This window comes from Haliotis rufescens, unplaced genomic scaffold (genome assembly GCF_023055435.1).
Source record: "Haliotis rufescens isolate VD_foot unplaced genomic scaffold, xgHalRufe1.0.p SCAF_42, whole genome shotgun sequence".
Taxonomy (NCBI): Eukaryota; Metazoa; Mollusca; class Gastropoda; order Lepetellida; family Haliotidae; genus Haliotis; species Haliotis rufescens.
The window spans coordinates 95467-167555 of NW_025964135.1; the positions used below are offsets into that span (position 1 = coordinate 95467).

Here is a 72089-nt window from a genome sequence, read left to right on the forward strand (position 1 = left end):
TTCAGGGATCTCGTTCTTAGGAATGCTTGCCAAAATGTCAAAAGATTTGTACTCACTAGGCCACACTCTACCCTAGCGGAGGTGGTACGAAGCGCGGAAATCGCTGACGCGACTGATTGCCCTGAAAACGATTCACAGGTCATGCATGCCATTCATTTGTTGAGTGAACAGGTAGATGAGCTTACCACCAACTCACGTCAAAGTACGACACAACCTGTAAATGTGGTAGATTTAAGTCAGTATTTACAACACCAAATACCACAAGATACACCAAATTACTCAGAACATCTGGCAACACCTACTCGACAAAGAAATTACCAAGCACAGAATTATACTTACACCCAGGTGGGATCACCCAACAATCGTAAGGATCGATACTTGCCTCAGAAGAACTATCAGTATAAGACAGAAGGTTATGCCCCCCAACGGAATCCGATACAGAACACTCGTTCATATACGTGTCGGGGATGCGGTATGGCGCATACCCACCCCAGAGAATGTAGGGTCAGATTAATACATTGCTTTCGTTGCAATAAACAGGGACACATTGCTCGACAGTGTACAACACAACTACCCCCAATTTGACGCCAAGTAATTGAAAATAGTCCCACTCACTACCACACACAATGCAACCGCCTCCGTGGTCTTGTGGTAGAGCGTCCGCCCGGAGAGCGGAAGGTCCAGGGTTCGATCCCGGGCCGCGTCATACAAAAAGACGTTAAAAGATTGTACTTGTTGTTACCCTGTCTGTCGCTCGGCATTAAGGGACTAAAACAAGGACTGGTCGGCTCGGAGTCAGTATGCTGTGTCTGAGTGGGGTATTCATGTTAAACTGCGGCATGGTATCTCAGTGAGCTAGCACTATAAATCGGCATCAGTCCGGACTAGTACAAGCAGCCACACACACACATACACGTGCATGCACGTCGCTATATAAGTGCAATAATCTTGGACGCGACGTTAAACCCAATTTCACCTCACCTCACCTCACCACACACAATGCTATCCACATTCTGACATTCCACAAAGCAGAGATGTGCAAAGTGAGCCAGCTCCTCATTCAGCCATCAGTATACAGGGTTCGACACCCGCTGCCTCCCCTCAGTTGACAGTACAAGCCGACCCGATAATAGCCAGACAGGCAGCCTCCAACCCACCCACCCCCCACAAATGACAAACCCCCCCATTGGAGTGCACGAAATCGAAACCATGCACTGAGAGGAGAGTTAGTTTCCTCCTCGATTCCCCCTCCACACCAGTGGACACTCCCGTAGAGCAACAAGTGTTGGAACATCACGATAAGGGCCCAGGTAGTCTCCTACCCACTTCCCTTCTCCAACAAATAAACTCTTCCAGAACACAGTCCTCTACGAAACAACATGTGAATAACCTACCTGACACCCCTACGTTAGACATGGGAAGCCAAACAGATGGCATCCGTACTCCACCTGACTCCCCTACTCACTTAGATTGGGCTGTTGGAAGCAAATCAGAACAACATCACACGGTGACTGGTAATGGAATACATTCTGAGACAGGAATCGACGTCAAGCATCAACGACATTCAGCCAACCACGGGGGACCTCACACCACCTCCCCCCCTCCCGTTATCGTACCGTCCCTGCAGACAATCAACAGTATACACCTGGCAAACAGTATGATAGCCATCAGCATTAAATCTCATGATTTCCGAGCACTAGTAGACACTGGTGCTTCATCTTCATGTCTCAACTTACCTCATTACCAGAGTTTGGGCATCAATGAAACACTACACCCCCCACAAGCTCCACGGGTTAAACTAGTTGGGGCAGATGGCACGCCACTTACAATAACAGGAGTGGTAACACTACCAGTCACAGTAGCACATCTAAAACTGTCTCAGACTTTTTATGTCGTTGAGGGGTTACAACAAGATGTCATATTGGGATTAGATTTCCTAACTGATCACGTAGCTTCGATAGATTTTACCAAACGACAGTTAGTCCTACACAAGGGTCTCACAGCTACACCCTTCTTAACACCATACCACACTTTACCAGCTCGTACGGGAAGCTTGCTTACCATTCCCCCCTACACAGAAGCTTGTTTTTCAGTACAAATCACATCCGGAACCAATGGGCTCACCGGCCAATTGCAACCTTCTACCACACTTGCACAAATTTATTCGATAGTTGGCAGCCACTGTCTAGTGTCTTTAGACAAGACAAGCGCACCCTTCCAAGTGTTAAATCCTCAAAACACCACAGTAAATATCCCCACAGGAACGGTGGTAGCAAATTTTGAAACGTTGGAGGAAGATTTTGATTTGGGGGTCCACTTATTGATGGAGGATTCAGAGATACGGAATACAGATAGGTCAACTGTCAACATAGAGGGACAGTCACCATCCAAGGTGTCAACTGTCAACACAGATGACCATTCTTCATCAAAGGTGTCAACTGTCAACATAAATGGCCATTCATCATCAAAGGTGTCAACTGTCAACATAGATGGACGGTCACCATCCGAGGTGTCAACTGTCAACACAGATGACCATTCTTCATCAATGGGGTCAATTGTCAACGTAGATGGCCATTCATCATCAAAGGTGTCAACTGTCAACACAGATGACCATTCATCATCAAAGGTGTCAACTGTCAACATAAATGGACAGTCACCATCCAAGGTGTCAACTGTCAACACAGATGACCATTCTTCATCAATGGGGTCAATTGTCAACATAGATGGCCATTCATCATCAAAGGTGTCAACTGTCAACATAGATGACCATTCATCATCAAAGGTGTCAACTGTTAACATAGATGGCCATTCATCATCAAAGGTGTCAACTGTCAACATAGATGACCATTCATCATCAAAGGTGTCAACTGTTAACATAGATGGCCATTCACCATCAGAGGTATCAACTGATAACATGGATGCTCATTCATCAACAGAGGTGTCAACCGTCAACATGGATGCCATTCAAAATGCACTTCAACCAACCGTCAACATAGATTGTCAATCATCAGTCAAGATGTCAACTGTCAACATGGATGATCGGTCATCACTCGGGAAGTCAACTGTCAACATTGATGATCAGTCGCTGACGGAGTTGTCACCTGACAATAGGAAGGCCATTCCCAGTGACCTTAGGACTCCAACCAACATAGATGACCAGTACTACGAGAAGTCAACCTTGCCGCCCTCAATATTAAACAAACTTCTTCGGCTTGATGAATGTACGCAGAATGAATACCGCAACCAAGCTACAGAACTGAGTCTAGACTTAACTCAGGCCAACCTTACTGCTAAGGAACGAAACATCTTGCTGTTGTTTTTGGGCCAACATCGGGACGTCTTTGCCAAAGACATCACAGAATTGGGACGCACCCACCTCTTCGAATGCCACATTGACACGGGTTCTCACCATCCATTACGACAAAGACCTTATCCAGTCAACCCAAACCAACGTGAACAACTTGGCAAACATTTACAACAAATGTTGGATCATGATATCATCGAGCCTTCCTTCTCACCCTGGGCCGCCCCTGTACTACTGGTTAAAAAAAAGGACTCGACGACGAGATTCTGTGTAGATTTTCGCCGACTTAACAAAATCACCTCAATTGAACATTGGCCTTTGGTTAATATCGACCAATCCCTCATGTCACTCGGAACAAGCCAAGCAAGTTACTACACGAGCCTGGATCTGATGGCTGGATATCACCAAGTTCCGATGGCCGAGGACAGTAAACAGAAAACCGCCTTTATCGTACAAGGGGAAGGGGCATATCGTTTCAAGGTCATGCCGTTCGGATTGGTAAATGCCCCAAGCTGCTTTTCCTTCATTATTTCGTCCTTATTCTCCTCCATGTCATGGAAATCTGTCTTAAGCTACTTGGATGATCTCTTGATCTACTCCAGAACATTCGAAGAACATCTGGACCACTTAGAAGCGGTCTTTGGCAAACTCAGGATGGCAAACTTGAAACTTAAACCTTCTAAGTGTCATTTTGCCCTCTCCACCATCCATTATCTGGGTCATGTCATATCTAAAGATGGCGTAGCAATGGACCCCGCCAAGGTAGACAGCGTCATCAACTATCCTCAACCTACTGGCACCAAAGCACTTAGATCCTTCTTGGGGTTGGCAGGATACTACCGAAAGTTTATCAAAGGTTATGCCAGCATTGTGGAACCACTCCGCTATCTCCTACGAAAGGACATCCCTTACACTTGGACCACATCAGCAGAAAACGCTTTTACAACACTTAAGACAGCATTGACCTCCGCGCCTATCCTGGCATACCCAGACTTCTCTAGACCCTTCATCCTGGCGTGTGACGCTTCAGAACAGTGTGTGGGGTTTGTGTTATCACAAAAAGGTACTGACGGCAAGGAACACCCCATCTCATTTGCAGGGAAAAGCCTAACCCCGACACAGAAGAAATATTCAATCACAGAAAAAGAGTGTCTTGCTATTGTTCTGGGCCTCAAATATTACCACCCCTTCCTGGCTGACAGCCACTGTACTGTGATCACAGATCATGCAGCTCTGCAATACTTGAACACGATCAAAGATGCAACGGGACGCCTGGGTCGTTGGAGCATACTACTTTCACAGTATGATTTACATATTACCTATGTCCCAGGTCCCAAAAATGGGAATGCTGATGCCTTGAGCAGACGCCCCTACCCAAGCCGGGAAGATGATGAACGAGAGGAACTACTGGGTATCGACTCTATCACTAACCCTACAGACTCTCCAAACACAACGTTTGACAAGCTGGAAACAGCAAAGGATCTGACTCCTGCCACAAACATAGAAAAATTAAATTTTTGGAAGGAATATCACCCGATCATCTGAAGGACCTGCAAACAGCTGATCCACTCTTCCAGGATATCATGAACTACCTAGCCGACGGGACACTGCCAGATGGCGAACAAGCAGCCAGGAGAGTTATACTAGAAGCTGCGGACTACGAGCTCGATGATGGCCTACTGATACATTTCTACACACAAAGGGACCGCACAGAGCTTCCAATGCGAACTTATCGCCAAATTTGCATTCCCATGCCCCTCAAACAAGACATTGTCCGGGCGTACCATGACCACCTTCTGGCTGCACACCCAGGGGTAGACCGCTGTTATGCAGCCATCCGCCTGAAGTACTATTGGAAGGGAATGTACACCTTCGTCAAAATGTGGGTCGCCACATGCGTACAATGCCAAACAGCTAAACGGGGCTTCCATTATCATCCGGCACCACTAAAACCACTACAGATAGTGGATGTATTTGACCGTTGGTCCATTGACTTACTTGGGAAATTTACTACCACCAGTGAAGGTTATTAGTATGTCCTAGTTTGTGTCGATTCAGCATCAAGATGGCCTGAAGCCTTCCCTCTCAAATCCAAGAAAGCCAAGGAAGTAGCCACCGCTTTCTATGATGGCATCATCACTAGACACTCTACCCCAAGAGCGTTACTGACAGATAATGGGGGGGGAGTTTATTTCACGGATTCTCACGGAACTGTGCAAAATCCTGGAAGTCAAACGACTCCGGACGTCACCTTTTCATCCCGCCACAAATGCGGCGGTGGAACGAATGAATAGCGTGATTTCACAGGCCATTAGAGTGTACTGTGACGATGCTAGAGAGGCATGGCCACACTTACTCCCAAGTATTATGGCAGGATATCGTCTCAGTCCAGCCATAAATTCCACAGGTTATTCACCATACTTCATGGTTTACGGCAGGGAACCACGACTCCCTATCGACAACATTCTACAACCTATACCCGCGGACCTTCCTTATGCAATTAGGACTGACCTCAGGCAATTACTGGACAATTTGGAAATGGCACGGAATATTGCACAGGCCAACGTCAAGGCCGCACAGGACGCCTACAAGGCACGATATGATTTGAAGGCTCAGGACCCCAGCTTTACCGTAGGACAAAAGGTGTGGCTCAAGAAGGGCAACCTGTTACCCCACGTGTCGAGGAAGCTCCAAAGAACATACACAGGGCCATTCTACATTGTGTTCGCGTACGAATCACCAAACTACCTTCTACGTCGTTGTGGAACACACAGACCCCTACGAGCCCCAGTCCATGCAAACCGATTGAAACCATACCTTGGACCGGAAAACCGGCCGACGGATGTGGTATTGCCAGAACACATTGGCACACAGGAGCCTGATTCCACCAACACCGACTCTGATGAGGAGGAATGGGATTCGGACGACGATGTTCCGTTGTCCATCCTTCAACGAAAAATCCAAGAAACTACCCAAGCAACGGGAGCACCACCATGCCACGACCTTTCCAAGGATGAACCGGTCGTGGAGAAAATACTCCAATCCAAACGAATGGGAAAGGTCCGGCACTACAAAGTTAAGTATGCAGGGGAGACTCGGAGCCGTTGGGTTCCTCACACAATGCTCCCTGACTTGTTGACAGAGAACTTCCACGCTGGCCGCACATGGAATATGAAAACACGTCAGAAAACAACACAACCAACAACCCCCAACTCAGTACCCCACAAAGACTCATGCACTACAGGGACAGCTTAAAATACCAGAGTTAGGAGACACCTGAGACGCCATGACACAAACACATCAAGACAATGCAAACACATTGAAGGGACGTGAAACACGGGCATAGCATGGTGGCGGGTACACTTTGAACCTAGAATAGGCTGGGAAAAAAACAAACTATCAAGAAGTAATACCCACAAGATGGTTTCTTGTCGAGGATATAATGCTGACGAGATGGTTTTTTGTCGAGGATACAATGCCGACGAGATGGGTTCTTGTCGAGGATATAATGCCAACGAGATGGTTTCTTGTCGAGAATATAATGCCGACGAGATGGTTTCTTGTCGAGGACATAATGCCGACGAGATGGTTTCTTGTCGAGGATATAATGCCGACGAGGTGGGTTCTTGTCGAGGATATAATGCCGACGAGATGGTTTCTTGTCGAGGATATAATGCCGACGAGATGGTTTCTTGTCGAGGATATAATGCCGACGAGATGGTTTCTTGTCGAGGATATAATGCCGACGAGATGGGTTCTTGTCGAGGATATAATGCCGACGAGATGGTTTCTTGTCGAGGATATAATGCCGACGAGATGGTTTCTTGTCGAGGATATAATGCCGACGAGATGGCTACTTGTCGAGGATGTGATACCGACGAGATGGGTTCTTGACAAGGATATAATGCCGATGAGATGGTTTCTTGTCGAGGATATAATGCCGACGAGATGGTTTCTTGTCGAGGATATAATGCCGACGAGATGGCTACTTGTCGAGGATGTGATACCGACGAGATGGGTTCTTGTCAAGGATATAATGCCGACGGGATGGGTTATTGTCAAGGAAGTGATGCCAATAGGGTGATAATTAGTCATTTAAAGGGACAAACATGATTCAGTTATGTAGCGTATCATGGGATAGATATCAAGGGTGCCAGGATCAAGAACATGTTGCCTACCACCAGTGCGCAAAGGGGGTGGGTGACATGTGAGAAACTGGCATCAAGTAATAGGGGGTGCCTGCTACCATGGGATTTAACAAAGCATTTCAGCCACTGCACCGACACAATCACGCCCAGGATACTTTTGAATTACACTCGGGACATACACCACGCCGCAACCCAACACAGGGGGTGCCTGCTACCATGGGATTTAACAAAGCATTTCAGCCACTGCACCGACACAATCACGCCCAGGATACACGGACAATGCACTGATAGGAATTTCACCTCACACATAATAGCTTGACAACTAGTATTGGGAATTTTTTTTTTTTGTATATAATGAAGTTATTGCATCAATAGGACCCCAGATACTATCACTAAGGACATCTTTATCTGTTCCCAGGAAATTCCCACGATGTGTCGCTGCATTTAAGGGTACCGTTGCCAGATGCTTACAGACAAAGGACGTAACGGAACTTTTGAATTACACTCGGGACATACACCATGCCGCAACCCAACACAGGGGGTGCCTGCTACCATGGGATTTAACAAAGCATTTCAGCCACTGCACCGACACAATCACGCCCAGGATACACGGACAATGCACTGATAGGAACTTCACCTCACACATAATAGCTTGACAACTAGTATTGGGAATTTTTTCTTTTTGTATATAATGAAGTTATTGCATCAATAGGACCCCAGATACTATCACTAAGGACATCTTTATCTGTTCCCAGGAGAGATGTTCCTCTGGCTGTTGACGACCACCGCCCTAAGCCTGATTTGGAGTACACAAGGGACAATTAGTCTGGAGAATGATCTCCAGAGATTACATTTTGGGGTTCTGTTTAAAAATTGGGGAGACTTAAAACATACGACCAAACTTGGGTACACACATTTGCACTGACACTGCCGAAAACACTTCCTGCAGATCTCACATTCAAATTCCCACGATGTGTCGCTGCATTTAAGGGTACCGCTGCCAGATGCTTACAGACAAAGGACGTAACGGAACTTTTGAATTACACTCGGGACATACACCACGCCGCAACCCAACACATACAGGATACCCTTGACACCATCAAACACTTCATACCAGAAAGTACAGAACCTCAAAGCCAATCGCGCCAACAGCGCAGCTTATTACCATTTTTGGGTACCATAGCTAAGGGCCTTGCGGGGGTCGCCACAGAAAGGGATTTAAAGATCATTGCGGATCAGGTCAGATTTTTAGCAAAAGAGGTTCACTTACGAGACATAGCCTTCAATCTCACAGGACACACCATGGCATCATATATGACTCAAACGAACTCCCGCCTGAATAACCTGGTGAGAATTGTAACGCTTAATCACAACCAAATAGTCCTAGCATCACAACGTAGCCTACGGGAGAATGACTGGTACAAACAATTATTTGCCACCTTACTCACATTAACCACACAACAGTTGCACCTTACCAATGAACTGAACGCACACGCACGGGACCTCCTGACCAGTACATCAAAACTCCTACAAGGCCAACTACCACAAGAATTGATTCCATTATCTACGCTCAGAGTGGTAATAAATAGAATTCGACTTCAGTTAGCCTTACATTATCCCGACTTTGACCTCGTGCATAAGGACCCGCGTCAATATTACACCCAGGCACATGTGAAAGTCACCCGGAAAGGGGATATTCTTTTCCTGTCCATATTAGTCCCCATCACCCCATTTAAGGAAGCCACTACCCTTTATCAGACCACAGCTATCCCAGTTCCATTACATGAAGACTCGAACGATACTACCATAGTAAAAAACCTGGCAAGGTTCATTGCGGTGTCACAGCGAGATAAACGATTTGTAGAATTTACGAGGGAGGAGTACGAATCATGCATAGACACAACCACCACACAATGTAGTAGTCTACCAGCGGAAAGGAGCTTCGTAAATCCCACGTGTACGCTTGCTCTCATTCAGAATGATATCGACTTGGTACATGAAATATGCAACTTCAACTTGGTACCCGACGGAGCGGAGTCACAACTATACGAATTAGGTTCAGGACAATTACTCCTCCTCAAAATACCCAAAGTAATTTATACATGTGCAAATGTAACAAAAATCCAACAGGGATGTAATTATTGCCTAGCGCCTATCTATTGTTACTGTTCTATTCAAGCAGTAGGGAAGATGCTTCCCCCACGCCTTACTGGTTGCAGACAACCTGAAGACACATCCTTTGTAAATTACACGTTAAATGTGGCCCTGCTCCGTCATTACTTTTCGACAGAAGACATCCTGAAGAGACTACCGTCCTTAGTCGCAAACGAACCTGTCGCTTACAAAACGGCACCATTCCGGTTGTCAAACACTTCATTCACTAATCTTCTGAAAACCGACGCAAAAATCAGTATTAACTTAAAACATGCCGTCGCCAAAGCCAAGGCCAATGAAATTATTTACACTAACCCGGCCGATCCATTGTACCTGGATGCACTGACGAGTACTGAAGGGAACACCGATTGGTTCGGGGTAGTAGCCTATTCCACTTACGTAATGTGGGCTTGTATTGCTGTGCTATTCGTCTCGGTAGTTCTTACGAACCGTCGCATAGCGGCAATACAGGCACAACTAACTTTAAGAGCTGCGTTGGCCACGGCGGCGGGAATATCCATACCTCAGAATCCTTTGGTATGGACGCAACCTGCTACTGCCACCACAACAACCGACACGCCTGGTTTGTCGGCAGCGGCCATATTCAAACCCCTTTGGAATCTGGAAATGATGGTATTACTGTTGGTTATAATATTGTTCATAATACTGGCAATTTATTTCTACCGGGTCCAAACCAACCCCACCACGATGCTCTACCTAAGTTTCTCGACTCCACATGACAATCTTAGACTCAACCTCCTCAAGGTTGACGCCCCGCCGATGGTACTGGCCCTTTCTCAGTCACAATATATCCCGGAAAACATTCAGATTACACATCACTGGCTCACTTCCAAGATATACATCAAATGGCCCATGAGTAATGTGTCCCTGTGTAACACGCTTACAGATACCCAAATTGCCCTCCCTGTAGTACTAACTGTCCCTCGACATGTGGCTGGACGGCTGTATAAGGTCCTCCAGGGCAGATATTTATTGTTTATGTACCTAGTACAATTTAGAACGACTTATCCTGTTTCGGCCGGACCCCCAAATTCCAATGCCAGTCAAACCCCAACAGCAAGTCAATACAAGGACAGGTCAGGGGGCGGATTATATCCAGCGCTAAATGGTTAACATTTATACAATGAACACCTCCAAAGCAACCTTACAGGATAAGATTTGCTAGATAAATAATACAAGTACTCAACCACAAAATACCAAAAAAAATAAAATTAAAACACGCAAGACTCCGAACAAAACCAATCTGCCCTTGTTATAAAAACAAACAAAACAACAACAACAACAAAACAAACCCTACATTGGGCTCCTGCATATTCTACATCCACTTTAACACCCTAAAGTTGTCCTTCGCACACACGTGGGCTATCAAGGTGAATCAACACCGGACACAGTGGGTTACTTGGGTACATATATGTAAATACAAAAAACAAAACAAAAACAAAAACAACAACAAAACAATGTTGGTTGGTACACTCATCTACGTCTGTACGTATCAGTTTGGCAGGGGTGTTATCCCTGGAACTTCACATTCATACGATCCGTACAATAATTGGCAATATCTATATGTGCAGATAAAGCGTTGGTTGGTACTACCATCTACGTCGGTACGTATCAAGTTCGACGGGAGTCTCATCTACGCCGGTACGTATCAAGTTCGACAGGGGTATTACCCCTGGATCTTCGAGTCCTTGCAATCCGCACAATCATTCGAATCACCATACCCATATATAAAGGATTGACCGTTACTCGTGTTCAGCTCGGCAGAGGCCTGGAACTACATTCGGCCACTACCGATAGTTACTTTAAGTGCAATTATATACATAATATTGTTAGGGTGCGATTATTAACATACATATTGGTTTGAAACCCTGTAACGTGATGGATACGCAGACGGTTGAACATGTTGTGACTTCTTTTGATAACGAATTCGGGAAAACGACCGCCCCTGTTGTCATTCCGGACAAATTATGGCGAAAATTGTGTCGGCTCTCCCTATTCTTTAAATGTCTTTCTGGCTACATTTTTAATATGGGAGAACATTGGGGCAAAACCCACTTAGCAGACGGAAGGTTCAAAACTTACAAACGTCGTCAGTTCACATTGAACCCTCCAATACTTTTTACGCCCAGCCCCCCTGATTTGGCCGACCGTATAGGAAGGGCCCTTTATCTAGCAGCAAACCCAGGACCACTGACCGATGTCCCCGACTTGTTAGGTATAGGAGCGGCCGTACTTTTAATGTACGGTTTATACTATGACTTACGAATGTTGACAGTATTAGGTGTTCAGACGGCAATCGAAGAATTGGACATGACTATCCTTTTCCAATTACAACAATTACAGACGGACATGGGTGCCGACCTACAGAGTTATACAGAAATATTCTGGCAGTTAGCGGATATTCCTAGATCAGTCATCGGACGTACTCTGTCCAAACCAATAACGCCAGAAGTACTAGGAAGTTTAACAATGGGAAGGTACCATCTCACTTGTAGTCAATCGCAATTGGCGTTACGGCATGTCTTGACGCGATGCGCCCTTTGTTATAAAGACACATTTCCGATGAATGATCTGGGAACAAATTTTCCAACGGTAATTTTTTGCAAATGGTGTAGCCGGATACAGCACGTGGAATGTGCAGCCGCCCTGCTAAAACAGTCTGGCTTAACCTACTGCATAGTGACACTTAACGCAGGAACACCAAATGCCCGCCAGTATATAGAACTCGACTTCCCTACCAGCCACTATTCGGAAGCATTCGACGTGCAGCCAGGGTTTCTGGAAGGTCGTGTTTCTCCACCTTTAGACCTCAGATTCAATTTAGATCAGTGTTCAGTCTGTAGGGTACCTTTTGGCTGTGATTTCATGGAGGTGCCGAGTGACATTCCACCTATATTGTACAAAAATCCGGCCTTCACACCGCCCAAACATCCCCTCGATAGATTCGACGTAAGGACCTTCATGAATTATTTCAGATCGTCAACAGTACGAATACCACCGGGGAAACCGGTACGAATATATTTAAGCCAGTCGTCCCCTCCAATAGAATTTCCAAAAACATTGATGGACGAGACCAGACGCTTTATAGGTCCGCTCAATCGTAGGCTCATAGAAACGAGGGCGCTACAAATTAGATTGTTCTACCCCCCTCAAAGTTCAGACTTTTGGGACGAATATTGTTGGAACAAGGGGGTGTCAGTTACGCGGTTAACAGACGGGTTGAATCTACACAATGACCCCAACGAAACATAACATAGTTGTGCGGCAATAAGAATCGTCTCACAGAGAGGTCACACATAATCAAAGCGTCACCACCATCAATAGTTTATGTCTCTTAACTCTATATTGTATAAATGTCGATCTTAAGTAACATATTCCTTGTGTCCATCTGTGTACTCTGTGTGATTTATTGGTATTAAGGTTGTACCCATGAATATATTCAAGGATTATTACTCCTATTGCACCTAAATCAGTGCAAACTAGTACAAATATATGAAAATGGGTGTATCATTGTTATTAGAACTATGCCAATCTTTGTATATTAGACGTATATATCTATCGAAATTGTATTCACGTGTGTGTGTTTTTTTGCAATTGTGTGTGTATTTTCTGTAATTGTTCAAGGTCAACCAGCACTATGGTCACACCCATTTATTTAAACAGTACGTAAAAAAAACAAATAAAAAAAACAAAAAAAACAACAACAAAAAACAACAACAACCCAAACTGAACCAACCCAGATTCCCACGGCACTCTACCTTAAGAGTGTGAGGACACACTCTTCGTCAGACCGGGGATCGTATTATAGGCATAAAATAATAGATAAAAGAATAGTAATTAACAAGTCATTAAGACACTCATAGTAATTATATAAATAAACAAGATGAGGGACTAACAGAGTAAGAAATAGGTATAACACATGGGAAGATATAGGAAGGGCAGGCGATATAGGAATTGAACACAGGAGACATACTGGGTCACTGTTAACCAGGGGTGACAGTACTAGGTGGAGGGTCGGGGTGATAGAGCAAAACAATAAAGGTAACATAACAAGGGAACATACAGGTTGCCAAAGACAAAATAGATTGGGAAAAGAAACGTAAGGGAAATTGCCCTCGGATTCATATATGGTTTGGGGGGTGACAGTACAGACTCTGGAAGTCAAGACGGTCACATTACCACAAGTCCTAAAAAGAACCTAGAGATTAGACAACAGTGGGCTAGGACGACCTAATGTCAGGGGAGATAGGTGGATGGCCAATGACAATGGAAAAAATGAGTAAGGCCATGACGTAAGTCAGGAGTAAAAAGACAAGGAAACGGGTGTTCAGGACGGCTGGAGGATCCCACTTGAACACTGTGGTCGCGTTCTAATATTCGAAAAGAAACATACAAACCTCCAGTATTTGGACTAGGGATTGAAGCTTTGCGGCCGAAGTCCTGTAATTATCAAGTGACCATAGAGTGGGTTGACCAACAACACTAGAGTGAATAAAAGCTGTTGAACGAAGATCACTCTTTGTAGTTGTTGGAGTAACTACGGTAATAAATCCAAGGCCCTCGGGTACTGACATTGTACCTCTCGCTCGTCCCCGAGCGTCAGCACCAGAAACGAGGGGATTACCGTGGTTAGGTCGAAGAAGTACTCGAATTGCCATCCGGGTAATCAACAACAATTACCGTATTTTACCATCATAAATATACCTTGGATATAAGCACCATTACATTTTGACGATTAGGTACATTAGTTAATATTGATGAGGATGTATGGAAATTAATGCGAATGTGAATTTAAATGCTAAAATGTGAGTGGTCTTTGCCCACATTAATAGAACATTGCATTTATATCTGAAAATGACCATAAACAATAAGACAGCGACCTTCACATTTTGAATAGCAGAAATACCAACGTGGACATAAAAACAAACAACTATATATATTCAACATCACTGTTTATTGAGAAGCACTTCTAACAAGTATATAATGATGCCATTCCAACACTCGAAATTACGTTATGAACATCCTGTGGCCTCACAGAAACAATTTTCTCTATCGAGAGAGACAATAACTACGATGGTGTAGGTTCAATATATTGTAGTTCTTCAATGATAAGAATACTATGACGATACACAAAGATTTTGTAGAGCCATAGATTATGCCCCTTATACACTTGAGATGAATTGTCAAATACTGTCAAGAGAGATATTGCTTGTTTCTGTCATCACTGATAATAGTCAACTAAATAGAACTTGGTGATTCTCTATTAACATGTTTAGGCTACCATTATAACTTGTTGATATGAAAGTGCAATAGATAACACCAAAACCTGTTCTGCATTAACTAACAAGTTTGATGACTGTGCCTTATGCAGATACAACAAAAAAAGAAAAGAAAAGAAACATGTACTGTAAATGGCATTATAAACTCCGGACAGGTATTGACTTTGTATTACTATTTTTTCACATGTGTTCATTGCAGATGACGATTTACTGCAGTGAAAGATGATCTGTCTAATGAAGACTGTCAACCATGAGCAGGATGAAGTATGTGTTTGGTGAAGTTGAGAAATCAGCATGACCTAAACATTGCCCCCTGCAACTAGCTGTATTGAATAACAAGCAAGAATTTAAGCAGAAAGTAAAATTGATTTCATTGCAACTGAAGTGGTTCATGTTATTTTCAGGTGCTACTGGGCTCTTGATGGAAGATTGCCATAATTGTGAATGCTTTTTTAATAAATAAAAGCCATCAACCAATTTAAAGTTGTTTTATATTTTAGTTCTCTTGACTGGGACTGCATGGTGTAATGTTACACACTGGACATATGCGACCGCCTCTGTGGTCTAGTGGTAGAGCGTCTGCCTGGAGAGCAGAAGGTACGGGGTTTGATCATCGACCGCTTTACACCAAAAGACATTAAAGATGGTACTTGTTGTTACCCTGTCTTGCGCTCGGCATTAAGGGGCTAAAACATGGACTGGTCAGCTGGGAGTCAGTATACTGTGTCTGAGTGGGGTATTCATGTTAAACTGCGGCATGGTATCTCAGTGAGCTAGTACTATAAATCGGCATCAGTCCGGACTAGTACAAGCAGCCACACAAACACACACGTACATGCACGTCGCTATATTAGTGCAATAATCTTGGACGCGACGTTAAACCTCACCTCACCTCACCTCACCGGACATATGCTTATCAATTAAGACCATCACAAGAACAAGTTCGAAGGAATAGAAATGGTTGTTACATACATGTTAATAGTTGATGAGTCAAACTGTACACAAAATAGTATTTGGTATAAACATGAACTGATTTTCAACATCAAATTAAGTCGTTAAATTTGAAAGATTTCCTTTAAGGTATGTTTTGTAGATAATTTTGAAATGTGTAACTTTACAATTAGTGACCCAAGTGCCTATCTCTTTTTAAGGCTTGTCATTATGTAGTATAAGGCTTAATAGGACTGGATTTTAGAGTTCATGTTCAGTAATATATGAACAAACAACAAATCCCATGGCGGGGATAGTGATAATGCTGTGTTCTTGTTATTAATGCAACATATGAAACATTATTTTTCATTTATTAGGTGTCTGAATGACATACAAATGCAAATGATGAAAATAATATTGTTTTTTTGCACTAATTTGTTGTTAGAAAACACACATTTATAATAGGGACATTAACACAAGTATTAGACATTGCATCACAAAATAAAAATACATGCAGTGAAAAAGGATTCTTGATGTGTTTGCCTTTGACCGGAAATGAACCGATGTCTAAAGAATAATAGTTTTAGACTACCATTCAAAAGCTTCATTACATCTCATTCCAATGTTAACAATATATACTTGGTTATTATGCACATCAAAGTATGAACCCATCACACTTGTGATGACAAAATAAATGTGTGAACCTGTCACATTTGTGATGAAATAATAAATGTGTGAACCTGTCACACTTGTGATGAAATAATAAATGTGTGAACCTGTCACACTTGTGATGAAATAATAAATGTGTGAACCCATCACACTTTCATAAATAAAGAATTTATGCAAATCTGAAAGGCACTCACTGTTAAGGATAATGAACTGGATGCCCATAAGTCTTGTTTCAGCCATAGGATGATGCAGACCTCCAGCAATTTGTTAATGTGTTTTGCAAATAGTGTAGTATCTCTGCTCAGTTACAATGTTTGGCCACAGATAAATCACAATTCCAAATGGGCCTAATTAATTAGTTGTGCTTTAAATATTTATATATCCAATGAGATATTGTACCATACAGCAAGATATATCTAATCTCACTCATAATTAAAGATATTCAAAGGTATCACAGAAATGAGGAAACGTAATAATAATTATAATAATAATAATAATAATAGTTCTACACAATTTGAGATTGATAACATGCTTCAGCCAAGTCAACAAGCCTGACCACCAGATCCCGTGCAGTTAAAGTGTCCACATTGACATGATCATCTAATTCAGATTTGATGAATGGAACGGATAACTTTGTGATAAAAGTTAGTATGAGGTATTTATGATTACTTTCTTGATACGCAGGGGTATTATGTTACAATTGTAAGTACATACCAGACATGAAATATTTTTTTTACATAAAATCATACCTCCATTTCTGTCAAAGGTGACAAAACCTTTCGTTGATCGTGTTTCTACGTAACACCTTGATGTTGCTAAAGGAAACTCTTGTACGAGTTCTAAAGCATCATCCAGACGGGTTACATAGCCATAGTTTTCCCCAGAACTCCAGGCAAACAGGTCTTCGCAGGAAAAAATATGCCCCGTCTGATCTGTCGCATCTGTCATGTCGATGACATTTGTGTGACCTTGATTCTTTATATAGCTCAATGAAATCCGAATCTTCTATTTTGGAACGGAAGTATGTGCGCATGTCTACACACTGACTTCCGGTTCGTATCGGACGTGTTGTAATTTTCCCACTCCCTGTTAATGCATGACTGAAGAGAGGTGAGAGTGAGCTCCCCTTAGATCATTGACCATGTGGAGGCTGTATACTCAACACTCAGCACAATAAACCTACTATCTTCAAACTATATATACTGTGGTATATTGAGAAGACATAACATGGTGTCAGAAGTGGGATGAGGATATTATTAACCAGGTTAGCAACTACAATAGTCAAAAAGAAAATTTACTTGATGAACTTGTTAGTGAGCGAAAACTGAAGGTCTAATTGAAGTCCATGTGCTTTTTGTGAAGTGTTGGAAATTTTCATCTGGTGTGATAAAATGGCAAATAACGAAGAGCAACCACAGTTACCTCAGTTATTACCACAGTCAGCATACAGGGTGAACCCACCTGAACAGTTTGACTTCACAAAACCAGAATCTTGGCCAAAATGGTCACGTCGTTTTGAACGATTCAGACAGTCATCTCTTTTGACTAAAGAAGCAGATGAAGTTCAAATCAATTCACTCATTTACCATATGGGAGATGAAGCAGAGGATATCCTGTCATCTCTGAATTTGACAGATGAAGAAATGAAATCATATCAAACAGTGATTGACAAGTTTCAGAGACACTTTGTAATTTCTCATAATGTGATATATGAGAGAGCTGTATTTAACAGACGTATACAAGAAGATGGTGAGACTGTGGACTCGTTCATCAATGCATTGTACGTTTTAGCTCTTCATTGTGTCTACGGTACACTACACGATGATCTAATAAGGGACAAAATTGTCGTAGGAATTAGAGACAGTGCATTAAGTACCAAAATGCAAGCAGATAATGAACTGACACTAGTCAAAGCTGTACAGATGGCAAGACAACGAGAAATGATTAAGAATCAACAATCTCAACTTCATAAGACTGACACAAGTGCGGCTGCAATGGATGCAGTCAAGTCTAGAAGACCGACAAAACCACACAGACAATCATCAAAGAATAATTCTTCAAAGGCCAATCATGTTTCCAAGAATGGAAAACACAGTTCAGCAAAGTCGAGAAGACCATATTGTCAACGATGCGGAGCGAAACCTGCACACAAATGGCAAGATTGTCCTGCACTCAAGTCTATTTGTCACAAATGTAACAAAAAGGGACATTATAGTTCTGTTTGTCTTAGTGGCAGAAAAGTAGATGAATGTGTGCTAGACTTTGACTCTGATGAAGACAAATTTTTCATTGGACAGCTGAGTGATACATCAAGAAATATTGATGAAGGCCCATGGGTGACAAACATTCAAGTGAATGACACCTTGATGAAGTTCAAGATCGATTGTGGTGCGGATGTCACTGCCATATCTGATACCTGTTTCAAGAAACTTGGCAATGTCAAACTTGAAAAGACCAAAAAAAAAGAAATTACTTGGCCCAGCTAAAATAAAACTCGATGTCATAGGGGTGTTTACCCCGAAGCTAACCAAAGGCAGCAAGGTAACATCACAAGACATCTATGTTGTGAGAAACCTTGACAGAAGTCTACTGGGGAGACCAGCCTTAACAGCCCTTGAATTGATCAAGTTTGTTGACTCAATCACAATCGATGATGTGGAGAGAGACTTTCCATCATTGTTCAAAGGTCTGGGTGAAATTCCGGGTGAACATGACATAGAACTAACTGATAATGCTGTTCCCTGTTCTCTAAACACACCAAGACGTGTACCCATACCACTCCTTGAAAAGGTCAAGAAAGAGCTAGAGAAAATGCAGGATCTGCAAGTCATTGAACCAGTTACACATCCAACTGACTGGTGTTCAGGTATTGTCGTCGTTCCGAAGGGGAAGACAGGAGTGAGAATCTGTGTTGATCTGACACAGCTCAACAATAGTGTGAAGAGAGAAATTTACACTATGCCTGCAGTTGATCATATTCTTGGTCAGATTAAAGGTGCTAAGTACTTTACTCGCTAAGATGCTAATTCAGGCTTTTACCAGCTGAAGTTGTCAGACAAAGCATCCAAGTTAACAACTTTCATAACTCCATTTGGCCGATATCGGTTCAAAAGGATGCCATTTGGAATCTCGAGTGCACCCGAGATATTTCAACGAACAATGTCTCAAATCCTGAAAGATCTTCCTGGTGTAATCTGCCTGGTGGACGACATACTCATCTATGGCTCGACTCAAGAGGAGCATGATAAGCGTCTCATGAGAGTACTCAAACGCCTAGCAGATAATTGTGTCACACTCAACAGGGACAAGGTGCGAGTTCAACAAGACTAAACTGAAGTTTGTTGGACATGTCATCAGTGAGAATGGTGTTCAACCTGACCCGGATAAAGTCAAAGCCCTTGTCAACATGAAACCTCCTACAGACAAAACTGAGCTGAGAAGATTTCTCGGTATGGTGAACCAGATGTCAAAGTTCTCTGACAAACTTGCTGAAGGTACCAAACCCCTGAGAGAGTTGCTACATAAAGACAGTACATTCCTATGGAGTGATGTACAACAAGCCTCATTTGATGAAGTCAAACGTCAAATAGGTGACGCACCAACTCTGGCGTTGTATGACTCAGCAAGAGAAACGATTGTATCAGCAGATGCATCATCATATGGTATTGGAGCTGAGCTGAAACAGAAACAATCTGATGGATCATGGAAACCAGTAATCTTGGCATCCAGGTCTCTAAGTGATACAGAGCAAAGATACGCACAGATCGAAAAAGAAGCTCTGGCGATTACCTGGGCAACAGAACGGTTCAACGATTATGTGCTTGGAAAACACTTCCAAATAGAGACTGACCATAAACCTCTTGTTTCCATACTTGGATCCAAATGTCTCAGTGATCTGTCTCCAAGATTGCAACGATTCAGAATGAGGTTAATGCGATATAGTTATTCTGTGTTCCACACACCTGGCAAAAATCTGGCAATTGCAGATACACTGTCAAGATCACCGGTGGATGAAATCCTCCTAGCTGAAGACAAACACTTTGAACAAGAGACTGATCTCTTTGTTGATCTAGTAGTGTCACAACTACCAGCTTCTGATGCGAAGTTAACAGAAATAGCCTCAGAACAAGAGAAAGTGTATGGCAGAATATCCACATTCCTACAGAACAAGTGGCCTGCCCAACATTCCCTGTCAACAGAGGAGAAGCAGCTATACAAAGTGAGACATGATTTGTCTATGGTGAATGATGTGTTGTTAAAAGGCAATAGACTGGTGATACCTCCGACTCTTCGATCTCAAATGCTCGAGAAGATTCATGCGGGACATCAAGGAATCCTTAAGTGTCGAGAGAGGGCAATGACAGCCAGGTGGCCAGGACTGAGTGCAGAAATCAGATCTGTTGTAGAACACTGCAAAATCTGTTCAAAGTACAGGAGAAATCCAACTGAACCTCTCCTACCAACACCAATTCCTGATCGACCTTGGCAGAGAGTAGGTACAGACCTGTTTGAACTCAACAAAGCAATGTACATACTGGTCATTGACTACATCTCAAGGTACATAGAAGTCATCAAGCTGTCTTCTGCAACATCAAAGAGTATCATCAACAGTTTGAAATCTGTATTCTCTAGACATGGGATACCAGAGGTAGTTATCTCAGATAATGGACCTCAATATTCTTCAAAGGACTTCTGTGAGTTTGCTCAACAGTACAACTTTACTCACATCACATCCAGCCCGTTGTATCCAAGAAGCAATGGAGAGGCTGAGCGAGCTGTTCAGTCATGCAAGAATATGTTGCGTAAAGCTGATGTTCCATATCTTGCAATGTTGGAATACAGGTCAACACCTGTATCTGGTAGATTATCTCCAAGTGAGCTTCTAATGGGAAGAAAGCTGAGAACAAGCTTGCCATGTCATCCTACACAACTACAATCCAAACATGTGGATGTGAAAAGATTCAAGCAAACTGAATCTTTGAAAAAACTAATAATGAAAGATCAGACCAATGTCTGAGCTCAAACCTGGTGATTGTGTTTGGGTAAATCAGTCCGAGTCGAAAGTGGTCGGTAAAGCCGACACCCCGCGGTCATATATTGTGTCAACCCCAAAGGGGGAGGTGAGGCGCAATAGATGTGATCTCAAGTTAATTCCTGGAACAGAGGATACAAGTGGCAAAGTGAGCCAACCAACTGTCAACAGCAGTCCTAGAAGTGCAAGTCTGTGGTCACAAGACAATACTAACTCTAAGTCTCCAGTTAAAGTTAATCCTCTCAGTCCATCATGTGTGCAAACCAAAAGTGGTAGACATTCAAAACCACCAAAAAGACTTGATCTTTGAAATGCATTTTTCATTGTATTTGAATAGCATTCAACAGCGATGTTGTATCAGTAATTTTGAAGTTGTAGCAATGATCGTTATAATGTTCCATTATAGAAAACACTTAAAAAGAGTACTGTTTAACTGGAATGATCTAGTAACACTGACTAAGTGTTAAGGCTTTATTTTCAATATAATGTTATGCATAATACATATGCTTCGAAGTGTCAAATGTTAATTTCACTTAAGAAAGTATGATCATTTATTTGCAATCGTTATTGCATATTTGTGTTTAAATGCATTTAAATGTGTTAGGCATATATCTGTCTGTAACTAGAACATGTAGAATGCATTAATGTTTACTTTATTTCAGTTGCTTAAAGTTTTGCAATTATCTTTCCTAGAAAGGGGGATGTAGGGTTATCTATATTATATATGACTATGATTAGGTGCTCTACCGCCTAAACATTACTAGCTCTGTTATGCATGACTGAAGAGAGGTGAGAGTGAGCTCCCCTTAGATCATTGACCATGTGGAGGCTGTATACTCAACACTCAGCACAATAAACCTACTATCTTCAAACTATATATACTGTGGTATATTGAGAAGACATAACACATCTGACTACACTTCTTAACGTTATGACAGGACAGACCGACTGTCAACAACGTCTGACCGTGCCCGTGACGTCTCATAGACTAGGGTTAGAGTATCTTCCCTTTGACAAATTTTAAATAGAGTTGTGTCAGCAGTAAAGGTACGACATTATTTGTCTTGTGTCACGTTATTCCCCAGGAATATCCGTAAATAGAATCAGGTAATACCAGATATGGCGTTCTGCACGGGCGGAGATCACGCTATACGGCAGTTAGTCGTTAAACACGCCTCCAGGTAGGTCCGCGCTTAGGGCATTATTCTGTATCAAGTGTGTTATTGTGAAGGGATTGTGCATTTATTTGTTTGTTTGTTGGCTTGTTGTTTAACGCCACACTCAGCAATATTCCAGCAATTTGGCGGCGGCCTCTAAATGATGGAGTCTGGACCAGACAATCCAGTGATTGACATCATGACCATCGATGCACGCAATTTGGATATGATGACATGCATCAACCAAGTCAGCGAGTCTGACCACCCGATCCCGTTAGTCGCCCCTTACGACAAGCATAGTCGCCTTTTACGGCATGCATTGGTTGCTGAAGACCTATTCTACCCCGCATTTAAGGGTATTGATATTTATATGACTGTTTCACGCGTTTAAGGTTGTCGAGGGTTTGTCTCCCATTAGTGTGAAAGTCACATCAGGTTATCTTGCATGAAATGCTAAAGACTAAAAGCTGAAGTGACGGAGTAGCCCCATTTTGTAACCCAGGAGCACAGAGTTGGCTCTGAGAAACAAAGTATCAGGGCACAACTTATGCAACTGGAATATTGTAATATCGTAGACTCATTTCCTTTTCAGATTTAAACATGGGTGACGCAGCATATAATATCAGTGTAATTGCTGCTGGAAATGGTAGCCAAGTGGGGACTGCCAATGCCACCGGTGTCGTCCACGGTGGAATGGGAAATATCGAGACCACAAACTATAACCGAGTATCAGGATCATCACATTTATTTTACCTATTATAACATCTATCTTGTCATGGGTTATGTTGATATTTCTGTAACCAATAGGGGCCCAGTCGTCTAAGGCGCCGCGATTCGCTGTGCAGAGTTGCGTCGCTTGGGCACGCCAGAAACCTAAGGTTGTGGGTTCGAATCTCGGTTCGCCACGATTATGTTTCTAGGTTTGTCAGCACCATACCCGTGCTCGAGGGTCTCATCGAAGTGGTAAACGTCTGAGACCTGCATCACTTCGGGCTTTCCTCCCACGTTAAGCTGACACGCCGTGATATAACTGGAATACTGTTAAAAGCGGCCTTAAACCCAACTCACAAATATTGCATATACACATTTACTTAATGTTTTGAGATAATAGATTCAGATTTTGCAGCTTAGGTTTATATACTGTAAATGAAAAAAATAATGTAAGAAATGAGAGCACCTGTATTCAAACAATTATCTGTTGTTTCCTCATAACATATTATAACATAATATATTCCTCCTATATTAATTGTATTTAAATGCTTTTTAAAATATTTATTATATATTATTATAATAATAGGAAGCCGGAGCATCGTGAACGAAGGCCAGACAGGGAACATAGCAACTGGTGACAACCACAGTGGCAGCATGACAGCGTCGGTTGCCGGTCAACAAGGAGCAGAAAGCAAGATGGGTAAGAAGAATTGGAATCTGGAACTTATTCTAGTATATCTGTGTGACGCTTTCGTGGTTAAAACTATAGATTGAGTAGATGACTGGTTGAGAAGAGTTTTCCAAATTATTAAAGTCAAAGTCTGTGTTCCATGGATGCGTGCTCACGGGTGTCTAGGTGAGTGAGCTTCGTTTAGTGTCGCTCTGAGGAGTATTCCAGTGATACCGCGGCGTGTCAGTCGGTTGGTTGGTTTGTTGTTTAACGCCGCAATATTCCAGCAATATTCCAGCTATATGACGGTGGTCTGGAAATAATCGAGTCTGGACCATACAATCCAGTGATTAGTATCCACAAGCCAAGTATGTTTCCGATAAACCCAGAAAAATAGTTGGATTCGAACCCACGATAACAGACGCCGTAGACGACTGGTACTAATACGTGAAACTGATATATGAAACTGATACATGATTTATCTGAATTAAGAAAACATGCTTGATTGATGTGGACCATCATAATATGATAGAAATTGTGACAGATAATGAGAGCTTAAATGGCTCGAACCGAACTTACTCGAAATGGCATATACTAGATATACACTATGTCATATTGAAGGGTAGGAGAGGTCTTCGGTAACCCATGCTTGCCGTAAAAGGTGACTATGCTTGTCGTAAGAGGCGACTAACGGGATCGGGTGGTCAGGCTCGCTGACTTGGTTGATGCATTTCATCGATCCCAATTGCGTAGATCGATGGTCATGATGTCAATCACTGGATTGTCTGGTCCAGACTCGATTATTCATAGACCGCCGTCACATAGCTGGAATATTGGTAAGTGCGGCGTTAAACTACAAACAAACCAATTATATTGAATACATATGATATGATACGCATGAGAAAATGTTACATTGAAGAGTTGATATCGACGATTATTATATTATTGTCGTAGAAACATTAAATTGTCAATAGTGTCGGTATTTGGCTCTGTACTTGTCATTAAGGTTGTTTTAGATCAGATTTGAATTACTTGTACTTGTTACAATGTAGTCATAATGATAAGTGTGATGTCAATAGATATAGACCGCCTCCGTGGTCTAGTGGTAGAGCGTCCGCCCGGAGAGCGGAAGGTCCGGGGTTCGATCCCCGGCCGCTAAAACAAGGACTGGTCGGCTCGGAGTCAGTATACTGTGTCTGAGTGGGGTATTCATGTTAAACTGCGGCATGGTATCTCAGTGAGCTAGCACTATAAATCGGCATCAGTCCGGACTAGTACAAGCAGCCACACACACACACAAACGTGCATGCACGTCGCTATATAAGTGCAATAATCTTGGACGCGACGTTAAACCCAATTTCATGTGTGAAGCCGATTTCTGGTTGACGGGCGATTGTTCATGGAACTAGATGATAAATTTCTTGACGAACTGGGAATTGACAGCAGGATCGAACGAAGGAAGCTCAAACTTTTAAAGGAAGACATCAACTGGTGAATCGCTTTTGCATTATCAAAGAAGCAAGTGTTTAATTTCAGTTGTGAAACTGAACTGCGATGGGCGACGTGATATTGCTTGATTTGTAATTGAATTTTTGTAATATTCGTTGTCAGATTTAGCAGATATATAGAGAATTTCACCCGAGTGTCTTTTGATATCAAATATTTCAACACGAGTTGTTAAAAGTAGAACAAACCCGAGACTTGCTTTATATCTCCTGTGGGAGCCAGTTTGGGATGATAAATACATGTACATGCAGTTAAAGAAGTCATGATGAAGGATGCATATGTCACCTGGATCCGTGTGGAACACACCTCATAGCTGTGGAGGCACCTCGCAGTGAATAAGGTTTGCGAACATGTTCATGCTCATAAATTATACAATGACTTAATATCTTCCTGCTAATACATATTTTGTGATGTAAAAATATTATTAAAAATCCCTTGCCTTCTTGTGCTGTGTTTAATTTGTTTTCCCATGCAAACTGTATACACAGTGGTGGTGTATTCCTGGGCCGATTAGTTAGTTGGTTGGTTGGTTTGTTGTTTAACGCGGTCTGTAAAATAATCGAGTCTGGACCAGACAATCCTGTGATTGACATCATGACCCTCGTTCCACGCAATTGGGATACGATGACATGCATCAACCAAGTCAGCGATCCTGACCACCCGATCCCGTTAGTTGCCTCTTACGACAAGCATAGTCACCTTTTACGGCAACCATGAGATGCTTAAAGATCGATTCTAACCCGGATCTTCACGGGTCGTGCGCGTAATGACGCGTGTTTCAAGTCAGCTCTAATAATAGGTATTGCTATCGATTAAAAAACACTAGAATAGAGAAACATTGTGATCAATAGTCTGACTATCGGCCTCTGTAGTTTTTTTGCACACAAAAGACTAATGCGCCTCACCATCATACCGTGGCGTTGATGATTGTTGCACACATTTGATCAATTAACTAATCAGTGGTATAATAACTAAATATACATTTATACATCATCCCAATTTACCTTGGGTAGTTTCATAATGCTCTCTTCTTTCATTTAAAATGAAATTATGTTCTTTTAGAAGTATTTCTCTGTGCAACCTATGACAGTTGCGACAGGCGTTCTTTAATGCGGAGGTCTCGGTCGGGCACAACACGCTCAGCTCGACACATTGTATCAGTATCTGCACTGTTGACCTAGATTACTTGACGCGCTACCCGGAAAGACATTGTGCGACAGTTATCGGATTTTAGGGATCATTATGCATCCTTTGACTACCACCGTCACCAGGTACCCGGACAATATCACGGCATTTCCTTTCACGTAGTTAATGTTTTCTACTCCCAGCGTGTTTCTTCTTAAATGCAAACTTTCTTGGAAACTAATATATTCATGAGGTAAGTACAGTTTACATATAGTATACACCTCATCCATGTATTTACTGATGCACATGTCACCATTACCAATTACCTTCGGTGTTACGACAAGACACACTGTTAAAAACTATACATGTAGTTGTGGAATTTATTTCAGAACAAACAGATAGGGACGGTTGCAAAAGCCTGTTACAATTATTATCTTTTGGTCTCCATTTGTCGTTCAGAAGTAACAACATAATGGAACGATTTTCATGAATATTACATACTGAATTATATGTATTGAATATACTGCAATGGCATGAATGTATTTTTTTTAGATATTTTAACATAATTTAAGAATTAACATTACTTCAATATCAATTTTTAATTATGTTCAATAATATTCAATATTTGATTATCTAGTATTGACAGATAAATGTGTAGTCTCAAATGAATGATTTCATTAAATTGACAACATAGCGAGAACAGTGACACCTAAAATCATATATGTGCAACGTCTGAGGTTGACAGATTATGAAACGATCCCCTGCCCTCAACAAGCCTAGGCACATATCGTAACAACCGGGTGGTAGGTTCTTATCACTAAACATCGGGTACGTTTGCCTTATCGGCCCAGGGACCGTGAAGATTCCGGGGTAGAATAGGTCTTCAGCAACCCATGCTTGCCGTTAAAGGTGACTATATGCTTGTCGTAAAAGGCGACTAACGGGATCGGGTGGTCAGGTTCGCTGACTTGGTTGATGGATGTCATCGATCCCAATTGCATGGATCGATGCTCATGACATTAATTACTGGATTGTCTGGTCCAGACTCGATTATTTACAGACCATCGTCATATAGCTGGAATATTGCTGGAATACTCTGTTCAATGTTTCTACGTTCGACGAGTTCATCGTGTCTATAACACTGTGAAGTCTGGCTGGGAGACTGTCTGGTTCGGTGTGAACACAATTCAGATCAACACATTCTTCATCTAAGACAATAGAACATAGATTAAGGTATACTGTTATACAGTGATGTCTTCGTTTTGGTGCACTACAGCTGCACGCCAGTCAACATACTCCCGTGAGTGATGCATGTCCATTTATGATTATCATTGTGTGTTTTTTTACTTTTTACTGGTCCTCAGAAACATATTATCATTATCTGTTCAGTTTTTTAAAATGATATATCAGGTTAAAAACTTGTGTCATTATATTTTCCATAAATGAGAATGGATGTGGCCTCAGACCACAGTTATCCCCGCTCTAAGTAAGAACCGGAAAGAAAATAGGAGAATATAGTACCCTGTTGAAATGGGCTGTTCAGCCTGTGGCAATTTTTTTGGAGTGACTTGTGATAGCTTAAATGAAAGATAAGACATTGTAGTTTGCTGTCAATTTTTTGTAAGCCCTAATCTGTGAAGGTATTGATTCCAGCTTCCCATGATTTGACCCCAAGTTGAAGGCCGCTGTGTGTGTTTCGGCTCGAAACTTCCGGTGAGCATTGTTGACAGTGGTTACTGCGAAAGCAAGCCGGTGGATGATGGCCGAAACTTTGCGTTTTAAACCGCCACTTTTTCCTCCAGGAGGGAACGGAAGGCCTGTCAACTTTGAGACACAGCACAAGTCACACATTTGACCTCTTAGGAGCAATTACACTCTTTATGTAATCAAAACACAATCACTTGTCTGATAAGGATACTGTATTGCCATAGTCAGTTACATGATGCCAAGAGTTTCATTACTGTGTTATGCTTTACAAAATTTTGATTTTCCCCAAAGAAATTAATTGTAGTTTTTGAAAGAATATTAGTCCTGCATCATGACCGTGGAATATATTTATTTTATGAAAAAATAATAATCTAGAAATGCATGCAAAAGCAAGTCTAGCCAGCTCAAGCTAGCTCTATTCTGAAATCAGCATAGGGATTTTTTATTATTTTTAGAGTCAAGAAGGATATTGTGTAATATAAGATTTCAGAGACTAAATGTTAGTCTAAAAGAATATCAATGATAATATATATATACAAAGAGAAAAATAACAAAGTCAGTTCGCCACCACTTGTGTCCCATATATGGCTCATTTATCCCATTTGGGTATTTTGTTTGCACAAGTGTCTGTGATGGAAGACAACATGCTCCCCATCACCCAGTCTGATCTTCTTTTGAACATATTCTGGTATTTACCACCCGTTACAGTTGTCAATTATTTTCAAAAATTTATAGTAGAGAGCTCTTCTGATGGTGCAGTAATTAGGGCTTGGAGGGAGCGCATGTCCCATCTTGGGCTGCAACGATACAGGAAGGTCACGATACGATACGCATCTCGATATTCTGGTCACGATACGCAATGATAAAAAAAAAAAACAAGACTAAAAAGCATGTAAAGATTGAACCTTTCATGATTTTGGAACAGTCAAAATTATTTTATAATAACAAGACTACTGAAGTTGTTCAACTTTCCTTCAAAACAATTCAAAGTTCAAACACCAGAAAATAATTAATGTACTCCACCAGTGATACAACTTCAAAGAATTTTGATGCAATGGTCGAAGAAATTGTATCTGAAATTATTGTTTTATCAGGAATAATTTATTCCAATATCGTGTTACCTTAGTTGCAGCTTTTACTATATAATTATATATATAATTATAAGAACCACAAGTGTAGCATTTTGGTACTGGTGATTGCTGTTGCAGGATATTTTAACGTATGGAACAATTTGACCAGTCACCCTAGGGACTTCCCGTGCTACATGTATTTCGATTTCGATAACATTATGTTGACATATATTAGCCAAATTGCCACAAATATTACTTTTAACGAGTCAAAGTATGGCATTTTTGATATTCTCTAGCAACACAATTTCACATAACTTAATGAAAACAATATTAAATGAAATTTTGAATAAAATTAATAAAATATATTACAAACACAAGTCCAGATATACAATGAACACGTTTTAATAACAAGATAGTATAATAATGGTATTGAATTGCGTACTTCAGTTCGGATTTGCTGACTGGTATTTTCGGTGTTATGTGCTTGGGGTGATCAGCTGATAATGTTTTATGAGATGGGGAAAAACATCTGTTGGTGTAAAACCTGAGCTTATTAAAAATGTAAGTACGTTTTTGTGAGCCATGCGTTAGCACGCGCTTTAACCAAGTTAGCGGTTTATTGAAAGGCACAATACCGAGGAAACGCTGTACTTGAGATTTGCATTCCGTATCGTGGCGTATCGATAAATGGGCCCACGTTTATCGTATATGGTATCGTGGGTCAAGTATCGCGATGCATCGGAATATCGGTGTATCGTTTCACCCTTAGTCCCATCCATCTGGCTGTTCCGTTGATGGTGGCTACACAGGGTTTGATAAAACAGTAGGGGCATGTGCCTCCTCCATTCGATTGTCACCCTCGGGATCTGGCTGATTTGCAATGTACTGTTCCCCGGGAATAGGGGGTCCACTTGAATTTGTATACCTTACGTTTTGTAAATACCTTTTTTGTTATTGTATATATAGTGAATGTAACTATTCTATAAACGGACATGGTTACAAGGAACGTTATTTCGTGATTAATGTATATAAGTCATTTGATTAGGATATGCACGTTGACTGGATATATTCTTATTATGCAGTAACTGTTTCATTATTATCAAATTTGTAGCCCACAGACCTGTTGTCCTGCGATGTTCAGTAGCAGCCATATGTACAATATGCATCAATAACACATAGTCACCACTAATGAACTGCGATATGGTACACAAGTTGTTTGTAGTCAGCTTCTAAATGTATTTGTATGATTTTGTGATATTTGGCTCTGACTTGACCTGACACGAGATCATGCCACTATAGCCATCATATATTGATATATATATATATATATATATAGATAGATATATATATAGATAGATATATATAATTTAGAAGTGAGATCTGCTTTGTTATATTTCCATTGTTTTAATATGTTATGCTGCCTTGGACCTGAGAATTGTCCGCAGTCCCCAGCTGAGAGGCAGAGGGCCACATGACCCCTTATCCATAATTGTATGTGGCAGAGGAATGTAATGTTTAGAACATAAAGTGTGAAGCCGAGTTGGGTGCTGAAAGGCTGTAACTGGCGGTTTAAGTGACAAGTGGCAGGTTGGTCAGCATGCAACAGGAGAACAGCCTACGACTGATAATAATTATGGTGGGCTGTCATGTCACTGTAGATAGCAAAGAAGGAAATTAATTGTGGTCTGAGGCCTGATATGGTGAGGCTAGTGCATATGTTTGATTCACTATATCTCTATTATTATGCAAGAAATTGACTTGAAACTTGGCACATATATTCACAGTAAGTGTTGAAATCTGTGTACATGTGTTTTCAGGTTGAAATATTTATATATTTTTTTGAATGATTTTGTGTACTTTTTCGAACGTGCGATTTTATGCATGTTGTTGAAATGAGTGAATGCCAGCATCATAATAAGTCATATGAGTTCCAATATGGTAGAATCATGTATCACTACACCTGTCGTGCCTCGTTTGCACTTGGACACTATTAATATGGCCAACATCGAAGCCTTTTTTAAGAAATACAGAGAGATATTTGCTCGGCATTCAGCCAAAATTGACCAACATGGGACATGTCAAAACGGCCCATGTCAAATCTGGTCTAGGGCATGTAAGCCCAGTGGATATGGGGTTTTGAGGTACTATTGCCCCATAACCAACAAGTGGCGCACCGTATACGTACATGCCCATAGACTTAGTTACATTGTGCATAGGGAAGATTTCGACATAGGTGATTTGGACATCAGCCATTTGTGCCATAACTCCAAATGCACCTATGTCGAACATCTGTCTGCTGAGCCGCATAGTATAAATGCAGACAGAGTAGCCTGTGTGAACAGGGGTGCATGCAAAGGCCATGCGCCATATGCAGATTGCCTTTTGGCTTTGAAGCTGTGAAAGGAGACAACAACAAGCAAAGTAAATGATTAAGATTTTATTCATTAACTGATGTTCATCACAGTGACAGCTGATTGTAGCATTGCATATACAAAAAACATAGCTGTACAGCAACTGTTACCTATTTCAACTCATTTTTTTACACAAAGTCAGTCATAAGCTAGTCATTAGCTACAGTATTACTGCACATGTTCATTTCTTTGAATATGAATGGTCAGCTTGTTTACTAAAACATGGCACAGGGTCAAGTTGACCCTTTTTGTAGTCCCCCCTCTGTTTGTCACTCAGTTTTGACTTTAAATGTTCACTAATTTTGCTCCCATGCTGCACAAGCTTTCTTTTCACAACACTGGGACTTTTCTGGTATTCCTTGTGATAGGCAGCTTCCTTGTCCATTTGTTCCAGTGACCGTACTGCTCGACTTGATAGTTCAACACCAGAGTTATGGCACTTGTCGATTGCTGATGTCCCGGGGCCATTGTTGAGCCTATGAATAGTCGATGAAGCCCTCCCAATCATATTTCTTGAAAAGTTCACGTTCTTTGGCAAAGAAATACTCATTGATCGGTTCACGGCTTCACATTTCTGTGTGTCTGTGTACAGTTTCATTTGTTCGACAACTTCGACACTCAGCTTCATCTTGAGAATTTCATTCATCAAGTGTTTATCATTGTCATCCATATTGAAATGAGTGATTTTGTTGCAGCCGAGGAACATGGACCGCTGCCACCAGCTGTTTGTTACACCGCCTCGACACACAACAGAGTACCGGGCACACCTGGAGCAGTCGCCGCTGTAGCACTTGAGGGTTGCTTCGAGCACTCTAGGTAAGATACTACGAAGTGCTTTCATGTCGCCTGCATGATCCTTCATGAGTTCTTTCAGTATCAGGCTGCACCGTGCCTTTACATCCTGACTTAGCACCTTCTTAGCCTCCAATTTCTGTGTACGAGTAGTGCCGGGGAACATATCTGGGTTGAAATCAGCTCTGTAGCATTGCCGAAACTGTCCTTGACCCAAGTGGGTGGGATCAGCTAGCCTCTGCACCTTCCACATAGGGTCTAACACTTTCAGAGCCTTGTCTATACCATCTGCAGACTTAGAATCCCCATCGGTAGTAGCATACTTAATTAGCACACCCTGTAGAGCAAGCTGATGTCCAATGTCCTCTCCCATATTGAACTCGGAGAACGGAGTGAAGGCCGACATGTTTGCAGTACAGTCTGGGTGCCCCCCTGGACACTTCACATCCATTCCTTTTCCTTTCAGCCAAGCACCAGTCCAGCACAGCTTATTCTGGAATGACGCGCCGATGACGAACTTCTTATCGGTAACAGTTTCGCAGGCTATGCCGATTGCTTGTGATGCATTCTGCCCAGGCTTCTTCCTGCTTGCTATTGTCGTTGAGTTGTATCGGCCATTCATGGCAATATTCATCTCGCATGGCTCAGTACCCCTCTTCCGATTAACTTCCTTTACCAATTCAACTTTTTCAGCCATATCCTGTGTATTCAGTTCAGTAACAGCAATAGCCACCTTGTTGGAGGTCCTCTGCATACTGCTCCTGCATGGGGGCGGAATGTCCATGTTCGCCATCAGTAACCTGACTCTTGTGTTCCCAATAGGGGTGTCTTGAAGACCCAAGGCAAGTCCTACGTTAGGGGCTGCTGGGTTTGGTCCAGGTTTGCCTGTCTTGATTTCTTTATACAACTTCATTTCAGGTGCTGTGAAGTCACATACAACACATTTCAGTGTCACTTTCCAGCATGCTCCCCATTTTCTCTCCTTGGCTATCTGCAGCTGAGGGTCGTCGCAGTCAGTGGATGTCGAACGATGCAGTCGCAGAGCTGTGTTCCATGCTTCGGCCACCTTTTCATTGTCGACTAGTCGCATACCCTCCAAGTCATCTTTGCTTGACTCTTGTTTCAGGTTTTGCTTGCTGGCCGCAGTAGGCCGCAACAGCCTCACAGAGGTAGAGATGCCCTCACAGTCTGGTGTCGACAGCCCAGTGCCATCCAGCCTAGACTTGGTAACCAGTGAGAAGTCTTCAGCACTCATCCTAGTGACAGTCCTGGGTATCTGGGGTGGAGAGGCACTTTCTGTCTCTTCAGACTCAAGGGTGAGACCTTTGTTCCAGGGAGTGTGGCCCTTGCTGAACTGTAACTTGATACTCTTGCAATCGCCTTTCATTGTGATTGTCTCGGACAGAACTAATGAGCTCTGTTGTTGTTGTTGCATTAGGTGTTTAAGAGGTCACCTTCTGCCTAGGCAATTTCGGCTGACCTGTCCCTCTTTGGGACTCCTGTGTGTGAGAAGGGTTCACATATCTATTGTGAGTTCGGTGTTCACATAATTTCTGTTTTTGCATTGATATGATTTCTATTTTCATATATTGATATGATTTCATTTTTATCCTTGGCTGCTCTGTTTATATACGTTCGAGCAGCTGTCCATCTCTCAGAAATAGAGTTAGTTTGGCCTTCGCTATTGCATCTCTTGGCTTTAGGAGATTTATTACAGATAGCAGATCTAACTGCAATTCTTGTTTTAACCTAGCCCGGGCTAGGGCATGGTCTTGACATTCTAGTAACAGGTGGTCAATGGTTTCAGCCTGATTGCAAGATGAACAAACCTTGTCATAGTGCTTTTTGTGACCGAGTCTGAGGCGTGAGATAGCAATTTCAATTTTCCTTTCATTTGAGTATGAGTTTGGCTTTTGTTGGACCTTGGGTTGAATTTTGTATAGCCATCTGCCGGATCTTACTTGCGTCCCATTGGGCTTGCCATCTTTCTGCTATGGAGGCTTTGATTTTGCTTTTTATCTCTAGTTTACTAAAGGGAATAGGCTGTACATCCGCTTTGTCTAGAGCTAGCTTAGCCAGTGAGTCTGCTTTTTCATTTCCATGAATATCTATGTGAGAGGGGATCCAACACAGCTCCACCTGTTGCCCTTGGTCCGATAGTTTTGTATATTCATATAGAATATTGTTGACTGTGTTTGGCCTGGAGTTTGAGTTTCTCCCACTGATGGCCTGAAGTGCACTTAGCGAGTCTGATAGGACGACTGCCTTTGCTTCCGGGAGTTCCGGTATGAGTCTGAGTGCAAGATGAATTGCCTCCAATTCAGCCGTGAATACTGACTGACCATCAGGCAAGCGAACTGAATGTGCTTGGGGTTTGGAGCTGTGGATATGGATCCCGTAACCAGCACTGTTGTTGATAGGATTCTTGGATCCATCAGTGTATATATGGGCCCAGCTGTCCCAGGTAGTTTGAATTTTAGTGATAGCTACTGATCGTAGTAGGGTTGGGTTTTCTTTTTTAGCGACTTCTGATGTTAAAGCAGTGTCAATTTTGGGAGTTTGTAAAGGGAGGGTGTAACCCTTTGTAGTGACTTTCTGGAGGCCGAATGTCATCACAATTGTGACTTCGAATGAGTTCACGTACTAATATCCCAGATGGCTTTAGTGAGGGATTTTTTCGAGCTTGGGCTTCATCTCGAGCGTTTTTGTCTTGACATATCTTTTTAACCAAAGGGTTTGATGTTCGTCCCCAGAACGATAATATTGCCTGCTCTCTTCTTAGTTTCAATGGGAGTTCTCCCGTTTCTACTTGTAGTGCTTCTAGTGAGGTGCCTGTTGCTGCGACTGTGGCCAGCATTAGGGCTTTGTATTGTATTCTGTCTAGGCGCCTCAAGACAGTATTTGATGCTGAGTGAAAAGCCTCACAACCATAGTCAATTTTTGATCTGATAAGAGCTTTGTAGAGGTCCAGCTGAGTGTCCCTCGATGTGCCCCAAGATGTGCCTGAAATTGCCAGTAATACGTTCAGGTCTTTTACATCTGTTTTCCACATATTCTATATGCTTGCGCCAAGTGAGGTGCTGATCAAGGATAACCCCAAGAAATATTGCAGATTTTTCGAATTTGATAGGTTTGCCTTTTATGGAGACACGGGGTATCATAGCATCTTTCCCCCGGCGTTTGAATAGAACTCCAACAGTTTTTTCACTTGAAAGGGTGAATCCCCATTTATTGCACCATTGATCTACTCCGTCCAGGGCTGACTGGAGTATTTTTCTGATTTGTGAGATATCTCTGTGCTTTACCCGTATTGCTCCGTCATCAGCAAACTTAGACGTTTGGGTAGGAGAGTTGACATGGTCAAAAAGATCATTGATCATGATATTAAACAGGGTTGGGCTTATAATGCTGGCATGTGGCGTGCCATTGTCCATTGCCATAGGATCCGATCGATTGTTCCCCATTTTAACTGATAGCGACCTGTCTTGCAGGAAGCTGTCTATGAAGTTTGCCATGTTCCCTTCAACACCATTTTGTGATAGTTTTGAGAGGAGTCCGTCATGCCATACCATGTCGAAGGCTTTGCTGAAGTCCAGAAATACTGCGGCTAGGTATTGTCTGTTTAATTGGGCTTTTTTTATTTCATTTTCCAGTCTTAGAATATGATCTAGACACGAGTGTCGCTTCCTGAAGCCACTTTGGTCAGGTTTTATGTGGTTGCCAGTTTCAAGATGATGCATGAGCCTTTTCGTAGCCATGGCTTCCATGGCTTTGCACATGTTTGAGGTGAGTGAGATCGGTCGATAAGAGTTTGGTAGGGCTTCGTCTTTCCCTTGCTTTAGCAGCGGGATAACTGCAGCATGTTTCCATGCTTTTGGGACTTCTCCTTTGGACCATATCTTGTTATACAAATACAACTCAGTGAGTAAGCCTTTGGTTTGATCAGGTAGGTTTTTCAATATCTCGTAGCTGGTTGTGTCAAGACCAGGTGCTGTGCCTTTTCTATGCTGTATCGCATCATCAAACTCTGTCACAGTAAATGGTATATTGTATGCCAGATGCTTGCTTTGCGGCCGTTTTGAGATCTTAGGCATAAGCATTTTCTACTGTTTGAATTCTTCACTGCAATTTGTGTTGCTGCTAACAGATGAGAAGTGCTCAGCTAGAATGTTGGCCTTTTCTTTGACTGTATGGGCGTTGGCTAACTTGGGAATTTTTGTGGGTTTACGCTTACCCCTGATTGCGTGTATTTTGCTCCAGACTGTTTTAGCATTTGTTTTCTCATTAAGGGATTTGCAGAAGGTCTGCCATGACTCTTTTTTAGAATCGTCTATGAGTTGTCTTACTTTCGTCCTGGCTGCTCGGACTTGGACAAAGGCTGATTTATCCCTTTTTGACCTATTTAGGGCTTTCTTTCTCACTCTCCTAGCTTTTGCTATTTCCCTGTTCCACCATGGTACCAGCGTTTTGCCAGTTTTGTGGTCTTTTTTTGGAATTGATTTTTCAGCTGCGGCAATAATTGCTGAAGTGAGATTTTGGCAAAAAAGATCAGGGCCCGAGGTTATAAAAAAAATTTCTTGCTCAACTGAGTTTCGTGCTCAAATACATGCTCATGCTCATGCTCAAGTTCGTACTCAGTTGAGATTTGTACTCAAGCAGAGGTTATAAAACATCTTGAGTCTGTACTCAGCTGAGAACAACTCACGCTCGGCTTGAGCATGCTCAAAGGAATCTTTGTTTATGATATAAGCGGCAATTTGGAACTCTTCAGTCAAGAATGGTAAGAAAACAACCCGGATGTTGTCGTCTGCTTATTTACAATGGCAACGGAGGGCGTGACCGAATCGAGAAGGCGGGGTAAGGGGTGGTCAGAAGCGGAGGAGGTTTGTCTCATCCAGGAAGTCGTTCAGCGAGAGCAACTGTTGTTCGGCGAAATAAAGGGAAGCGGTGTGAAGTCCATCCATCGACAGCGGACCGATGGATGGCAAAGCATCACGGATATCCTGTAACACGTAAGTTGTTCATATGTTATTGTTGTTTAATATCATTTCCAGCATGGTACGCTATATCATCGCGGTAGTTAAGTTATAAATACGTCTTGCGCAAAGTGTTCATTCAACTTTTATGACACAGGATTGATCGATGCTGATTTTTTTAATGTGTTCGGTAAAACAAAGTATACCTGTCATAAGCGAGTAAAAAAGAAAGGGGGGGGGGGGCTGTGTTTAGGGTCAAGGTCAAGGGACATCCTCCAAACAGTTTTAGTGGATTCTTTTCAAACCAATTTCGAGTGGAGGTTGGGGTAATTAAGTTATAAAGTTCTCAGGCGTAGGCGTGACATATCGCAACGAGTCCTGTATTCGATCATGCGTTGAAATGTGGTGCCCATGCAGATTTGCATAAGTAAACAGTCGGAAATGTGATTCTTCGTTGCATTAACTTTATTGTATATACCGGTAATCTAAATGGAGACATGTAGTTTCATGGGCTTTCCCCTCCACAGTTCCTTGACTGTGAAGAAGAAAACATGTTCTGTATATTAATTTTCAAATTATATCTCTTCTTTTATATACTTTCAGAAGACACATCAATGCCAAAAGGGAGGCTATTGAAGTGAAGAAGAAGTACTTCAATTTGAAACAAAGAGGTACTCTTTTATATTAGAAAAATACTAAGAGGCATATTGTGTCAACCTTGTTACTCCATCATAATGTATTAAATGGTTATTATATAATTGATGAAACACATGTTTATCCCTCAATAACACATGAACACATGTCAATGAAACCCAAATTTAATATTTCAATATATATGTTATTGTTACTGAACTAAACTGCAAGTTTGTATTGTAGCTAAAAGCAAGATCGACGGCCTCAAAAGGTCAATGGCCACAACTGGAGGAGGGCCTCCACTCCCAGCACTGTCCAACGCGGACGAGGTCCTTTGTCAGTCTTTGGAGGGGAGGCCAAGTATTCATGGCCTAGAACATGGCATTGACACTGATGGTATGGGCAGTTCAATATGTAAAAGATTAATGTAAATTTTAAAGCCAGCTATTTCTCATTAATGTTGGTTATGGTGAGACCTATGACCTGGGACAATGTATTTGGATGACAAAAATACTTATCAAATATGGTACAAACAAATCAAGTACTGTCAAAAGACAAAGGAAACAACAACAAAAATTTCAGACAACAACTTTTTTATGCCTGTGATCAAAGTAATGAATACATTTGTTGTGAATTGCACTTGTACGAAATCATTCAAATAATGATTAATATTTGTCATATAATCAAATTAATCACTCATCACAATTTCAGTCACAAATGCAATTGGTTTTGTCAATTCTAACCTGAAAATTATTAAAATAGCTGCATTACTGTATTTTAATATTCTGTTCACTTCAGTCATTCATGATGGCGATGTAGCTGCCGCTTCACCAGAAGGTAATACATATCATCATATGTCTGAATACTATTAACATGTATTATTATACATAATCACATCTATAACATGGGACATATATCTAATTACTCTCAGTCTGTGGGTTGTCTCCCTTATATAGGTCATGTCTTGAACATAATACCAAAATTTCCAACATGTATTGTAGAGCATAGTTTGCTATTCCTGTCATTACATTATTGTCTGAGCTGACACATTGTATACAATCAATGTAATTATTCTCAATTAATAACATTAAAGTATAACTTTATTTTGTGACTTTATTGAATGCTTAAATATATAAATGTAAGAAAATGATACAATAATTTTTTGCATTTGTTCAATGTTAAAAATTGTATCCCCTTATTTACAGGTCTGCAAGGTGAAGCACATCACATTGATGAGCAAGACATCCCAGCAGAAGGTACATCAGAAGGATCTGAGTAATATCTGTAGAACATATTACTATACTAAATAATGAACATTTTCAGAGTTTATTTCAGTATATTCAAGATTGCAGTTACAGATCAAATTTATGTTTGCATAATCCTTCTATAATACTAGTATAATACTAGTATAATACTACTACTAATAAACTATGACCTTTGTATGATTTATTGAAAGCATAGAAATGAAAATACTCATAGCAAGATGCTAATACATGTATTACCCCAAACAATACATTCACTGTCTTGTCACAAGCTGAAAATACTAAGAGACAGGAAATATATTCTAATTATATTTCAGTCACACTAACACCCATAATGCTATCAACAATACTATACTCCCAAAGATGATGCAGAGTACACAAGTCAGTCTCATTATATTCACTGTCTTGTCACACTAACACCCATAATGCTATCAACAATACTATACTCCCAAAGATAATGCAGAGTACACAAGTCAGTCTCATTATATTCACTGTCTTGTCACACTAACACCCATAATGCTATCAACAATACTATACTCCCAAAGATAATGCAGAGTACACAAGTCAGTCTCATTATATTCACTGTCTTGTCACACTAACACCCATAATGCTATCAACAATACTATACTCCCAAAGATAATGCAGAGTACACAATTCATGTTTCTAAAATGTGACAAGTCAGTCTCATTATGTTTACAGACAAAAAGACCGTCCGCAAACGAAAAAGAACACAAGCTGAGGCAACATATGACAACACGATACAGGACACGGAAAGGATCAAACTTGAACAAAGGAAGCTGAAACTGGAAATTGAAGTGTTAGAAAAAAATCAAAAGAAATTAGACATTGAAATTCAAATGCTGCAGAGGAAATCAGTCTACTACCAACTAAAAATGAATGCGGAATTTGGTGTTTCTCTTGTCGAATCATGTCCAACTGAAGAATAATTATTATCAAAATTACTAAAGAGAGTTATGTAGAAATGCAATACGAATGACAACAACATTTACTGATTTGCTTGGACATGATCATTTGAATTTGACAGATACAATAGTTAATGATAATTCAAAGAAATATTGTTACACAATATCAACTCTGTCTGTATTGTTTTATCACTATTCATTACATATGCAATTGCTCCCAAAATCCTGATTTTTTTTGTTATGTGCTCTTAAGTAAGATCATTTTAAAGCATGTAACTCTAACATTGTGATGATAGTTCAGCATTTATGCAAGTATGATGTGCCAACAGAAAGACATAAATATAGAATGTCTAGTGATCATGACTTTACTTATAGTTTATGCAATTTGTGTAGACCTAGATGATGAATACCATGCACTTTTCATTTGTCCAGCTGATACCAAAATTAGGTCAAGATATTTGTCCTTCATACAGACTATTATGAATATCCTAACATGCATAAGTTCTGTATCTTTACTCACAACAAATGACAACATTTTATTCCAGCTAACTCTTTATCTTGTTCAAATTTAGAAATTAAGAAACAAATATGAATTGAAGTGCTCTGTCACAATGTGCAATGTTAGAAATTTGAACTAGTCCTGCAGTTCGTGCCAAAGTGTCCACTTGTCAATGTATGAAAGAACTTGTAGACATTTGCCATTTTTCAGGTTTTTGCTATATGTTATCATTGTAAGGACTTGTGGACTAAAAATGGTAGTTTCTACCGTAGTATGTGCTTTATATTATAACATTTTCCCACTTTACTTGCCGTAAAAGGCGGCAAACGGGATCGGGTGGTCAGGCTCACTGACTTGGTTGATACATGTCATCGATCCCAATTGCTTGGATCGATGCTCATGATATCAATCACTGGATTGTCTGGTCCAGACTCGATTATTTTACAGTCCTCCGTCATATAGCTGGAATATTGCTTAGTAAGGAGTTAAACAACAAATAAATCTGCACTGTTGGCATGGCCAGACTATACAAATTAAATATTGTTCCATTTTGTGCACTGCTTGTATCTGAATAAAACATTGAATGACCTAATTGATTATGTATTCAAGTCTAACTGTCATGACATATCTGACTTACTGAGCAATACCACTCACACAATCATTAATTAAGATGATATACATTTGAAATCACAAATTCAGATAGATTAAATTGTAGTGAATAAATGTTCCTATGCTTATCGACTAAAAAATGTTTGAATAATGTGCCGTCTCACATCAGCTCCATCATTTGGACCTGTAACCAGTGGCACATAATTATTCACATTTGAAGATGGAGGCATTAGATTTTCATCATGATTTATAATATCCCCCCTTTCAATACCCAAATTATGCAACACAACACATGCAACAACATAGGTCACAGCCTGTCTTGGGGTCGCCCTGAGCTCATTGTGCAGGCACTGAAACCGCCGTTTCAGGACACCAAAGGTCTGCTCAATGAGCACTCTTGTCCTGCACAATGACCCATTGTGGCGTTCCTCTGCACGGTTGGTGGGGTTCTGTAGAGGCGTCAGGAGGAACCAACGACATGGGTAGCCAGAGTCCCCCAGCAGAAAACCTTTGTACTGTCCTTAAACATAATAAAATAAGGTTATATATTATTGAAAGAATAACAGATTGTTTTATGATTTGAATACTGGTAAAAAGTACATATAATGTATGAATAAAATTTGTCTCATTAAGAATTGAAATATTTCAATATTTATAACATGATGAATGAAATAAACCTTTTCCCAGGAACAAATACATTCATCCTAATTAATGGAATTGTTTAGTTAAAAAATAACTTGTGAGAAAAAAAAAATGAAAATGAGGATATGAATCCAATCTAATTTATTAATTAAAATAGGTATGGAGATTCTGAGATTTTATGCCATGTCTATCCAGGGTTTCAAAGCAATTGCCCTTTGTATGTCACTTCAATTCAATGAGATGTCATACAAAAATGTCTGCATATTGATTTAAATTTACATCTTAACTTATTATTATTTGTAACAGGATAAACTATATGCTTGTTCACTTGCAGAATACTTTCACCAAATTGTTCTAAAAACGTGTCTTACCATTTTCAAATTGCCTGCACAGTGCTGACGTCCGGAAAATGCGGCTGTCATGCACCGATCCCGGCCAGCTGGCGTTGCAACTTGTGATGCAGAAATTTGCATCACAGCACATCTGTGGGATAGCATTCAGAAATTTAAACTCCAATTTACAATACATACATAAGAATTACAAAAGTCATACATCTCCCCACCCCTAAACCAACACATACATTATAACGAATAGTTATGGAGTACAATTATGCCTATTTACCTGTACATTCAGGGAATGGTAACCTTTCCGGTTCACGAAGTCTCCCTCGTTCGTGGTAGGCCGCTGTATCCGGATGAACGTTCCATCAATGCACCCTACTACGTTAGGGAATCCTGTAAGTAAAACGTGTCACAATAGATAGCATACTGCACTGGGCACTGTTTACTTGTTTCATTTACAGCCCATCCTAAGATCTATCGCTTGATTATAATTTTATTTTATTTTTATACATGACCTCGACCTCTGACCCATTTTCTTTTTACTGACCAATCAAAATGGCACTGACGCGAATCACACCAATGAAATCATTTATTTGTGTTTACATTGGGAAAATCCCATGTACGTACCTGCAATGTTGCCGAATGCCTCCTTCGCTCGTACGGCGTCTCCTCCAACTGGGAATTTAATAAACCTTCCTGAAAGTTTGGAGATTTGCAACGAAACTGCACGTATGCATCTGCCGGCTGTAGATCGGGAAATGTTTAGGCTGTCCCCAACCAGCAGATGCATAGCGCCTGTCGCCAAAAAACGAAGGCATACCAGCAACTGTAACAGTGGTGGAATCGCACAGTTACGAGCTGTCTCTCAGGTCAGATCGAGTAGGCCAAGTAAATATGTTATAGTATTTGGCCTAAATCTGTAACGGTCAAAAACTTCTTCGACATCTAAATCTTCCAGCGGGTTAGAATGATCTCGAAAGACTCTCGGAACACGGGTGTTCCGCCTCGCTTGTCGCGTCTGTTGCAGGTGAGCTGCCATTGTTGTTGTCGAACTCAGCGTTGAGCACGGTCCAAAGCGTACTTGAGATCGTACGGATTTCATGCTCAAGTTGAGCACGAAAACGTACTCAGATTATTTATAACCTCCGTTTTGAGTTGAGCACGAACCCGGATTTGAGCATGAAATCGTACTCAGGGAAGTTTTATAACCTCGGGGCCAGGATCATCCGAGGCAATTTCTGAGGATTTGAATGATATACATTCCTTCCTGAATTTAGGCCAGTCAGCCTTTGCATAGTCCCATGTGGGCTGAGGATTGGGCTGTTCCTCTAATTGTGGTGGGCTACCTATGTAGGTGAGTATAGAAAGGTGATCGCTTCCCCAAGTGTCGTCATGGACTTGCCATTGGCAATGTGAGGCGAGGTTTTTGGTGGCAATTGTGAGATCAATTGACCTCCATGTGTTCTGAGCACAAGATGTACCTATATACCGCATCACTGTGTAATGTCAATGGCAATGACAAGCGTGTAAATGTATTAGAAACTCTCGAGACATACATATGTCTTGTGCCAGCAGTCCAAATTGCAGTTGAGCTGTACACGCAGTTTGACACCTTGGCGTGTATTGGCCGAGTGTCAGCTGAGAGTGGTCACACCTGGTGACTCGCTGCACTTGATTGGCTGTACACAGCTACCTGTCCTACCAATCATTTTAATGAGTAAAGACAGGGCTTTCATCTGAATAAAAATTTAACAGTTTCAATTTTCTTTTTTGTTGAAAAATATGAACTTTAATTCAATTTTTTTGTTAAAAAATGCATGCATGTACCTAAAAATAGGCCCCCAAAAAAGAATTGATATACCAGACTGAAATTGATGTTTGTTGATATTATATGTAATGACGAGACAGGAACACTTGCTTGTTTTGTCAATTTCCTTTTGGTTATGGAGTTATGGTCAAATTAGAATTGCATTTGAAATGAATTCATGCCAAAAATGTACTCTCAAGTGCTATGGATGCAGCATGATTTCAAATGACTATAAGTCAAGCTGTGTATGAGTTAGGGATTCCAAATTTTCTGTGAGCCTTCAACAGTGTATGGGCTTAGTATTGATGAAGTTGTATTTGAATTGCATACTTTTTACTGTCCTAATAGGCCTCAGACCACAGTTATCCCCCCTAAGTTTTACCATGAACCGGAAGGAAAATAGGAGAATATAGTACCCTGTTGAAATGGGCTGTTCAGCCTGTGGCAATTTTTTTGGAGTGACTTGTGATAGCTTAAATGAAAGATAAGACATTGTAGTTTGCTGTCAATTTTTTGTTAGCCCCAATCTGTGAAGGTATTGATTCCAGCTTCCCATGATTTGACCCCAAGTTGAAGGCCGCTGTGTGTGTTTCGGCTCGAAACTTCCGGTGAGCATTGTTGACAGTGGTTACTGCGATAGCAAGGTGGTGGATGCTGGCCGAAACTTTGCGTTTTAAGTGACAAGTGGCAGGTTGGTCCGCATGCAACAGGAAGATCAGCCTACGACTGATAATAATTATGGTGGGCTATCATGTCACTGTAGATAGCAAAGAAGGAAATTAATTGTGGTCTGAGGCCATGTCACCACTTTTTGACAATGATTCATAAACACAGTCTCGTGATAAGTTCGGAATCGTACAATGTCGTTTTAATTTATGGCACGTACTTGATCGGCACGCATTTCCCATTAACTAATACAATGATAACGGTAATAATTTAGTCAAAATAATTAGGAAAGCGCAAGGCTCAGGAACGTCTGAGTATAGGAAAATGATTAATACTTTCGAAAGTTATATAATCGTCAAATACGCAAACGAATATCAACCGGCTTTTAAAACTTATTTTTGTAGAAGGTGATCTTGGTGTATATTGCCAGATATTATATGCATATACATTTATCCGATATTGCTAATTTCAATGTTTATTAATAGTTTTAAGGTTCGTCCGCCTAATTGACGGGATTCCACTTTTTGATTTGTACATGACACTTAAGCAGTGCCCTGTTACTGTAAACAGATTAGTTTCAAATTCCAAACTGGACATTTATACTACGAGATAGTAAGCCTAACGCTTTCTCACCGGTAGAACGTAGACAATATCGCTAATAGAGATATCACGTATTTGAATGTTAATACTTAAGACAAACACTCATTATTTTTGCAGTGACGATATAACACTTATACACGTTTATTGGTAACTTTCATCAGTGTTGCTATTCATTTTAATAACTTTGTTTTCACATATACAAGTAGCAATACCCGACTAGCCTGTCATACATGTGTACTTACTTACTGGGCAGTTTTCAATCTTGTACTGACTTACTCTGGTGTTCCTGAGTGAAGCTTATTGGGTTGGGTGTTATACCCCGTTTTTCTGGTAATCCCATTTTTACTTCATTTTTATCTCATGACACCCTGTTCTCTGGATCACGGCTCCGTGACCTTCCATAACAATTAAGATGAACATTCAGATCAAGAACATGAATGAGTTTGTTTTGACGCCACAGTCAATCAAAGACCAATGCTGTGCGGTTTGATTACACACTCCTACCAGGTCGAACATCGTGGATCTTTATTTTCTACTTAAAGAGAATCATAGTTCATATGCTAATCCATCTACGAAAACCGTCCCGCTCAAGGTGACCTTACTTGTTGTTAAATCCATGATCTATCCCCTCACTCTGACCCCCACGCCCCAACCCCCCCCCCCCTCCCCCCCTCCCTCTCCTTCCCCCCCCCCCCCCCCCTCACACACACATATACACACACGCACACACAACGGACCTAAATAACCTGGACAGGAAATACTGCTGATAACCTCTTGTCAACACCGCCGCGCTACCACAGAATGTTCGTCCAACTCTGAGGGGGCATTCTCAGTAGCTTCAAACGCGCTGAAATGTTTTCGCCTTGCATCCAAGATGGTGAACAGGTGAAATCGTATGATATTTGGCTATATGAGTTCGATATGTCTTTTTGGATTACCCAATAAAGTCAATTCATGGTTACACGGTTGAGAAGAAGCTTACAACTTTATAGCACCTATTCATCTCCATCTCCAATAGAGCTACTCGTACTCACATAAAGTTGTAGTTATTATGTCACTGTTTTATTTCTTTGAAAATATATTACGTGTTCATCAATAACAATTAAGATGAACATTCAATTTCCGATACAAGTAAATGAATAAGTGTGTTTTATGCCACAATCAGTCACAGACCAAAGTTGTCCGGTTTGATGACACACAATCTACCAGGTACCACATTATGTTCACCCGATCCCAATTTAAGTCTCCTCTGTGTGGATATTCCTGCCGAAAAGCCCCCATGTACATGTACTTGGGAATCACATTAATACATTCATGCGCGGCATTCTCTACCTTAAGAAAACCCTAGTTAACATGCTTATCCAACTCGAACTACCATCCCGCTCAAGATGAATGTTTTATGTAATATCCAACAGACCCACATTCACACACACACACACAATTTGTAATTGCGGTCACCATGTTCCAATCGTCTCAGTGATCGAACGATTGGGAAGTAATTGTAACTTGTATAAACTGCCGGGCAAAAGTTAGTATACACCCATGTTTGATGGGGGTTAAAAATGAAACAAACAAGAAATTGTTATTCGAAGGAGATATATTTGCTTCGGGTATCTTAGGCGATACTACATGCATCATATCAATGAGTGTCTCACAACAGGTGACGTGCACATGCCGTTTTAAGGAAAATGGGGGTCGCAATTTCACTGTACACAAGAGTGATATTAGAATGGCAGGCATTTCCTTTTGCCCGGTTGTGTATATATATATATATATCCTGGGAATATAATTTTGAACAGTTTGAGAATTGGTGTCGTTATTTTCTTTTACTGTTCTAATATCTTTGATACTGTACAGCAGTAATGAATAGTTTCCTTGACAGAAAGCATGATCTATGAAATGGTTTCTGGTAGTTCGTAACACTATTTGGACGACATCAATCGCATTAAAATCAGATCTTAGTTCTCGCTACCGCTAAACAAAGATCTGAGGACATCCCATTACGGGTCACGTCAGACTGACCTTGCGCGAACTTTGACCGACAAAAGGAATTACCAATCAGAAGGCAGCTTACAGCACAAATTTCAAATTGGCGACCACGCTCGAAAAATATTTTGACAAATTCTCGATTACAAATTTGAAACCTGAACAAAAAAACATTCTGGATTGGCTAATATATGGTCTAGATTGTAAGGATTCAGTCGTTAAACCCGTTACTATCGTTCGGAATACCCCGTGTTAAAGTTTTAGAGATTGCATGATTAGAAATCACATTCCGACTGTCACTTTCATAATCTGGTAAGCGACCCACTGATTAGTCGGATGAAAGGTCGTTCTGACGTGACCCCTAATTGGATGTCCTCAGATCTTTGTTTAGCGGTAGCGAGAACTAAGGTCTGATTTGAATGACATTGGGACGACATCCACCTCGTGTCTGCAACCCCTCTTCCTGGTAGTTACCTCATGTCAAGAGGTCTTTGTGTGTCAAGGACGTAAGAAAATCAGCTGATGCCCGATGCTGAAGAACCGTGTTCACAGATGACCGACTTGGTATTTTTCTGCACTGACAGAAACTGGATATACTGAAACACAGCTATTATATATATTTAAATAACCCCTGATCAAAAAGATGCCCTTCGTTAATCTCTGTGTGGAGTACCGTATATACCTGTGATAACGATACCGGTGGCGATGCTGATGCTGATGGTGGTGGTGATGATAATGATGGTGACGACGATTGATGATGGTGATGATGATGGTGATGGTGATGATATGCTGATATCCTTCTTTTTACAGTGGTGATAAACATTATCTGTGATTGCAAACTTTAACATTTGAAAAATGAAAACACATAAAGTTGATCATATCATCAAGGCTGCTGGCGTTGCCTAGTGGTAAAAGCATTCGCTCCTCGTGCCGAAAGTCCAGGTTCGATTCTCTGCATATCATAGCCACAATGTGGGAATCTCCCGCCGTGATATTGCTGGAATATTGCTAAGGCGGCGTAAAATCCGACTCACTCACAAACTCTCATAAATTACTGTGCCATTGCTAACCAAGGTTCTGCAGAGTATGTGAAGATTCAACTCTCGGTTGGTCTTCTTCCATTATATCTCACTAGGTGGCGCTACTTGCCTCGCTAGGTCGTTCATTCATCCACAGGGCTGTGTCAAGTAGGGTTGGGGAGTTGACCTTAACCGATTCCAGCAGTCCTGCTTTTATCTGATCCATTGAGCGAAGTGTGTGGCTCTGTGACAACACGTACAAAAGAAAGTCTTTGTACAGGAGATGCAATGGGCTATTCATGACATATCACAGGCTTTTACGGATTGTGAACTGGCCTCGCGATGACTAATCCGTTGTCCTCGCATAAATATTAACACATTTTCGAGATCTGTCTGAATGAATGGCGTGACAACATTCAAGAAGTACGTTAACGGTTATGTGAAATATTAGAATGATTCCTACACAGAAGCCAAATGCAAGAAAATGGAAATCGAGTGACGGATGCTTGACTCATTGTAAGTCTTTGTACGCCATTGTATCATTGCTAGTGGTACCAGTTACCAGTTTGGGCAAGACGAAGCATTGACGAAGCAAAGAGTTTAATCAGACGTCTCCTTGGGGGGAGACTGGTATCACACCTGTGATCCCTGGCGATAAGAAATATGGCATTGCATAATAGGTCTTCAGGAACCCACGCTTGGTTGTGTTGATCTCCGCTCCGACTAATTTGAAATTTGTTTGTAAGTTATTACCTAAAATCATCATCGTCGACAAGAATTGTGATTTTAAATCGACGATACAGGTCCGATATATACTGTGATCGTTGTGTTTGGTGTAAAAGTGGACTTTTATGGATATCACACAATCACAGGAGTTCATGGACTCGGTCATGTCGCTTCCCGCCATAACAGAGGTGAACAGAAGTAACGAGACCAGGAAAAGACACATCACAACAGAGGGTAGTGAGGTATACGGAGACACAACATGTAAAAAGCAGAAAGGTGAGACGAGTGATTTTCCTGTGCCCGATTGTATTGCAACTGAAAACTTCAACTGTTCGCCATCTTGTTCGAAATCAATCAATGATGTGTTGGAGGCAATACAAACGCTAAAGCTACATGTTGATGAACGTTTTAATTCTATGGAGGGTAGGATAACTGCCAAACTGAAAACTAGTTTCGAGGAAGAGATCTCAAAGGTGAGAAACGATTTTGAATCAGACATTGATGATGTGAATAGACAGTTGACCCAGTTACGTGATGATCTTTTAACTTATGCTGCATTACTCCGTATTGCATTTACTGCTGTTTTTGACAGAGAGACGAACTGTGTGAGATCCAGCTGCTGAAGAAAGTTGTCCCAACCAGCCCAGGAGGCAGCGCCCTCTCACAGTCGGCACGTGACCCGGAAGTCATGACGTCACACCAAAAGACATAACTGCTTTGTCACCTCCACGGACGGACGTACTTTGTATCCCTTGTGGAAATTAAAGCTTATTATTTGTTTTTTATATTTTGCGTGTTTCTACATTCATTATATGCTGCTACATTGTTACCTGTTATGGGCCGTGACCTTAGGGTCTTCCCATTCGTAAATTGTAACGTTTATCGCTCGTCTGTGGCTCACGTCACAGTAATTTACGGGCGCAATGTTGTTCCCGCCATTTTGTTTTCTTTCCCGCCATTTTGGCCATTCACCACGTGGCCACGTAATGTCGTGTTCTGCGTTTTGAATTCTCTCTTTGGCTTGGGTAATACATTACATTTATGTATGTTGTTTTGGTGTGCTTAAAGCCTTGCCTTTTCGCTACCTCTCAGCGTAATTGTTTCTTCTCATAAACTTCAATATAATACGAAGTTTATGAATTACATTATGTCTCCCGTACTCTGTGGTTTTGCCACATGGTTACGTGTTTGCTTAAGGCTTTGCCTTTTAGCGTACTTGTTTGTCTCATAAACTTTAATAAAATATACTGTTTTTGAGTTACTTTATGCTTCCCATACTTTGTGATTGGCCACATGGTTATGTGTTTGCTTAAAGCTATGCTTTTTCGCTACCTTTTAGCGTCATTGTTTGATCTCATAAACTTCATTGAAATAGTGAGTGAGTGAGTGAGTATGGTTTTACGCCGCTTTTAGCAATATTCCAGCAATGTCACACATTGTACCCATGTCGGGAATCGAACCCGGGTCTTCGGCGTGACGAGCGAATGCTTTAACCACTAGGCTACCCGACCGCCCCTCATTGAAATACAAAGTTTCTGAATCACATTATGCTTCCCATACTTTGTTATTGGCCACATGGTTATGTGTTTGCTTAAAGCTATGCTTTTTCGCTACTTTTTAGCGTCATTGTTTGATCTCATAAACTTCATTGAAATACAAAGTTTCTGAATCACATTATGCTTCCCGCACTTTGTGGCTTTGCTTAGTTTTGCTTAAATTCCAGATTTTTTGCCTCGCTGCACTTGTTGCCGCGGGAACAAATCTGGTCGGGGCCGCCCCTTTCTGCCGTGATTGTACGACGCCCTGTACTTTCACAAGGCAGTGCCGATGTTGCAGTCATTCGTCCCTGTGATCCTTCAGCTCATGCGAGTATCCAGGACACACCTCGCTCAACGTGCTCGTCGACCCCCACCTACGTTGACGGCAGCAGCGCTCAGCGGAGCTTCGCAGTGCTCCGAACACCAACGGCGGCTCCCAACGTAGAGTCTGCCTCCCCTGGCACGACATACGACCGTTCACGGTCTCCAACACCGTCAACGCTGATGTCTCGGCACCCCCGGCGCCCCTGGCGCTCCCGGCGCTCCCGGCGCCTCCGATGTCTTTGATCTCAAGATCTTCGACACCTCTAATGTCTCTGGCGCCTCTGACTAACCCGGCGCCTCAAGAGTTACGGAAGAAGCACCTATGATATATCCGGCGCCTCAGTTCCGACTCCAAGGCGGTTTTCTCGGCTACTGCGCAGAGTGATTTACATGTCACGTGTCAAGTACTCGGACTGTCAACAACTCCGACCGGAATTAGGTCAACTTACCATGGCAAGGGGTGCCATGGAATTTTACAGATTGGTTTCCATGTCTGCCTCTACGCTTGGTGCTACCACTCAACCAGGCGCCTGTCGCAGTCCATCCATGCACGGATGTTGGAAACAATAGACCTCCTCTACCAACACGGCTGTCACGAGGAACCTTGTTTCATCAACCCTTCGCTATAAGAACGATAGCGCCTATAGGCGTTCAAGGGATGGAAAAGATCGCCTTCCTTCGTCCGGTTTGATCTTTTCGACTACGACACCTTCCTATCTTCCGCCTTGACTACTGGACACAGTGTCGATTTGATACTTAAAGTCCCTCGGCCGTCCCACTGACCCCTGTTGTATACCTGCCTCGTATCGTGTTGTTGTCCTCCATCGTCACCTCGATATAAGAACAGGAGTACTTATACGCCGCTTCAGGGATGAAAACGATCTCATTACTTCGTGCAATGGCCACATTGCCTCGACTTCCTACTACCCGGTTACGTCTATGCCCCGGCGGTCGATTGTGAAGCTGGTTTACTTCGTCTACTTGAGGTTGGCTTGCAGGCGATCACACCTTTTTCTGAATCGTACCGACGGTACTTAATCGCAGACCCCTGTTGCTGACTACCTCCCCTGCCACCTTGTCAGTGGCTAGTGGCCCACACCAGCCCACATTGTGACCATTGGCACAGCAACAGCCTCGAGATAAAGGCTTATCCAGGACGTCACTTGCTGACAGTGCATTCTCGGTCACGCCCTGTTGATCGTGTCCACTGACGACGTCACCGTAGTGTGGTGTTTGCGAACCCAGAGTACTCGCCCCTCTCCCGGCGCCCCCGAGAATCACCATCTTCGGCGTTCCAGGCGCCTCAAGCTCTCCGACGCCTCACGCTCTCCGGCGCCTCGGGCCAGACTATGTCAAACGGTCGACACCCCAACCCTAGATATGTTTGCCTCATATCTGAATGGGGCCAGCTGTCGTCTTCCATTCCACCTGTGCCGGATACGACCGCTGTGGCAGTCGAAGCCTTCCATCGTTCCTGAGAAGGATTACGAGCGTTCGCTTTTCCGACTCCGGTTCTCCCTCCCACAGTTCTTCAGAGATCCAGGCCACTCGACCCCTGCCATTGACTTTGGTCTCGCCTTATTGGTCAGCCAGAAGTTGGGTTATCGACCTCCGAAACATAGCCAGAGACAACCCCTGGAACTTCCGGTGTCGTCCAACCTTCTGCTCCATCCACACGGTCTGTTGCCACACCCTCATACCCGCATGTTAAAGAGAAAAATCGTCTGCACGCCTGACACACCTGCAGAAAGCCAAGGGCTATTCGGTTAGAGCGACCAAGGCCATTGCTTCAGCCCACCGTCCATCTACAGGGGGACTGTATGCTGATAAATGATGCTTGTTCCAGGCATTTTGTTCTGACAAACACCAGGATCCGATGACAGCGTCACCGCAGATCCTGGATCAGTTCCTTCTGTACTTGCGTAGCACCCGTCGGTTGAAGGGCTTACCATCCCCACATACCTGGTCGCCATCTACTCTGTTCTGGCCATCCCGGACGATGGGAGAAAGACGAAAATTCCCGACCTACAGGCCAGGCCTACGCTCGTTCAGTCTTGAAGACCTGGAGGCCAAGTTCCGACCGCCTGCGTTGGATCTAAATGTGGTCTTCAATGCCCTTCGAACCACTCCCCTCATCTTCCTTCTACAACCTTAAGTAGAAGACGGGTGTTTCTACTGGTTTTGACTACTGCCGCTCGAGTCCATGTACAGCACGCCCTCGACGTCTCCCGTGCCCGGTTCCAATGCGGTACCCAGGGCGCCGTTCATCATGGACCGTACTGGGACGTCAGCGTAAAGACTCAACTCCCAGGACAGCCTGATAGATCATTCCTTGTCCCCTCCCCCCTCGTCCAGTGTGGGTGCCAAGGATGAGGATGAGCGTCATTATGCCCAGTAAGGGCACTGAAGGTTATTCTATGATCTAAAGACTGCCGCAAGTCTAGGAAACACCTTTTTCTGCCGGTCTCCCCTTCGTCGCAGTCGTTGGTCAGCCGGAATACTTTTCCCTGTGGCTCCAGGCGGTCATCCTTAAAGCTTATGAGCCGCCGGATTGGACCCTACCCCCAAAGGCTATCACCTGAAATAAAATGAGATCAGGGCGATCGTATTTACACTGGTTCTTCACGGTATACTGTTCCATCCAGTCGTTCAGGGAAGCCTGTTCGTGGCGATCGGACACCGCCTTCACCAACCACTATTTTTCCGTGATGTAGCCTTGAAAGTTGTCGCCGGCGTTCACAGTTTTGGTCCCTGGTTGTAGCCCAAAAGGTCATCTATCTCCGACACCACTGATTCTCCGATACCCTGAGTGGGGCCCGTCGACCTCTCTGGTGTTTATCACCCCAGACGAGACGGCTCTCTTGCGTTCCGCATTCGCTCTTAGGTCAGTTTTAGTTTTGGGTTACCCGACTCATTCTATTGCTGTCACCTATCCGGGTTTTACTTTTTGCATCAACTCTCGTTTCCTGACGACAGGAATGGTAGTAGATGTGGACACCGGCGCCGACGCCAACCCTGCTGCTTCTCTGATACCTGAGCGGTGCCCGTCGACCTCACCGGTGTTCCTTGCCTCCAGCCTAGAGGGCTCTCCTGCGTTTCGCATTCGCTCTTGGGATTGTTCGTAGATTTTGCCGCCGACGTCGCTGATTCTTCGATTCCCCGAGCGGGGACCGTCGAACTCTCTGGTGTTTATCGCCTCAGATAAGAGGGCTCTGCTGCGTTTCGCTTTCGCTCTTCGGTAAGTTATATATTTTGGCTACACGCCTCATTGTATTTCGGTTACCTATTCGGGCGTTTCGTTTTTGCATCGACTCTTGTTTCCTGAGGACAGGAATGGTCGTAGATGTTCCGGTCATCACTTGTATGCGGTTCGGATTCATCGGACCTTGACGAGGGTTTAATATGGTTCACATCTGCAGGTATGCCCACCGGCCATGCCGTCTGATAAAGATGCAATACGGAGTAATGCAGGATAAGTTAAAAAAATTAGTAAAATCTAAATATTTTTTACATTTGTATACTTATCCTGCATTACGAAGTCTAAGTGCCCTCCGTTTCGCTACGCTACCTCCCCACGAAGTTTCAGATGTTATGTTTAAAGCAGTTATGTCTTTTGGTGTGACGTCATGACTTCCGGGTCACGTGCCCACTGTGAGAGGGCGCTGCCTCCTGGGCTGGTTGGGACAACTTTCTTCAGCAGCTGGATCTCACACAGTTCGTCTCTCTGTCAAAGACAGCAGTAAATGCAATACGGAGTAATGCAGGATAAGTATACAAATGTAAAAAATATTTAGATTTTACTAATATTGAGTGACAAAATGAAACTGAAGGACAGTAGAAATTACAGGGACGTGTTTATTGTGAGTGATAAACCCCTACATCAGAGAATCCAAGAATCAAATCTGAAAAAACTGGTGGATACAGTGGGAGGAAACCTGAAGATGAACGGAGGACGGATCCAGGTAATAGACAACCGGGAGAACTCAAGTCAGGACTCGAGGCCGAGGCGAGGGGTAGGAGGGACAACTACGACAACAACCGGACACACAACGGAACCGGTGATCTCAACGGTGAAAGGCAACAAACCGACATAAACAACACTACGGGGCATTGGGAGTACAACCGCACATGTGGCTTTGTTGACAAACAGCAACCACGTGGACCGCCAGCCAATCGGGATGGAGAATGCCGGACAAAGGTGAAAGGTCGGGTCGTGACACCTATACCCACCGTAACTCCGTGACAGGCAATAACAACTAGGTTGTATGCGGGTTTTGGAATGTGGCCGGCTGGACAACTGATGTTTTAAGTGATAATTTTATTGTACGTGAATCTTTTATAAACTTTCTAGATGTAGATATTATTGGTGTGGCCGAGTCCCATCTTATTAGTAGCACTGAATTGCATGTCGATAACTATACATGGTTTAGGCACAACAGAGTACTACTTCACAGAAGTGCCAATCGGGTTCTGGAGGGGTTGGTTTTTGAGTTAAAAATACTGTATGTGATTTATATGATGTCAAGTTATTAGACAATACATATGAAGGTATCCTGTGGTTGCAGTTAAATCATAAAGCTATCCCAGACTGTCAGTCAACTTTCTGTGTGTGTTACTTGCCGCCTGAGAACTCCACTCGACATGTTGATGCGTCGGAGTTTTTAGATACCCTACTGTCTCAGGTGTACCTATATCAGACTCAGAATATAAGGTATATATGCGGAGACTTCAACAGCAGGTGTGCAGATCTACGCGACCACGTGGAATGTGTCGACTTACTGCCTGAAAGAGACTGTATTGATAACACACTGAATAACCATGGGCGTTTGTTTTGTGACTTTCTTTGTAATGCTAATATGTGTATTGTGAATGGACGGAAAGGAGTGAATGATTTTACGTTTGTAACCCCGAGAGGTAACTCTGTTGTTGATTTGTGTATATGTAACTATGAATGTTTAGAGAGCATTACTGATTTCCGTGTTGTGAGACCTAGTGTGTTGGTTGAGGAAGCGGGGCTAGTTGGTGTGTTAGACGCTGAGGCATTGAGTAAACTTGACCACTCTGTGTTAGTGTGGACTATGAACTTGGACTCCTATGTATATAATACCCCTGTAGCGAAGGAGGATAATGGATCAGGTTTTACAAGTCAAGTGTGATTCTACCAATATACCCGACAATTTCCTAAAATCTGGAGAGGTTCGTGATCGGATAGACAGTATCATATCAGTGCTAGAATCATCTAATCAAGAACAGTGTGACATAGACAATGCTTTTAACCTATTTCAAGAAACTGTTTTAAGTGAAATGTACAATGTACTTCCAACGAAGCGCTGAAACGTTCAGTGTTTGATAAAGCGGTTAAACGTGCTAAACGTGAATACAAAAACAAGACTATTAGAGAGATAGAGGACATGTGTGATTCGGGGACAAAAGAGTTTTGGAAAAAGATTGGAAGAGTTGGGGTTGGGAATGAAAGAAGAAAACAGATTCCTATGGAAGTAGTTCCAGAGGATGGAAGGGTTGTAAGAGACAGAGAGGCTGTGTTAAACACATGGACACAAGCGTACTGCACACTTCTCAACACTAACTCTAACAGCACCGAGGAGGAAGTTGTGCACCATAGTGACGTCACTGACATTAACCCCCATCTTAATGAAGAAATAACGCCACAGGAGATACACCATGTCATGATGCAAGAAAAGAAAGGTAAAGCTCCGGGATATGATGGTATACCTGTGGACGTTTTGAAAAATGAAGAAAGTCTTAAGTTTTTATACAGAACTTTTAACTTGTGTTTTCTTACTGGTAAAGTTCCAACTGACTGGTCAAAATGAATCATTAACCCCATACCAAAGTCAGCAACAGATGACCCACGTAATCCACTCTCATATAGAGGCATAACGCTTGCCAACTCATCTTATAAATTGTATTGTGGAGTTTTAAGCAATAGATTGACAGAACATGTGGAAGGGGCTAATATTTTATGTGATGAACAAAACGGTTTTAGAAGAGGACGATCAACTACAGAGCACATTTCTACTGTGACATCCATAATAGAGACTCGTAAGAGTATGGGGAAACAAACTTTTGCTGCTTTCGTGGACTTCAAGAAATCTTACGACTGTATTGATCGAGGTATTCTATTTAGTAAATTGAGTGACATTGGGATCCAGGGGAATATGTTTAATGCTATTGTCTCACTGTATCAGAATGTTCAGGCTTGTATGCGGATAAACGGGTCGTTTACGTCTTGGTTGAACGTCAAGAGTGGTCTACGCCAGGGATGCCTACTTTCTCCACTGTTATTCAACCTGTACATCAATGACCTCATAACTACGCTGAATGCCTTAGAAGTTGGTGTAACTGTTGACGATGAATGCATTTGTGTTCTGGCTTACGCTGAAGACATCATTCTTCTGGCTGAGAGTGAACAGGACTTAAATATCCTTCTTAACGGGCTTGGGCAGTGGTGTACGACAAACAAGATGTCAATTAATACCAACAAATCAAAGATTGTGCATTTTCGAAGCCAGGCAGTGACAAGAACGGATAGTTTATTCCAGTGTAGCGGCATTAATTTGGAAATAGTGGAGTGTTACTGTTACCTCGGTTTGTTACTAACAAAACATCTGGACTTCACTCGGATGGGGAATGCCGTGGCAAGTGCTGCAAGTCGTGCTCTGGGACTTCTCATATCAAAGAGCAAGATTCTAGGAGGGATGGAGTACAAAACATTTACCAAGCTGTATGACTCCATAGTGTGGGCAACAATATACTATGGAGCTGCGATATGGGGAGCTCATCCCATTCCAGCTATCAGCACCGTACATAACAGGGCCATGAAGTATTTTATGGGAGTGAGGAAGTCAACCCCAAACAGCGCTGTATCAGGGGACATGGGATGGGAGCCACCGGTTGTACGGCTATGGAGAAGTGTAGCAAGGTATTACAAGCGATCGTGCGACGTGAATCCGGACAGACTTGTATTTAAAGTGTTTAAGTTGGCAGACTCAGCAGCGTCATTAGACACACGTAACTGGAATCTCCGTGTCCACAAGAAACTACGAAGTTTACAGTTAGACCATTTTATCCCTATTGGAAACACTTTTTATATACACTTTTTAACGAGTACGGTTGGAGAGAAGATAAAGCAGAACTTCATACAGGAATGGAGTAAGTCAGTCAGACAGGAGGGAAGTAGACATGGAACAGGAATGAACAAGCTCCGACTTTATCGACATTTTAAGAGAAGTTTTGAAGTATAACGGTATTTGCAGTTTTCCCTACCCCGGTCTCACCGCCATGCTCTAGCTCTATTCCGCTGTGGTGTTGCCCCGCTCCGTGTTGAGACAGGTCGCTACAGTAATATACCATTGAATGAACGGGTGTGTTTTAACTGTCATGAATGCGTGGAGGATGAAAGCCATGTTTTATTTCATTGTCCTTTATATAAAAACATTACTGATAGCTATGTGGCAGATGTAGTTTTTGTATATATTTGTTTTAATTTCATTTTAGGTTTTTACGTATATTTATTATATATAACTAGTTGTCTGCTACAGTCAGCTATAACAAAGTGTATCTGACCTGTCTTACCTACTAACTGCCCCATGGCCAGAAGCTTCATTTGCTGATTGGCCAAGCTACCATTGGATGGTAAGGTGTTGTGCGGGACTTGTCGATGTTCAGTAACTGGCATAACTCTTGCATTATCTTGCTGGTGAAGTTAGCTCCCTGATCCGAGTGAATTCTCTTTGGTAGACCGTAATGAACTATGAAGTTTGAAAAGAAAGTCTCAGCTGTTGTCTTAGCAGTCATGTTCTTGGTTGGGTATGCTTGTGCATAACGAGTAAAGTGGTCGGTCACAACCAAAACATGTTCTACTCCTCCTTTTGATGGTTCTAAGGTAAGAAAATCCATGCAAACAAGTTCCAAAGGTTCTGTTGTCTCAATACTTATCAATGGGGCTCTGATGTTGGTTGGTGTTTTTCTCTTCAAACATCTCTCGCAATTATGCAGGTGAGTTTCAACATCACGAGACATTCCTGGCCAGTAGAAACTATCTCTCAATAGTGACATTGTCCTGTCTCTGCCAGGATGTCCAACGTTGTCATGTAAACTCCTCATAGCCGCAGTGCGACATCTAGATGGAAGAACCAACTGGTCGTGATCAGCTCCATTGACATTGGTGACTCTGTAAAACTCCTCTTTTGAGCTTGAACTGTTTGTAGCTTTTAAGCAGAGTAGTCATCTCTTGGTCCCGTAGAAACTGAGTTCTGTCTGGTCTCGTCCCATTCCGCAAGTGGTCTATGATCTCCACAAGTAATTGGTCTTTCGCTTGTGTGTGTCCCCAATCCCTGGCATTCTGGTCACATCTGTCACCCGTCAAATCCAGATCTTCATGATCTACAACATCAGTGGATAGACACAAACTTTCCACTAAGTTGGTTATATGTACAGAGTTACAAATGGCTTCAACAGAATCCCTTGAAATCTGTTCCATTTCATCTGTGTTCTTCTCTTGTAGACGTGACAGAGCATCAGCATCAGTATTGGCTTTTCCAGGTCGATACTTGAGGCTAAAGTTATAACTGGATAGAGACGCTAGCCATCGATATCCAGTTGCATCCAGTCGAGCACTTGTTAACACATAGGTCAAAGGGTTGTTGTCGGTGACGACCAAAAAGTCATGTCCATACAAGTAGTCGTGGAACTTCTCCGAGATAGCCCACTTCAGGCACAAGAATTCAAGCTTGTGTGCTGAGTAGTTTCTCTCAGATCGGTTTAGTCCTCTCCTTGCATAGGCAATGACCCGTGACTTCCCTTCCTGATGTTGATACAGCACTGCACCCAATCCATGACCACTGGCATATGTGTGTAGTTCAAATGGCTTTGAGTAGTCAGCGTATCCAAGTACTGGTGGGGTGGAGAGACGATTCTTTAGTTCAGTGAAGGCATTCTCCTGATCTTCATCCTATATCCAGTTGACATCTGTGGGTGGTCGTCGTGGTTTCTTTGAAGCAGACTTGGGCATCAGTTCTGATAAAGGTTTCGCTATCTTGGAAAAATCCTTAATAAACTTCCGGTAGTAGCCGGCAAACCCAAGACATTTTCTGACTTCTTCTGGTGTGGTAGGTCTAGGCCAGTTCTTGACTTTGTCAAGTTTCTCTTGATCAGCTTCAATTCCGTGTTCTGAGACGATATATCCAACATATCTGACTTTCCTCTTGAAGAACTTACACGTTTTAAGCCACATTCCTGAAGTCTCCGAAACACAAGCTGTAGTCTCTCAACATGCTCTTCATAGGTTCTGGAAAATATTATCAGGTCATCAAGATATATGAGACATATATTAAGATGTAGACCTTCCAGGCACTGCTCCATAAGGCGTTGATATGTCGCTGGCGCGTTTGAGAGTCCAAATGGCATCCGATTATATTCAAAAAATCCAAGAGGTCCTACAGTGAAAGCTGTCCGTTGTTTATGGTCTTCTTCGACCTCAACTTGATGATATCCGCTCTTCATGTCTAAGACGGAGAAGAATTTATTACCTCCCAAACAGTCTAATAATTCCTCAATCCGCGGCAGAGCATATGAGTCCTTTATGGTCCGATTGTTAAGTTCGCGATAATATATACAGATCCTTAGCTGTCCATTGCCTTTGCAAACTAAGACTACATTAGACGCCCAAGGACTGTGAGACTTCCTGATGATTCCAGCTGACAAAAGAATTTGTAGATGGTTCCGGACTTCATCATACATGGATGGTGGTATTCTTCTGTGTCGCTATTTGAATGGAGTGTCATAAACTAAATCAATCCTGTGATGCACCATGCTACTGTGTCCAATATCCTCATCATGCTTGGAGAATATGTCAGCAAAACGCATAATGACATCAAGTCCTTGTCCTAACTGCAGTCTAGTCAGATCTGTCTTGTCAATCTCAACTTGATCCATAAGATCCTCTGGTTCAACAGGTTGTACTTCACACAACAATGCTCTGGGAGGAATGACAACTGTCCGCATTGTTATGTTGGAGATGTGAACATCAACTGTGTCTCGCCTTGAGCTGTCATAAGTGATAAGAGTTGGGGCAATGTCAAGGTCATTTGGTAATGAAGCATGTGCTGTTGGCTGTAACAGAGCACACACCGCTGGGGATGTCATTCCCTTGGTGACCCGTCCTTTAATCTTAATGTTGCTGTTAGGAGGGATGATCAAACTCTTGTCCTCTGTACTCTTTACGAGGCCAAGGCAACTTCCATTCCTTGCAAGTTCCTTATCACGTAACACTATGGTCCTGTAAGCCAGATACCAAGGAGTGTGTAAGGCGGCTTTCTGGAGAAACCTTTGTCCATGGATTGTCCTGCAGTCCTCAAGCAAACAGCTCAACACATTTGTTCCAAGAAACGCTGGAACTCTTGAATTGTATCTTGTATCAGGGACTACCAGTAATAAACAAGATACAGGATCCCCGTCATTGACTCCTCCTCCTGTAATGGACACACCTACTCTCACATATCCAAGATAAGGAAGTTGTTTTCCTCCAGCACACTCTATGTCTAAGATACCACAGAGAGGTTCAATAGGAATAGTATGCAAGTGTTCCCTGTAAAAAGATTCAGAAATAATTGAAACAGTGGCCCCAGTGTCAAGCAAAGCATTGACAGGCACACCTTCAATTACTATGTTGACCTCATTTGCATGACCTATTAACTCATCCGGTACCTTACTTGATGTGGGGTGTCTGAATGAGCCTAAGGGTGACCCCTTCCCATAGGCCTGTCCAAGTTTAAAGGACGCCTTAAGTGGTCAAGTCGAACACGGCAGCCTATAGCAATATGTCCAGGACATCCACATCTGAAGCATGTAGGAGGCTCTCGATGACTGGAGTCCTGTCCATGTCTTCGGTATCCTTGTGGCATAGAAGGAGGTACAGGTGCAGGATGTGGTGGTAGAGGATGTTGACGTAAAGGCACTTGTTGAGATGGGTATGGTTTCTGGGTAGTGTATCCTGGCTGATTGAAAGCACCTGATGTCTGAGTGTCATAAGGACCAGTCTGTTTACTCCCCTTTCAAGAGTTCCAAGATCCTTGAACACTGGGAGAACGGTATTGCTGGAACACCTGTGCTGATTGTTGATGATGTTCCTTCAACTCTGCTAACTCTGTCTTGATCTCTTTCATCATGGCCTGCAAGTCTAACACTTCCTTCCTCGTAGCAGGTGCAGAAGACTCAGAGGCAGAAGCCATCTTCACAGTCGCAGACTTCTTGTTCTTCAGCACATCTGACTTTCCACGGTCCAGGTCAAACTCGATCTCCCTCAAGCACAAACGGAGCTCATCAAAATGAGTGATGACATCATATTTGTGGGCAGCTAAACTCTTCAAAGCAGGCTTAAGTCCATCCCACATCTTGCTCCTCAACATATCGTCCTGTTCACTCAAACTGAGTGACCACTGTGAAAAAATCTGATAAATGAGATTCTCCAGTCGGCAACCCCATGCAGAGACGTCTTCATTCTCCCCTTGAGTGGCACCGTAGAACTCTGACATAAGAGTCTCTCGCCTCCTAAGTGTCCCAAAAGCAGACCTAATCTTTGCCAGAAGTTCATCAATATGAGCTGTGTGACCAAGCTTCATGGCAATCAAAGCAGCTTCACCCTTCAATGACTTCCGGATAGCCTGCAAAATAATATCAGGTGTATGTGTTCCCGACTGTAGGATACAATCAACCTCATATCTCCATAGGTCATATGGAGTATCCTTGCCTGATTCGCCGCTAAAGAAAGGTAACTTAGGGAAATGATGATAAGTTGCGACAGGAGGATGTGGTATACCAGTCCCTGACATGGTATTAGGCTTGAAATCAGTCTGTGCAGCCGCTCCAGACTCTAACACAAGTGGACCTTCCTGTTGTGCGACACCTGAAATCCAAGTCTTAAGGTCCTCAGGGGTGTCAACCTTAGGAGACATCCCAATCTTGGCAATGACTGTAAGTTAAAGAAAGAAATCAGTGAGAGTTCTCCGGGAAGACCATGAGTATATCATATACACAAAAACAAATGAATGGATCTTATGAAAGAAGACACAAATCAAATGTGTAAACCGTCAAATCGTGTGAAAGATAACACAAGTCTGATGTGTAAACCGTCAAACGAACAAAACTGTATGTACTATAGTCACATGATGACTTATGTAGTTATGACCACGTGATGTAACACCCGAAGAAGATATAGCTGGGGCGAGATAAATGCAGTTGTTATTATGGGTAATAACAATACACATGGAAAGAAAACGGTTGCAGTTGGATAACTGACAAGTTAGACTTACTTACCAAATAGGACTAATTCATGTTGGCTAAATGTAGAAACAAAACAGAAATACAGGACAACACAATACGAGATAGGTATAGGGAATGTGTTAGTAACAGTGCAGTAAAGTAGTGCTTACTGAGTCTGTCGTCAGGCTGTCAGAACATGAACACTTACATGATTACATTTTAATAAAAACCTATTTATGCTTTATTATTTAAAGGTTTATTTAACAGAAAAAATGAAAGCAATAAATCACACGCTCATACTCACATTATGATAACTTGGAACTCACTAAACTAATGCAGTATTACAATACTCAGGGTATGTAGATGTACTTATAGTGATACACAAACAGCAATGAACACATGAACTAAGAGTAACTAAAGAGTGACTGACTTGGGTTCAACGCCGTTATCAACAGTATTCAAGTTATATCACAGCGTATCAGCTTAATTTGGGGGAATAACCACAAGTGATGCAGGTCTCAGACAGTTACCACTTTGGTGAAACCCATTGACACAGGGACATGGTGCTGACAAACCTAGAAACATAAAAGGGGCAATCCGGATTCGAAACGCTAAGGATAACTAATGGTGATCACCAAGGAATAAGATAAAATAAATAATTGTCAAAGATTACATGATAGCTAATTTATCTGGCCAGAAAATATAAAAATATGCAATACACAGCTACAAAAGCTAAATTACACAAGTGTTGAAAGAGTTGGTACCAACGTGGCAGGAGCAAAATATATTACAACTACATGTTTGACGCAAGCAAGAAAATATTTACACTCAAGACCTAATATATTGAAAGTATAACAGAAAGAACAATGTACATGTCCTACATGACTGATATCAAATCAGTAAACACAGCTTATCATTAGCTTTAAATAATGTGTTAATACAGCAAAATATCTATGAGAAATATCAAACAAGTCAAAGATGAAAAATTACATCATATAGATATGAGTAATATATAATTAATCAGAATTTATCAAACTTCAAATGTCTTTAGAATTCAGTTTATGTAGACAAACTGTCACAGTATGCGATACAGCATACGACACATGGTCTTGACTGAACATCAAGCCATTACACAAGTAACGCTCAAATACCGTAGAGCACATGATGAGTGGACGAACTGACAGACCCGCACCCTCCAAGAATGAATAGGTGCACATCCCACGTAGTGGCTCACACAAGCATCCTTCCGCAAGATCCTCACTGGGGGCTCCATTTTGTAGCAGTTTAGTGAAGGTCGTTTTAGAGCGAACAAACACATGCTACGGGGTTGAGGTCTTTATTGCGATGCGTTGAGTGTGATCAAGGATCTATATATCATACACCCCTGTGGGTGATACAAGGGTGTGGATCCCAACTGCCACACGTATGGCAACACCATAGATTATCTGATTTAATATTGTCTCTTTATCCTTTGCTGGTCTGAGCAGTTCTGTCAGTTTATGTGCTGAGAGAGTATGCAGTGTAATCAAAGCATGCAGTTTAACAATAGGTGTTATCTTTGCCAATCAGCAAATGAAGCTTCTGGCCATGGGGCAGTTAGTAGGTAAGACAGGTCAGATACACTTTGTTATAGCTGACTGAAACGGACAACTAGTTATATATAATAAATATACGTAAAAACCTAAAATGAAATTAAAACAAATATATACAAACACTACATCGGCCACATACTTCCCTCCATCGAAAAATGACGTCCACGTCACTTTACCTTGCCAGTGACAAGATCCAAGATGGCATCAGAAAGTCGGTGCTGCTGTTCTCGGAACAATCCGTCAGCTTGAAGTGAGCTGAGATAGTTGGCTCGCGTACGCTAGACTAAACTAAACTGCTACAACTACATGTGCGAATCTCTGTGATACTTTTCAAGTTTTATCTGATGTTGATAAGTTCTCTTTTATTATGTCCAATGATGATTTGTTGTTTCTAACGGCCAAAACCTGCAAACTTTTACTTGAAAAACGCAAGAATATTTTATATAATGCTTAGATTTACCTTCGTGATATATTTTACCACTTATAAATTCTACTTGTACTCATATTGAGTGGTTCTGTACTTTTATCTATGTTCTATGCATATATGTATGTAGTATGTTGTACAGAAGTGAATAAACAATTGTCTGTCTGTCTGTCTGTCTGTCTGCTTGCCATAGAAGGCAACTATGCTTGTCGTAAAAGGCGACTATGCTTGTCGTAAAAGGCGACTAACGGGATCGGGTCGTCAGGCTCGCTGACTTGGTTGATGAATGTCATCGTATCCCAATTGCGGGGATCGATGCTCATGACATCAATCACAAGATTGTCTGTCCAGACTCGATATTTACAGACCGCAGTTACCAATACCTGAATTGAGAAGACTTGCGTTACGAAGCTCCTTCAAGACGTTATCAATATCCGTAAATGTCTGTGATATTATTACCCATCCAAAGTCGAATATACATTTAGTGTGCTTTCTTGACAACGAATGTTATAATTGGGATAACACCTTCTTAGTAAAGTACAGATGCTCGTACGTTTTTGGGTTGAGTCCCGTCCGGGATTTGAACCTACACTGTGAGTGAGGCACCCAATCACCAGCACACAAAGTCAGCGATCTAACCCAGCCACCGATGCTTCCACCAAAAATAAAAGTCAGACAACTTTTAGTCCAGATCACGTACTTTGTGTACCCCTCTGACAAGTGAAAAATGGCACGGCTCCCATGGCCGAAAGCTTCGAACACACAATGCCATTAAGAACGTGGTCAAATGTAACAAATGTTATATTTGGATAACACTTTCTCATTAAAGTACAGATTCTCGTACTTTTTAGGGTTGAGATAATAGACGTTGATAGTAGTAGTATAGGACGGGTCCGCAGAAGGTAGTTTTGGTTGATCCGGTTGATCCAGGCGGATGCGAAGGTGATTGGCTGATCAAAGTCACGTGATCGGATAGGATGACTCATGCATCAACAGCGCGTCACAGGTGAGGGGGAATGAAAGGTGTGTGTTTATAAGACAGAAAAGAATTCATAAGAAAACAAAAGTAAAGGGTATTCAATAGAGCTATGTGTATAGCGTGCTGCCTTGAATAGACAGACCGTACCCGTCAGCCCAGTTTGAATTAAGCGCGCTTAACAACTGACGTGGCCTCGTCGTTTAACCCGCGCTCGCTAGAGCGTGCGACCTGGTTTTGATGAATGCAGGGTGTGTGTTGAAAGTACAAGTACCACAATGGAGACGGGTTAAGTCAACACGATATACGTCGGGTAATGTAGGAAAAAAAACTGTACGTCTAGCTGGAACAGATCCATCTTATACGGTCTACACGTTGTACACCACGAACGTTAGACAACCTATATAGAAAAAAATACATAGAGACAAAATAGATAAGACTACGCAATCAGTAAGCTAGCAGTGTCGTTTAATTACATTTAGCGCGCAAGAACGAGGTAGTCACGTCACCCTGCATTGACTATAACGCTGAAGGCAGCCGGATTTCGAATCACCCCGCGCTGCGTACTATTGTGAACCATTTGTATAGAGGGCGTTCACTTATTCAGCCCTATCCCGACTAGCGTAGTTGATGTTTCAACGCTAGCGTTTCCATTTAACGCGATGACAAATAAACCGTACGGTTTGAGTTTTAACCGTGTATCATGATGTGCACAGTTTTACTTCAGAACGTGCTATTTTGACAATTGATAGTTAGAACCATGTCTATGTTCAATAGAAAACTGATGAGTATATGTACCCGTGTGACGGCACGAAGCTAGGTTTGTTGGGAAAGTGATGGAAGCCATCTATAAGATATTTTCATGTTTACAATACTCACCCTTAATTCGAAGAGAGAACAGAGTTTATCATGGAAAAAATGTTTCACGAGGAAAATGTTTCATTGGAAAAATATGTCGAAGCAGGTTTATTCATATCTATAATGACATTACTTTCTCCTATAGACTCGCGTGTTTAGACATGTTTGAACACGTCTATCACGTGACTAGGCCCGCAGTATATGAAACAGATTTGAACCCAAAGTGAATCATTTACAGCGCAGAGGCCTTCCGTACCACACTGAATGCTTTTCACTTTGCTCGGTGTTATCGCTTATTACCTAGAAGATCACAGCACTTTCCTTGAGTCATGGCAACGTGCAGTACAAGTCCATCTACGGGATCCACAAAGCAAGCAGTGGGTTCATCAGAAGAACATGGAGAGAGTATGTTTCATATCGGCAGTAGTCGCTACATCAAGGCTACCCGTTGGAGTGGAGAGTGGAAAATAGACATTCGTCAATACGAATGGAGTGCTGAAGGCTTACTCTATCCCACCAAGGCAGGTATTTGTTTATCTCTCGATCAATGGGCGCAGCTGAAGGTTATTGAAAAGACTGTGTCAGACTCGTTAAGTCAAATCCTGAACAAGGAAGATTGCTCTCTCTGTCTACCGTTAGGGTGTAACGTTTTCCTAACCATGAACTCGCCCAACAAAGTCGTGGATATACGGCAGTGGTGGCTACCCGATGGCGAACGGGAAGTAAAATCGACTCGCAAAGGCATGGCTCTTAAGCCAGAAGAATGGCGTCAGCTGCTCAAAGTCAGGACGCTACTGGATGACTGTATGGCATACAATCCACGCAGTATGTGTACGTTATAACGAACTGTGACTGTGCAGACTATACGTCGACTGCATCGTGATATCATTTTCTAAATATAACAGATATAAAAAGAAAGTACACCACGCATACTGTTTCATTCAGGCATGAGACTTCCTTACGAGTCGCATCCCTCCCTGCATGCTAGCCGAGAAAGAAAACTTCTATCCTATATAGAATGTCGAGTGACAGAATGACTTTCTTCACCTGGAAGTACGTGCAACGCGAACCCGATCGGATCCACGAAACCGTCGTTATACAGTCGTCTAGATGGTTTCAACATCGGGAACATTGTATACAAGATGCCGAGATGAAAGTCCCCAACGAGGATAAGAAGTTAAAACGAATCATCACTAAGAAGATGAAAGCTATCGTCGTAGACGAAGTGGAATCGGTTGAAGTCACTGACTACATGTTGTCGTTACTGACGCTATGCTATACTGTGGAACTGTGTAAAATTATCAAACGACTCGCCGTCCAACTGTGTTTCAGTTGCATGTTTGAACAAACTGACAGTCAATACCATACTTGTCAAGACTTGTCTGACCAACACAAAATACACCAATACATAAATACAGCCTTAGACGAAGTGAATGACGATCGTGTGATTGATCAATGGATTCGATTGATTCACGAAGATCCAAGCTTAAGCAGCGTGTCTTCCCACGCTATCTGTCAGTATCGGTGTAAGGACCATCTGGACACTCACTTCAAAACGGGTGACTGGTTAAAAGACATACAGGACCGTGTATGGAAAATGTTGTATTTAGAAAGAGCATTCCGATGAACGGTATGCAGTTGTATATAATCCGAAGTAGCATCTCAATAGCTGTACACTCATGATTACCTTGTATGTATTAAATAATAGTATTGAACAATTCATGTGTCTGTTATCATTGTTGTGTATATAAAGAGAGCGTGCGCAGATGGGGCGGTCGCAGTTGAGTTTACCTCACGAGTCAGAAACATGTCTAGTAAGTCACGTGTAACACCGTCGTCGTCGTCTCGTCAGAAAGAGTTAGAGAGCTATTACTTTGATCCCAAGTCCCCGGGTGCGTATTACGGTGCCTCCAAATTTCAACAAAGTTTAAAAAGACGTGGGAAAACGGTTAGCGTGTCCAAGGTAAAAGCCGAATTGAGCAAGCACGATGCTTACACGCTTCATAAGTCGGTGAAACGCAAATTTCAACGACTCAGAGTACTCGTCAACCGAATAGATCAGCAGTGGGATGTCGATCTGATGGACATGAGTCGCTACGTTAAAGTGAACGATGGTATACGTTACGTGCTGATAGCCATTGACATTTTGTCACGCTATCTATGGGTAGCCCCTTTAAAAAACAAGAAACCCGAGTCCACTGTCGAGGCATTCAAAGACATTTGGTCGCACGGTCGCAAGCCACAAACCATCAGAGTGGACAAAGGTACGGAATTTAAAGGGGCATTCCAGGATTTTATAGAGCGTCAGTCGATCAAACTGTTCGTCACTCAGAACGAAGACATTAAAGCGAATTACGCCGAGAGAGTCATTCGAACGTTGAGGTCGCTCATAGCGAGGTATCTGACACACAAGAACACCGAGCGCTATGTGGACGTGCTGTCCGATCTAGTGTACAATTACAATCACACCGTACACAGAAGTTTAGGCGAGTGGGCTCCTGCAGATGTGAATGAACGAAATGAAGTCAAAGTATGGAATCATTTATACACGAAACCATCACCGTACATGACACACAAGATCCGTCCCTTTCAATATAAAATAGGGGATATCGTGAGAATCAGTTATTTGAGAAAACCTTTCGCTAAGGAACACAACTTGAGATGGACGGAAGAGTTATTTAAAGTAGCAGCCCGTTATCGACAACAGGGTATTCCTTTATACACGCTGAAAGATTTTCACGACCAGTTCTTAAAGGGACGTTTTTACGAAGAAGAATTACAGCGTGTCGATAAAGATTTAGATGCTGCATGGGATATCGAAAAAGTGTTAAAGAAAAAGAAAGACAAAGGGAAATTGTACTATTTAGTCAGGTGGGCAGGCTGGCCGTCGAGTTTCGATTCCTGGGTAGAAGCAAGGGAAGTGAAGGACAAGTAAAATGGATAAATACATCGTGTTTAACAGTGCAGACTCCCGGGAGTATTATCCGGACAACACGCCTTACCGTTTCCGGGTGAAACTGTCTCAACATTTGAAACTGGAGGGCATGTGGATGGTGGCTCTGTTAGAAATAAAACTAGGACGAGTCGAGTTGAAAGATATCAATAATACCACCATTGACGTGTTGTGTAATCTGTGCGACAGTTCACACGTGGGTGAGAATTATCTACCTTTATTGAGACGACTCGATCTGAGAGACGGACCCAATTATTATTTTCACCAGCCATGGTACTTACCCGTTATCGTGAGAGACACGTCAGAAATCGAAGTGTATATAAAGTGTGCAGAAGGAACATCGCATTCATTTCTAAAAGAGACCGTGAACGTATCACTCGTGTTGCGACGGTATCCCTTTCTGACTTAAGCACGATGGAACGGAAACTGTACATTCCCGACACTAAGAAGTTTGTGGACTTTTTAGTAGATCGCAGAAGTAAGCATCAGGGCAAACAGCTGATCAAAGGTCGACCCAGGTCGCGAATCATTCCCATCGCACCCCTAGCCAAAGTATCACCCAGCCGCGACTCTAAATTGAACGTAACAATGACGTCACCCAATCAGAACGTGGTCCAGAGAGCCGTGGCGGCTCAGAAGCGAACTAAGGCTATAAAACGCAAAGCAGGAGACAAGATTGTCACATCGAAGAAAGTACGTCGCGAGGGTAACAGCTCTAAACGATCCTTCATCGAGTTTAAAGATACCCCCGCTGTCGACCCCAGAGACATCTTCAACCAGTAACCATGTCGGTACTGACGGAGAAAGAGTTTACCGAAGCCCTGCCAAATAGCTTAGATTTATTCGAACTGCCACCCTATCAAACCAGCATCCTTCAACATTACTACGAGAACGTAAGGCCCCTGTCCGTCATCACCGATTCCAGTCCGGTGGAATTTCACATACCCAATGGAGGGAAAGACTACATCGACTTGAGCAAGACCCGACTTCACGTCAAACTCAAAGTCACTCACACCGACAAAACGCCCTTAGCCGATAAAGAAAAAGTAGGGCCCGTCAACCTCACTTTGCACAGCTTGTGGAATCAGGTGAGCGTGTTCCTACAGGGACAACAAGTGAGCTCCAGCAATGCCGGTTACCCTTACAAAGCTCTCATGGAAACCGCCCTCGACTACGGCGCCGATGCCAAGTCCAGTCAGCTGACCAGTCAGCTGTATTACAAAGATTCGGGTGTCACCGTGGGTGATTTTAACTCCGCTGATCCCTATGCCGGTAGCAATGACGGGCTCATTAATCGAGGAAGCTTCATCGCCGGAAGCAAGTCGCTCACCCTAACGGGGCCCCTCATGGAAGACGTGTTCGGTTTCGACCGTCATCTGGTGAACGGCGTGGACGTGGGGCTCAAACTGTTTCGCTCCAACACGACCTTTGTCTTGATGTCCGACGAGACCGATACACATTACACCGTCGAACTACAAGACGTGTACCTGAAAGTATGCAAACTGAGGATCAACGACGCTCTCATCGTGGCCCACAACAAACAGTTCGAAAAAGCCAACGCCCTGTACCCGTACGAACGATCCATGATCAAAATGGCCTCGGTCGCCTCGTCCAGTCTGAGTTTTAACTGGGACGCCATGTTTCAGGACGAAGTCCCCAGTCGACTCGTGATCGCCTTGGTGAGGTCCGATGGGGTGAACGGATCGTACACGGTCAATCCCTTCTGTTTCCAAGGCGACATCGTTAAAAGCATGGGACTGTACTTGA

General features: G+C 42.3%; 4 protein-coding genes and 1 pseudogene across 4 annotated transcripts in view; 4 read left to right on the plus strand and 1 right to left on the minus strand.

The window, feature by feature from the left end:
• Positions 1-32338: 32338 nt before the first annotated feature.
• Positions 32339-37402, plus strand: LOC125372529. Its single transcript, XM_048382864.1, has 3 exons — positions 32339-32710; positions 33813-34105; positions 37377-37402. The coding sequence occupies exons 1-3, from the start codon at positions 32571-32573 to the stop codon at positions 37400-37402; spliced, it is 459 nt and encodes a 152-aa protein (XP_048238821.1). The 5' UTR covers positions 32339-32570.
• On the plus strand, positions 37308-41319 carry LOC125372530. Its single transcript, XM_048382865.1, has 7 exons — positions 37308-37693; positions 38080-38089; positions 38206-38333; positions 38539-38691; positions 39094-39132; positions 39501-39551; positions 40257-41319. The coding sequence occupies exons 1-7, from the start codon at positions 37507-37509 to the stop codon at positions 40502-40504; spliced, it is 816 nt and encodes a 271-aa protein (XP_048238822.1). The 5' UTR covers positions 37308-37506; the 3' UTR covers positions 40505-41319.
• A 256-nt stretch (positions 41320-41575) lies between these two features.
• Positions 41576-43610, minus strand: LOC124131273 (annotated as a pseudogene).
• A 25566-nt stretch (positions 43611-69176) lies between these two features.
• LOC124144734 (SCAN domain-containing protein 3-like) lies at positions 69177-70304 on the plus strand. Its single transcript, XM_046514281.1, has one exon. The coding sequence runs from the start codon at positions 69177-69179 to the stop codon at positions 70302-70304; it is 1128 nt and encodes a 375-aa protein (XP_046370237.1).
• An 803-nt stretch (positions 70305-71107) lies between these two features.
• The window catches only part of LOC124144733, a 1308-nt gene continuing 326 nt past the window's right edge, over positions 71108-72089 (plus strand). The window contains exon 1 of the mRNA XM_046514280.1: positions 71108-72089. This exon is cut by the window's right edge and continues 326 nt beyond it. Coding sequence (XP_046370236.1) covers positions 71108-72089 — 982 coding nt within the window.

What these genes read in the sequence shown, in the direction of transcription:
- LOC124144734 (XM_046514281.1), top strand. Translation starts at nt 69,177, where the DNA reads ATGTCTAGTAAGTCACGTGTAACACCGTCGTCGTCGTCTCGTCAGAAA.
- LOC125372530 (XM_048382865.1), top strand. Translation starts at nt 37,507, where the DNA reads ATGGCAACGGAGGGCGTGACCGAATCGAGAAGGCGGGGTAAGGGGTGG. An exon ending in ACATGGCATTGACACTGATG is followed by an intron (nt 38,692 to 39,093) that starts GTATGGGCAGTT and finishes TGTTCACTTCAG; the next exon opens with TCATTCATGATGGCGATGTA. An exon ending in GCAAGACATCCCAGCAGAAG is followed by an intron (nt 39,552 to 40,256) that starts GTACATCAGAAG and finishes TTATGTTTACAG; the next exon opens with ACAAAAAGACCGTCCGCAAA.
- LOC125372529 (XM_048382864.1), top strand. Translation starts at nt 32,571, where the DNA reads ATGAGTGATTTTGTTGCAGCCGAGGAACATGGACCGCTGCCACCAGCT. An exon ending in GGTTGCTTCGAGCACTCTAG is followed by an intron (nt 32,711 to 33,812) that starts GTAAGATACTAC and finishes CTCTTGTTTCAG; the next exon opens with GTTTTGCTTGCTGGCCGCAG. An exon ending in GGACAGAACTAATGAGCTCT is followed by an intron (nt 34,106 to 37,376) that starts GTTGTTGTTGTT and finishes GTCTGTACTCAG; the next exon opens with CTGAGAACAACTCACGCTCG.